The 72,089-nt window shown below is 37.3% G+C and overlaps 1 protein-coding gene and 1 long non-coding RNA gene across 3 annotated transcripts; both read right to left on the reverse strand.

Moving 5' to 3' along the window:
- Positions 1-13,986: 13,986 nt before the first annotated feature.
- LOC107771323 (uncharacterized) lies at positions 13,987-26,636 on the reverse strand. Its single transcript, XR_001644807.2, has 2 exons — positions 26,206-26,636; positions 13,987-14,382 (listed from the first exon to the last, which is right to left on the reverse strand). It is a non-coding gene; the product is annotated as an uncharacterized LOC107771323 (long non-coding RNA).
- LOC107771322 (uncharacterized) lies at positions 19,978-26,198 on the reverse strand. 2 transcript variants are annotated; one of them, XM_075244076.1, is made up of 3 exons: positions 21,485-26,198; positions 21,290-21,418; positions 19,978-21,177 (listed from the first exon to the last, which is right to left on the reverse strand). In XM_075244076.1, exons 2-3 carry the CDS (start codon positions 21,407-21,409, stop codon positions 20,932-20,934), a joined length of 366 nt encoding a protein of 121 aa, XP_075100177.1. In that variant the 5' UTR covers positions 21,410-21,418; positions 21,485-26,198; the 3' UTR covers positions 19,978-20,931. The 2 variants fall into 2 exon arrangements, with proteins under 2 accessions (XP_075100177.1, XP_016446158.1); XM_016590672.2 differs by having other exon boundaries at positions 21,290-26,198.
- Positions 26,637-72,089: the final 45,453 nt, after the last annotated feature.

Below are 72,089 nucleotides of genomic sequence, written 5' to 3' on the forward strand. Positions count from 1 at the left end.
TTGAAGATGGCTCAGAGTCGCCAAAAGTCCTATTTGGATGTGCAACATAGAGACCTAGAGTTTCAAGTTGATGATAGGGTGTTTTTGAAAGTTTTGCCCATGAAAGGTTGCGATAACTCAAAAGGTCACTTTGTGTTGCAAGTGAATTTAGTGTTCCGAGACCTAAAAACCTCCTTTTTACCCCACCTTGATTTATGTGTGTGGTCCGGACCAATATCGGGAAAGCCTTCTAGGTGAAAATGTGAGAAATAGAAATTTTTAGAGTTAAAAATTTGATTATGGTTGACTTTGGTCAATCTTTGATCAAACAGACCTGGATCCGTGTTCTGACAATCCCGGGAGGTCCGCAGTAAAATATGAGACTTGGACGTATGCCCGGAGATGAATTTCGAGGTCCCAAGCCTTAGAAATCAATTTTTGAAAGAAATTATTTACGGAATTATCTAAGAAATGAAGAAAAGAATTAATGTTTGAAACCATTGTTATTGGGCCCATATTTTGGTTCCGGAGCCCGATACAAACTTATTATAGTATTTGAAAGATAACTATGAAATTTGGTAAAAACGGAGTTTATTTGACGTGAGTTGGACTTCCGGTTGAAGAGTTATGAACTTTGAGAGTTCTTGATGAAAATGTTGAGTTTTGAGGTTTAATTCATGATTTTATATGTTATTTTGATGATGTGATCGCACGAGTAGGTCCATATGATGTTTTGGAGTTAGTATGCACACTTAGTTTGAAGTTTCGAGGGCCCGGGTAAGTTTCGGGTAGGTCCCGGGATGTCTTAGGCTTAAAAACATGGATGTTGCAGGTTCCGAAAAGTGCAATCCTCTGAACCCGCAGTGCTGACCGCATTAGTTTTTGTGTTGTCCGAATTGTGCGGCCGCAGTCCATTTTGTGCGGTCCGCACAGGTTCACTGGCCCACTTCGGAAGCTCATATCTTTTGATCTACGAGGAATTAGGGGATGATTCAAAAACAAAGGTTGTAGATCATTGAATTTAGATTTCAGAAAGATATTATAATAAGCATTTGGACATCCGTAGAGAAGGTTATGGCTAAAATACTAAGACATGTCAGTGCAGAACACAAGTAGTGTTGTGCGGCCGTAGTTGGTTTTGTGCGGTCCGCACAGGGCACCTGAGAATAGTATATAGACGGGATTTTCAGTTATTTTTCATTTTTCAAAACCCCAAAAACATAAGAGGAGATTTTTCAAACAACCTTTCTTCTCCAAAACGTTGGTAAGTGATTTCTAACTCATTTTCTTCACTCCTTAACATCTTTTAACATGATTTCAACTCAAAATCAATGATTTTCATAGGGGAAATTGGGTGTTTTGGGTAGAACCTAGGTTTTTCAAAAATTGGGGATTTGGACCTCGATTTGAGGTCCGATTTCAAAATAAATTATATATTTGAGTTCGTGGGGAAATGGGTAATCGGGTTTTGGTTCAATCCTCGGGTTTTGACCATGTGGGCACGGGGGCGATTTTGACTTTTTGGTTAAAACTTTGGATAATCCATTTTTCATGCATTCAAATTAATTCACTTAGCGTTTATTGATGTAATTAAGTAACTTGTGACTAGGTACGAGCGAATTGGTGGTGGAATCAAGGGGTAAAGCTATAATTGAATCGTGAATTGTGTTCCTAGCATCGAGGTAAGTGTTTGGTATAACCTTAGCTAGAGGGATTATGAGTTGTGTCCTATTTGCTATTTGCTTCTTGTTGAGTACGATGTATAGGCATGGTGACGAGTATCTATACGTTGGTGTCAAGCATGACCATGAGTCTTATATTGTGATTTTTCATAATTTTGTTGTATTATTCATGCCTTGGTGAAGGTTTCTAATTGTTGCATAAAGTTTGTGGAAAGAATTGTGACCTATGAACATTGAGGAGTGTTGTCTCAAGTTGTATAGCAAAATTGTGAAAGTATAAGTGAAAATTGAACTTTTAGAGCATTAGCTTGAGTTGTGAAGTAAATTGTGAAGTAAGAGTGAGAAAGAGAAGAGATCATTATATTTCCCCCTTGCCAGGCTATTGTTGAATTGTGGTTCCCTCGCATTGTGTTCTTAATTGAAATTACAGATGCTTAGGTTGATGATTCATTGTGTTGGTAGGGATTATGGGTATAGCTGAGGTAGTTAGGTGTCGGAATGAGGTTGGTTATAGCTGAGGTAGTTAGGTGTGGTGACGAGCTTGGTTATAGCTGAGGTGGTTAGATGTTGTAATGAGTTTGGTTATAGCTGAGGTAGTTAGGTGTCGGAATGAGGTTAGTTATAGCTGAGGTAGTTAGGTGTGGTGACGAGCTTGATTATAGCTGAGATGGTTAGATGTTGTAACGAGTTTGGTTATAGCTGAGGTAGTTAGGTGTCGGAATGAGGTTGGTTATAGGTGTGGTATCAAGATTGGTTATAGCTGCTTTTCCCTTGCCAGGACGTGATTGCTTATGTTGTCGAATCCCTTGCCGGGATAGTGTAGACCTTATTGATCTCTTGTCGGGACTCGGGTTGCACGCCGCAACAATATTATATATGGATCGGGTTGCACGCCGCAACAATATTATATATGGATCGGGTTGCACGCCGCAACATTATATATGGATCGGGTTGCAATGCCGCAATAATATTATATATGGATTGAGTTGCACGTCACAACAATATTATATGTGGATCAGGTTGCACGCCGCAATAATATTATATGTGGATCGAGTTGCACGCCGCAACAAAGATATAATGAAATGGGAACGGGTGGTACACCGACCACAAGATATAATAAAATGGGAGCGGGTGGTACGCCTACCACAAGACAGGTGAAATGGGAGCGGGTGGCACGTCTGCCACGAGATATGAAAAGAAAGTGAAATCTGCCTTTGTTCCCTTTTTCTTGTTAGTGGGTGGTTTTGATTCCTTAATAATTCTCTTGATATTCCATTTTACCTGCTATTCCCCGAAGGATGTTTCCCCTTCCCAACTTTACTTATTTATTTCTGTATTTCTTTCCCGCTGTATATATTTGAACTACACAGGTTTATTTGGTAGTCTGGTCCTAGCCTCGTGACTACTTCGCCGAGGTTAGGCTAGGCACTTACCAGCACATGGGGTCGGTTGTGGGTGCATTAAATCAGTATTAATGTGACCTTTTAGGCATGTGAAGTCTTATTGGGATGAGTATGGGTGGAAACAATTGTTTTAGAATCAAGACCGAGAGTGAGGTGCATAAAATTTGATAAAATCGACTCAGTTTATGGGAGGTACATTTTATAGTCAGATAGTGCAAGGCAATAAAACTCACGGCCATAGATAGTGCAAGGCTCTGTCTAGGGCATTAACACCAGCGCTCATGACAGTGAAAGGCACTATAACATCAGCGCCCCTGATAGTGCAAGGCACTGTAACCTCAGTGCCCCAAGTAGTGCAAGGCACTGTAACTTCAGCACCCCAAACAGTGCAAGGCACTGTAGTTTTGGCGCCTTACACACCAAGTCTGGCGCCCCGGACGGTGCCTTGCATCAACATTGTTTATCCAAGATATTTTTACTTCCTCCTCAATTTTGGGACATTTTCACTTATTTAAAATCCCTACCTCTTTCCCCCTACACCCCAAACACGAAAACCTACTCTAGAAAGGGGGGCTCTCAAGAACTCAAGGTCTCTCTATCATCCAAGGTAAGTTCTAACGATAATTCTAAGTTAATTTCAATTCTCCAACACCTTATTAACATGGGTAAATCCTTCCAATCATTACATATTTGATCAAGACACCATTGTTGAGAAAGGAAACCCTGGAACTCGAATTTAAGAGAAGTGAACTTCGAAAAGGTAATGCTTCTACTTCCTAATCATTATAACTTTGAATCGATGAGTTTTTGATAGGATAGTAAATGGGTTTGATAAAGGGAACCATAAGAACTATGTTAGGGTTTTAAATTGTTGACTTATGGTTGTTATAAACATTTGGGTGATGAGAAATGGTGTTAGTTACATGTATTTGGGATTGTAGAATCACCTAGAAGTAGTAGAATGAGATCTTGGTGAAGAAAAGACCAATTACTATAGACTATGAGGCTTTACGGCCATAAGGTGTTTGATAAAGTGCATAAGTGACTAAATCATGAGCATTAATGCTAATAATGGTTCCTCCTTGATATATATTGCCATAGATTATCATTAAAAGAGGCAACGAGACATTGTGATACTCTTAAAAGGCAGACTCAGGGTATGTGACGCTAACTTTCTATGTTGGGAATGTTAATGATTCTCCATACACTACATATCTTTTACAATGTTATTAATTGTCTCAGAAATATAGTTAAGCCTAGTTCCTTGAATAGTTGCAGAACTTCTATTCTCTAGCTTCATAACTCGTTCATGACTTTCATTCTGAACGCTGTGAGCTTAGTGAATATTCAATATAGACTTGGGTTTGATGCCCCCGAGTCTCAGTATAGATTACTCAGCATGTCATAAACAATTGAAGTTTCAGTGTTCATAATTAGTTCAAGAATACATGTCTCGGTCTAGTCCTATTCAGTATTACAATATCATGTAACTCAGTTTGATTCAGCATTTCAGTATCATGTAATGTAGTATGATTCTCAATTTTTGATTTTAAATCCCTGAATGTTGAACACCTGTATTTGGGCTTGAGGTCGTAGTTTATGCTTTATGCATGTTTGGGTCTGAGGCCGTAGTTTATGCTTTATGCATGTTTGGGCCTAAGGCCTTAGTTGATGCTTTATACATTTTTGGGCTTGAGGCCATAGTTATGTATACGTATACTTGGGCCCGAGTTCGTAGCTTGTGCAAATATATATTGGGCCCGAGGCTGTAGTTTATTAAATAAACAGGTTGGTCATCATCAGAAGAGGGAGTATTCATATTCTTACTTCCTTTGTTCTGTTCAGTTATCAGTTATCATTTCAATTAACAGTTATCATTTCAGTTATCAGTTATCATTTCAATTAACAGTTATCATTTCAGTTATCAATTATTAGTTATAAGTAATCAGTTATCAATTATCAGTTATCAGCTATCTGTTATCATTTCAGTTTCAGTTTCAAGACTTATCATTTCAATTATCAATTATCAACTCAGTGTAGTTTCAGCATTTATAGCTCTTTCTTTCAGTTGCTTTACATACCAGTGCAATTCAAATGTACTGACATCCCTTTTGCCCGAGGCCTGCATCTCATGATGCAGGTAATGATTTACAGGTTGACGATTCAGAGCATTAGGACTCTCATATCAGCTGTTTGTGATCCCTAGTTCTTTCGGGGAATTATAATTATCTTATAGTCTTCAGTATTTTCAGACAGTCAATATTTTCAATAGTTCATTAGAGGCTTCATAGACTAGAGTAGAAGTTAGATAGAGTCAGAAGCTTTTCATGGTAATCAATATTGGTTACAGATATGTTTCAGACTTGTATTAGTGTTTCCACACTTTGATTTATATCATTCAAACTTTCAGTATATCAGTATGTGTTAGTTTATCTTCCGCATTCAGTATGTTATGATATCACATGTTGATTCAGTCAGCTAGTTGATTCGCTCGGTCACATGTAGTCAGGCACCGGGTATCGTGTTATATCCAGGCCCAGGTTTGGGGCATAAAACAACCCATGGGAGAACAACATTGACTCTAATATAAGGCCTCATACAGAGCTATCTGGATACTCGATTTATTATTGTTGTTGTAGGCGAACTCTGCTAACGGTATAAACTGGTTCCACTGACCCCTGAAATGCTCGGACTGTCCATCCATCTGGAGATGAAATGGTGTACTTAGATCAACATGTGTGCCTAACTCATGTTGCACTACTCTCCAAAATTTTGATGTGAACTGAGTGCCTCGATCCGAGATAATAGACACAAGCATACTATGAAAGTGAACAATCTCTCTAAGATAATCCTAAGCTAGCTACTCTGATGAGTAGGAAGTCATGACTGGAATGAAGTATGCAGACTTAGTCAGTTTATCCACAATGACCTACACCGCATCAAACCTCCTCAAGGTCTGTGGAAGCCCAACCATAAAATTCATACTGATATACTCCCACTTCCACATCGAAATATCTGTCCTCTGAAGCAAACCACATGGTTTTTGTTGCTCATACTTCACATGCTGATAGTTCAAACACCAAATAACATACTCAACAAAATCCTTCTTTATCCTCTACCACCAATAATGCTGCTTCAAATCATGGTACATCTTCGTGGCACCTGAATAGATGGAATACCGCAAACTATGGGCCTCCTCAAGAATTAACTCTCTCAACCCATCCACATTAGGCACAAAAATCCAGCCTTGAAGCCTCAATACCCCATCATCAGCAATAGTAACCTCCTTAGCATCACTGTACTGCATTGTGTCCTTAAGGACAAGTAAGTGGGATCATCATAATAACGCACGCTCAAACAAGGATGATCGTGATACAACACAAGTAAGAACTCTGCTAAGCTCCAAAATATCCAACATCACGAACTTGTTGGCCAAAGTCTGAACATCCCAAGCTAACCGTCTCTCCCTGGCTGGGATAAAAGCAAGACTCCCTATGGTTTCCGCCTTTCTACTCAAAACATCTCCCACCTTGGCCTTCCTCGGATGATTAAAAATGGTGAATCATAGTCTTTCAATAAGTTTAACCACTTTTGTTTCCTCAACTTCATATCCTTTTGCCTGAATTGATGTTGGAGACTTTTGTGATCCATGAACACCTCACAAGACACGCCATAAAGATAGTGCTGCCAAATCTTGAGCGCGTGAACAATGGCGGCTAACTCCAAATTGTAAACTGGGTAGTTCTTCTCATGGGGCTTCAACTAACGCGAAGCATAACCAATCATTTTACCATCTTGTATCAACACACACCCAATGCCAAACTATAAGAATCATAATAGACTATAAAAGAATTTGATCCCAAAGGCAAAACTAGAGTTGGAGATGTAGTCAAGGAAGTCTTGAGCTTCTAAAAGTTGTCCTCACACTCATCATACCACCTGAATTAGGAACCCTTCTGCATTGATCTAGTCATTGAGGCTGCGAAAAATGAAAACCCTTCCACAAAGAAGCGATAATATCCAGCCAACCTTAGGAAACTCCCGATATTTGTAGCAGTAAAAGGTCTGGGACAACTCTGGACTACCTCAATCTTCTTCGAATCTACCTTAATCCCCTTTATTGGACACCATGTGACCCAAGAATGCCACCGAGTCTAACCAGAACTCACACTTGGAGAATTTAGCATATAACTTCTTCTCCCTCAAAGTCTAGAGCACGGTCCTCAAGTGATGATAATGCTCCTCCTGACTGCACGAATACGCCGATATATCATCAATAAATACAATGATGAAGGAATCAAGATAGGGCTCTAATATGTTGTTCATCAAACACATGAAAGTTGTTGAGACATTAGTTAGCCCAGAAGACATCACTAAGAACTCATAATGCCCGTAACGAGTCCTGAAAGCCAACTTAGAAATATATGAAAGCGGAATCTTCAATTGATGGTACCTCGATCTCAAGTCACTCTTCCAGAATACTCTAACACCCTGAAGCTGATCAAACAAATCATCAATACATAGTAGTAGATACTTGTTCTTGATGGTAAACTTGTTCAAATGCATGTAGTCAATGCACATCCTCATAGAACCATCTTTCTTATTCACAAATAGTACCGGTGAACCCCACTGTGACATACTAGGCATGATGAAACCCTAATAAGGCAATTCTTGTAACTGCTCCTTCAACTTCTCTGGTGCCAGATGATGTAGTGAACAGACATAGGCTAAGTGCCCGACACCAAGTCAACACCAAAATCAATATCCATGTCGGGTGGTATGCCTGGTAGGTCTACTCGAAACATATCTGAGAATTCCATCACCGTTGGGACTGACTCAACAATAAGGGTATCAGCACTGACATCTCTCACAATAGAAAAAGATGCCAAATATCCCTTCTCAACTATCCATTGAGCCTTCAAATATGAAATCACTCTAATGGGAGCGTGACCAAACGAACAACTCCACCCCAACCTAGGATAACGTGACATTGCCAAGTCACAGTGTTAGCGTGACAATAAAGAACAGCATGGCACGGAGATAGCCAATCCATACCCAAAATTACCTTAAAATCAACTATGTTGAGATACAAAAGATCAGTTCTAGTCTCATTACCCCCAATGGTAACCACACAAGACCGATATACATGATCCACCACAATAGAATCATCGACCAGTGTATATACATGAAAAGGATTATAAAGGGAATCACAAGGTATATCCAAATAATGAAAAATTATGATGAAACATAAGAATAAGTGGAACAAGGGTCAAGTAGAACTGAAGCATCCCTGTGGCAGACTGAAACAATACATATGATCACGGCATTAGAAGCATCTATATCTTGCCAGGTGGAAAATGTATGACAATGGGCATGTCCACCATTTGACTGAACTTCCCCTCTAGCACGACCTCGAACTGACAATCTGTAACCCTAGCTAGTTGTGGGTGGTGCAGCTACTGGTTCTAGAACCATAGGTTGTGTGCTCTACTTTGGTGCACTACTCAAAAGTATAGGGCAATCCTTCTTGAGATGATTCATGTCTCTACACTAGAAACAACCCCTTCTCTAACAAGGCTGATGACCCTACGATTGACGTTGATAACCTGAATAACTACTTGTGGAACCCTAAGAAGATGAAACACGGTAATAACTCTGTGCCGACAGTAGACTAAATGATGATTGAATTGTATGAGAACTATATGAGCTGTGGCTAACTGATGAACTACAAGGAATCTAACAAGCTACCTGAGCAGGCCGAAAAGGACAACCTCTGCTATGATATGACTAGCCTCCATATGAGGTACCACCAAATCCAACTAAAACACGAGGCCTCTTGTCCTCCCGCTACTCTCTCTCAAGCTTGCTAACATGCTCCAACCGTTTAGCAATCCCGACCACCTAGTCAAATCTAACATACATCTCAAACACTCAAGTCATACCATACCGAATGACTTAGTTGAGGCCAACAATGAACCTTCTAATTCTCTTCCTCTCAGTATAACCAAAAATACCGCATAACACACCAACTTTGTAAATTTCATCTCGTACTTGTCATGCCCCAAACCTAGGGAGGCATCGCTGGCACTCGGTGTTGTACTGGCCCGAGCGAACCACTCTGTAACTCATTTTTTTTCTTCTGCAACTATCAGGGGCCAATATGGCCAGAACTCGTAATGTATAACTATAAGTGGGAAAACACTGTATCAATGAACCATTTCTTAAAACCTGAATACATATAGGCCATCAAGGCCTCTAACATACTGTACAAAATGAACCTCTGTCTACAAAGTATCTAAGATCATTTGACATCAAATGGGACAGGGTACCGGCCTACCCATAAGTCGGTAGCCAAACTCTGACACGATGGCTTATAGACTCGATTTCACTCCAAATGAGGTTGAGTCTTACCGATCCTTCGCTGAATGCCAACCTCATCTACTATGAGGGCTCATCAATCTGATTATCTATACCTGCAAGCATGAATGCAGCGTCCCCAATAAAAGGACGCTAGTACGAATAATGTATTGAGTATGTAAGGCAGAACTGAAACATAATAATAAGTCAACATTAATTAAAGACATATAAGAATCAACCTGAATCTCTGAATTGCCATCGTATATGCATACTTATTATACTTACATATATATAATGCTTCTCTTTGAGACTATTATCCATATCATATGATGTATGACTGCCCAACCGGTGGTAAATAATGATACACAACTGTCCAACCGATGGTAACTGCCCGACCGGTCGTAGCTCAATGGTAAATGCATGACTGCCCAACCGGTTGTAGCTCGATGGTAAGTGAATGACTGCCAAACCGGTCGTAGCTTGGTGGTAAATGCGAAGATGCAAGTATCACTATATTATAAACATTAACATCTCTATCATATACCTTATTAGGGACTAGATACATACTTAGACATGCTTGAATATCATTTTACATGAATGAATAACGTAGACCTTCTTAGTTACTAAGAGTAGAACCATTTATGAAATAACATTACGTTTACGTATCGTTACTTAAATCATGTCAAAAGAAGGAAAGATTAGCCTTAACATACCTGAGTCGGTTCTGACAATCCCTCTAACACACATCTTTTACAAAAAACACGTATCGCCGGATCAAAGTAGAGGAAAATCCTTACAACCTTGCAGTCATTCCAAACGCTTCCCTAATATCATGATATGAATTCCTATTTTTAAGAACTCATCCGTTGCTTTGTAGCTTCACAAGGTCATAAGACTTTTTCAATTTGTGAATTAAAAGAAGCCTTCTCAATAGAACCTTTTAACCAAAATAAGATAATGCGAACATACCTTAAATATTGCCACCACCTCCTTAAGCATAAGGATTGGTGGCAATTTGCTGCCATAATCCCATAGCTCCATGTAAATTATTGTCCCCTTAGTAATTATCCAAGATCCCACTTAAATAATTATCCAAAAAATTTTAATTAATCAATTATCCACATAATTAAGAATTATCTCAACTTACCTAAAATACTACTCACTTTTAATACACTTTATATAACTTACTATCATGGTCATGTAGTATCATATAAAATTAATATACACACTATTATTTCATTAAAATATCCATGTAAAAATGCATATATTTTCTCAACTTCTAATTTTCCTAATCTCATATAAAGAGTACAAATTTTTGTACACTTAATTCTTAAAATGGTAAAAAGATAACCATTTTTTCTTGTGAGAAAAAATAATTTCTACCTTTACAATAAAAAAATCTCATACACTTTCTCATATTATGTGTATAATTTAAAGCATATTCGAAAATAATAATATTAATAATTATATGAAATCATATTTTTTAAACTTTTTTTTACAAAAATTATTCCACTCAAAAGACCATATCAAATGTATACAACAGTATCAAGGCTGTTAAACTTACATGGTCATACAATAACATAGTCACAAATCCTCTATAATCTCATGAATGATCTTAATCCCTTCAAGCTCATATGGATTACTACGACTCATCCTAATATTAAGATATGGGATGTAACAGTACTGGGTCACAGTCATTCCCTCTTGGCGTAGATGCTCAAACTCTGTACGCAACTTCTCTCTGCGAGTCTATGGGACGAACTTCTTTAATAAGAGAATTGATAACTGATGCCATGTACGTGTTGCTATGCTAGCCGATATTGGTCTACCACCACCTATAGGATGTCCTTGTAAGTTGAAAAGTAATGAAGCCGACTCCATTGGAGTCCATAAAACTCGTTGTGCGAAGAATCTGATGACACTAACCGAGAAAACCATGAGCATGCTCTGACTATCCTCCACTAAACTGGGGAGGATGAAGACTTTGAAATCTCTCTAACCTCTTCTGCTCCTCATTCATTAGTCAAAGATGGTCCAGCATCAGCCCGAGCAGCAACAACTAGCTAAACTGGCCAAACCCCTAGTGTCTGATAACCTTGAGCTAGCTGCTTTGGTGTACGGGTGATAGAAGTCTAGGCTCCTCCCCTAGTCTGAGAGGTAGCTGGTGGAACAGATATTATACCCTCTTGAGCCAAGCTCGTGTACACACTTAAGATCTGTGCAAAAGTCTCCTAAAGACCAGGCATAGCAACAAGTACCGCTGGTGTCTAAGCTGGTCCCATCAGTACCGCCGGTGTCTCCTAAAGTAGAGTTTTGCTCATGACCTGTAAACTTTCGACAGGTCTGCTGGAAATGCATCTGAAAATTCCCTTACCATTAGGATTGACTTGCCAGTAGGCGTATCAGCACAAACATCTCTCACGAAAGACAAATACGCCAAACACCTATTCTCAACCATCTATTAAGCCTTCAAATATGAAATTACTCTAATGGGAGCGTGCCAAAAAGAACATCTCCACTCCAACCTAGGAAAACCCAGAATCGCCAACGTCAAGGTCTTAGCGTGACAATCAAGAATAGCATGGTATGGAGATAGTCAATCCATACCTAAAATCACCTCAAAGTTACTATGCTAAGAAACAAAAGATCAAGTCTAGTCTCATAGCCCCCAATGGTAACCACACAAGACTGATATATATGATCCCCCAATGAAATCACCCACCAATGTATGTACATGAACAGAAATATCAAGGGAATCGCAAGGCATATCCAGATAATGAACAAAATATTATGAAACATAAGAACAAGTGGAACCATGGTCAAATAACACTAAAGCATCCCTGTGGCAGACTAAAACAATACTCGTGATCACGGCATCGAAAGCAACTACCTCTGTCCAGGCAGAAAATGCATAATAATCGGCATGTCAACCATTTGACTGACCTCTCCCTCTAAGGCGACCTCGAATCGATGAGCCCTAACCTAGCTGGTTTTGTGGGTGGTGTAGCTACTGGTGCTGGAACCATAGGTTGTGTGCTTCTCTGGTGCACTACTCAAAAGTCTAGGGCAATCTTTCTTGAGATGACTTAAGTCTCCACACTAGAGACAACCCCTCCTCTAACGAGGTTGATGACCCTACGACTAACCTTGATAAATTGAATAACTGCCTATGAAACCCTGAGTAGATGAAGCACCGTAAGAACTCTGTGCCGGAAGTGCACTGAATGATGACTGAACTGTATGAGCTATTGATAATTGATGAACTACGGGATCTAACGTGTTGCCTGATCGGTCCTAAAATGACGACCTCTTCTGTGATATGACTTGCCTTCAGATGAGGTACCACCAAAACCACCTGAACCACGAGGCCTCTTGGCCTCCTGCTACTCTCTCTCAAGCATGCAAACATGCTCCAACCGTCTAGCTATCTCGACCATCTGGTCAAATCAACCATCTGTCTCAGACTCTTGGGCCATACCATACCGAAGGATATAGTTGAGGCCATCAATGAACCTCTTGATCCTCTCCCTTGTCACACCTCTTTTTTCCCGAGGGGATAGGGAGTTTTTTCAATTTAATTGACGTTAATCGAAATGGGATTATTTATTAGATTCAGAGTCATCACTTGGAATAGTTTATGGTGCCCCAAGTCACCAATTTATTTTAAATTCCAAATCGAGGAAATTTGACTCCGTCTAAAGTCTGTGAAAACCAGAAGACCGGGTAAGGAATTCCGTTAACCCAGAAGAAGGTGTTAGGCATCCCGGGTTCCGTGGTTTTAGCACGGTCGCTTTAATCATACTGGCTTAATTAATCGTTCAATTACGTATTTTTGAACCTATGTGCATTTTACATTTTGACCGCTTTTAATTATGGATTTATCTTGGAAACGGATCACATGCGTGTAAACCCGTTTATTTGGGGTGTTAAAATCATTTCACGCGAACATGTACACAATTAATCACGCTTTATTAATATTAGATTGTTTGGCCAAAGTCGTGCGAACGCATACCTCGAATTATTTTGGGAATCATAATCATGTCACGTGAACGTGTACACAATTGCGACAATCGATTAAGTGCGCGCCTAAAACATTGCTACGAATATATATCTTTGAAATCGTAATCATGCCACGCGAACGTGTACATAGTCACGATGATTTGATTAGTTGGAAAAAAATGCGTCTAAAACCATACTAATGTCTGATTTCATAGAATGTCAAGTTATAAGAGGGTATTTCAAGCCAAGGACATTAAAGTGTGAAGGCTAATGCGGTTAAATGGCTTCAAAAATGAATGAGCTTAATCCTAACATTTCATCTTTCAGCTGAAATAATGGGAAATACAACGCTTGGAGTTTGTTTGAGCAAACAAGTCACTCTTCCTTGTCTTTACCAAAGTTAATGATTTTCAATACAGGGTAATAGATGTCATCAAATTCCCACAGTAGTATGGTTAAAGTCCAGATGGGTTTTCCAGGTTTGTTTACAAGACAATCTATCGGAATAAATGGACTTGAGTTAGGCTTGCTTATGAAGCCTGGACCCAGCAAGCTAAGCCTTAAGAAACTATCAGATGAGCTCATTATTATTGCTCAAATTCAATTTAATAGAACTCTACTGATTTGGGCTTGAAGATTTACCAAGCCCAATGCAGAATTCTAATTTAGAAACAAATTTCCATAGAATTATCACTCTATAACTACAGATTCAGATGGGCCTGTATTTAACTACAACAGGCTTAAAATAATACAACAGAATCAACTATTATACTAAATTAGCTTATCATACAAATAAGGTATAGAAGTCAAATCATACAACTCGTTAACTAACTCCAGTCCAACAGGTTTAATTCCATTTGTAAATAGCAAGACTTATCTGTATATTACTGCTCTTAATATCTCTCTTCAAACACTATCCAGTTCTCATCTCATTCCTGAAGTTTAAAACAAACAAATAGGCCCTGCATAACATTATTTTCAATATGAAACAGTCACATGAATCCAAACAAGCTTCAATCAGTCACTATTGATTCCAAGAAAACATCATTTAGAATTCTACTAGGTAAGATTAATCAATGACCAGCACCTTAAACAATCAACTAAAGATATGTACTAATCAAGGGGAGGGGAGCACAAACAGATTGAGCATGGGACAGAGTTAGATATTAGGTCTATATCATGTTTCAGCAATATCAAACATTTCAATCACAATTATGCACAATAGATCACAGTACATGATTTTCAGAAGGGGCAATTAACATTTCATTATAGTTCCAAAGAAAACAAAGTTGAAATGTGCACCTTGTTACGTAGAAAAACACACAAAGATGAGAAATAGAGTTGACTGAAAGGAACTTAGAGATCAGCAAGCAAAGACAGTCCACAAACAGCTACGAACAGCAATTTTGAACTTAGAAAACCTTCTCAAATTTCCCAGAAATATGCAGCAAAGAAGAGAAATGAAACAGCTTTGGAAATCTTTCTTTTTTTTAGAGTTTTTGTTCTTTTTCTAACGGAGGAGTGTCTCTGAAACTATAGAGTAAAGGCTAAGAGAGAGTGAACTAAAATCAGTCCCAAAATGAAGAAAAGGATCCCTATATTTAGAGGTTTTTCCGTGTAAAAATCTGTGTGTGAGAATGAGAGGGGGTCCCTTTTTATAGAATGCAAGCATGTGCTATATGAAGGAATCACATAGCAATGAAAAAGAATCTACCAGTTCCCTAAAAATCAGGGAATTGACATCTTTTGCAACTAAAATGGACAGCTGTCCAATTCTAGAATTTCTTCCTATTCTTTTAACCCGTTAACTTTTCAAATTGACCCTTTTTGAACCCAAATATAACCTAACTTCCTCACCTTATTGCCTTATGATCCCTTATCTGTATTCTAGAGCTTTTCAGCTATTAAAAGAAAAAATTCTGCTCAATTTGATTCCCAATTTCCCCCTTAAACTTTGGTTAATGACAAATATATACGGTAAAATCGGAGGGTCCAATTTTCCTTCGTTATAACGTCTCGAAGGCTCGGAATCACAATCGAGTTTCATCCCTCGAGGACCATCAACGCTCGACCTCGGGGCAATATGGGATCTACGGTTATGGGAAGAAAATGGGTAGTTCCCAAGGCGTGAAGCTGGAACCGACAAGATTTGTCAGGCCAGTCTGAGCCCGTACCTTGGCATTAGTTAGATGTCTCATCTCCATATCTTTGTAATAAATGCACTTGTACTATGTTGGGATTCTCCCTCTTATATAAAGGGGACCCATATCATTTTGTAAACATCTGTTGCTCCATACTAAATATACAAGAATATTCTCTCTGTTCTCTAACATATTTTCTTGATCTTATCACTTCATTCACTTTATTCATTGCTCGCATTTATTGTGATTCTACTCATTATTCGTCATTTATTGCTTATTATTGGCCATAAAGAGCCTCCCTTAATCCATTTATAATTGTTATTCGCCATCGACCGCCTTCGATAGCTCCCAATCGAGCTTCAGAAATCGACCTTGAGGCCCTCGGATAGGCAAGCTCGAGGCACCAATAGACAACGATTCGGTTTGATTAACACCTCGTTCTTAAGTTCTTATTTCGTTTCTAAGTCTTTCATATAGCATCAACTGCCTAACAACTAGCATAAAAATAGATCACGTATTTTTAGAACCACTAAATCAAATTTAATTGTTATTACCATTTTCACGATAAACAGTTTGGCGCCCATCGTGGGGCTAAAAATAATAGTGATTATTTTCTTGGTGGTTTAACAACATAACGCAAGTTATCTTTCACGCTTTTTCTTGTCTAAGATCTTTGATTTCAGGTCAAAATGTCCGACTCAGTAAACAACAATCTTGAGAACCACGGAGAAAATGGCGTAGGTGTTCCAGGTGCTGGCATACCATCATGAAACCCTAAGAACGCGCCGGAACCGATCTCCGCGGACGCGGTCTCACGCGATGCTCAACACGTCGATATAAGCTCCCACACTGACAAGAGTGTGCACCAAGGAGACCAACAACAAGCCTAGAAAACCCCGGCTAGGGAGAAACGGGAGGTGAACCTTAATGTTATTTTTTAAATGTTGTAGGCACAACAGCTAGCGATTGCTCAACTGCAAAGTCACCAGAAAACTCCCAACACGGTAGCACCAGGGATGGCTCCTCGGGCCGAGCAGGTACCGAAGAGGTCAAGCAACAACGGGTCAGTAGCTGACCCCTCCATCGTAAAGATGCTCGAGGACCTCACAAAGAGGATCGAATCGGGAGATAAGAAGATAGAAGCCAGCGACAAAAAGGTCGAGACTTACAACTCTAGGGTCGACCAAATCCCGGGCGCACCTTCGATCCTAAAAAGTGTGGATTTGAAGAAGTTCATACAAAGGCTGTTCCCAGAGGAAGCGGCTTCAAAGCCCATTCCAAAAAAGTTCAGAATGTCAGACCTTCCAAAATACAACGGGACCTCAGATCCCAATGAGCACGTTACTGCTGACACTTGCGCAGTGAAGGGCAACGACATAAAGGACAACGAGGTCGAGTCTGTCTTACTAAAGAAGTTCAGGAAACACTCTCGAAGGGGGCAATGATGTGGTATCACAACCTAGCTCCCAACTCCATAGACTCATTTGCCATGCTGGCAGATTCCTTTATAAAGGCACATGCCGGTGCTATCAAAGTAGCAACAAGGAAATTCGACGTCTTCAAGATTAAACAGAGGGAGAATGAGATGTTGCGAGAGTTCGTATCTCGCTTTCGAATGGAACTACCACCAGTCTCCGACGACTGGGCAGTGCAGGCCTTCACTCAAGGTCTAAATGAGCGAAGCTCGGTCGCTTCAAAGCAGTTGAAACAGTAACTGGTCAAATTGTCCCGCCGTGACCTAGTAAGACGTTCACAATCGATACCAATCGAAAATCAGGGCTGAAGGCGACCAACTAGGAGCACCCTCGGGCTTGGTATACCCAAGAAGGCTTTTGGCAAAGGATCCAAAGCCAAACAAAGAAAGGTACCATCCATACACCGATGACAGGAGAAACGCCCCGAGGTGTAACATACCCCGCAATGACCGAAGGATGGACCGAGGCCAAAACCCCTGGGGATTCGTCAACAGAGCCGGGTTCGACAGGAACACAGGGCTAGTAGAGGCACCTCGCTTGTCAGAGTATAACTTCAACGTAGATGTATTAGACTTCGTGTTCGCCATAAGTAAAATCAGAGACTCCAGGTGGCCCAGGCCTACGCGATCAGATTCTTCGCAAAGAAATCATAAATTAGTTTGTGAGTTTCACAACACACACGGACACAGGACAGAGGATTACCACCAGCTCCGAGAGGAAGTAGCCAGACTACTCAATAAAGGTCACCTACGAGAATTCCTCAGCGATCGAGCCAAATACTAGTTTCGAGAAAGAGAAGCAGCCAAGAAGAACGAAGCGAATGAGCCAAAACATGCCATCCACATGATCTTAGGAGGCATCGATGCCCCACAAGAGCCCATGATGATAAGAACAAAAATATCCATCACCAGAGAAAAGCGAACCCAGGATTACATACCCGAAGATGCCCTCACATTTAGCGACGAGGACATCGAGACCTTGTCTCAGCCCCATAACGACGCACTGATAATCTCTTTTCTTGTAAATACATTTCAGATTAAACGCGTACTTGTGGTCCAGGTAGCTCTGCCAACATTATCAGGTCGAGGGTAGTAGTGCAGCTCGGACTGCTTGACCAAATCATACCCGCCTCTCGAGTCCTCAACGGATTCAACATGGCGAGCGAAATAACAAAAGTGGAAATCACCCTTCCAGTCAACGTGGCCGGCATAATCCAAAATGCCAAATTCCATGTCATTGAGGGAGACATGAGGTACAACGCCTTGCTCGGAAGGCTGTGGATACACTGCATGAGAGCAGTACCTTCCACCCTCCATCAGATGATGAAATTCCCCACAAAAGATTGGATTAAGACCATCTACGGGGAATAGCATGCAGTGAAAGAAATGTTTGCGATACACGATGTGGCCCTGACACTAACACCTCCACCTTCGAGAGAGTCGAAGGATAAGCAAACATTAAAATGACAATAACAAACTACACTCCCGGCTATCCCAACTAAACAAAGTAGGGGACCGTACCGCGTCCTCATCATAAGCAACTAAAACGTATCAGGGCTCGAAACATCGTCGGCGCATCGTACGCTAAGGTATGACCGTTTCCTTCCTCTTTCATTTATATTCTACACCGACCCGAGTGCAGGTACCCGATCAAAACGGCTAAAACACTTTCGAAATCGAACGCCTTAGGTTTCAAAAGCATGCGTTGCACTTTTTTCCTTCGACCGGGTTTTATCCCAAAAAGGGTTTTACCAGCAAGGTTTTTAATGAGGATAACATCCATATGTTACCTAAGGAAGACTCAATAAGTATTCAAGGCTTCCTTTTGCAATCAACCTCGAATACTGGGAGGCATCCCCTCGGGAGGTCACCTATTCGGAGAAAGCCAAGACGCATCAAGAGGGGTCTCGATAGGAAGATAATGTACCAGGCCAAATGGTCAAATGAACCATGTCCATATAGAACAATTGAGCCCTCAAATAGCAAAGATATGTATACTTACACCAAGTAATCAAAGAATACTTCACTAAAGCATTTTGCGTGTCAAGAAAGATCGACATTTTTTGCAAAAAACGGCTCCAAAGCCAAAAGACGACCCGAACACTCGCGCACTGGCATCAACAACTCACAACAACACGACCCCCAGGTCAGAGCTTCGAGATTGTAAGCCCTCAATGAGGCAACAAAAGGATCACAGAACCGTTCAAAGCCGAAAGGCGACCCGAACACTCGGGGACTGGCATCAAAAACTCAAATGACCTCCGGGTCGGAAATTCCGAAATTATGAGCCCTCAATGAGGCAATACCAAGTTTACAAGTAATGGCTCCCGAGTCAAGGAACGTCGATGACTCGGGGACTGCCGTCAAGCGCCATCTCCATTGACTTATCAAAACCCGAGGCCATAAGGCTACATGCGGGCAGCCTCGATCTCGTAAGACCTATATATAAGGCAACAACAATATTTGTAAAACCTCAAGCAAGGCATGAACCATACTTGTACCAAGTATCCAAAACTGTAATACCTCAAAGGCATGAAAAACTTGTAAGACCTTACTAAAGGCATCAACCCGATCTCAAAGTTTCGACTATATATCGAACTTGTAAGACCCCTAAAAAGGCATAACCTTGATATAGATGCCGAAACTACTTCACTCGGGACTTAAAGGCTTCGACAAAATACAAATGACTCCAGTCACAAGGTTGTACCAGCCAAACAAATGCGACTCAGGACGCCTGACCGTTGCTATAAATCACAGGCCTTCAATTACTCCGAATATACTTCAAAAAGAACCGGTTAAACAGGCTACCCTCGATACAGGCAAAAGAGCTTTGACCATGTCAATTCTTACACACCCGCTTCGAGATACTCAGCCTCCGAGCCAAACCTCCCGAGGTGCTCGATCATCGCCATATAACGACTCACAATCGAGGTCTTTTATTAAGCTATCGAAGAGTCGGGAAAACACTATTTCAAAAAATCCTTATCGAGGGAAAAATAAAGCCTACATAAAAGGTTGCATCGACCCAAGGCGTAAGAGCCATTATCGCCAGCCCACATAAAAGGTCGCACCGACCCAACTCGTAATAGCCTAAGGGCCAGCTTGCAATTCAAAAACTTAAGGGTCGAATGAGCTCAAGTCGTAACCCGATTCGGAGACTAAACCCAAAACAGTTTATTAAATATGCCTAAGGGAAAATGCATAAGAGTCATTGTCGCCAGCCCACATACACTAAAGGGTCGCATCGAACAAAAGTGTAAGAGCCACTGTCGTCAGCCTAAAATTTGACAACTTGAGGGTCAAATAAGCTCGAGTCAATGCCTGACTCGGGGACTGATCCCAAAACAGTTGGCCTAAATATACATAAGAGCAAAAGCGTGTAAGAGTCTACGGGCCAACCCAATGAGCCTCAAGACCATACCATGAATCTAAGGATTCCACTCTGCTTAGAGACCATTTCATTTGGCTAAAGTCAAGGCGAAAAGAAATGCAGGAGAAACAAAGCCGCAAGGTTTCTTCTTTATATATACATACGGAAAAATACAAACTCCATTTACAACATACTTCGAAAGTACTACGTACAGAATCGGAAAGCAAAATCTACATCCCCCCTGGGGGATATGGCTCATCAGCCTCGTCTTCGCTATCCTCGGAGTCGGACAGAAGCAACTAGCACCACACTCATCCGCCCTCGCCTGCGACAACTTTTTCGAGAGGTCAAATCCCCTAGCACGGATCTCCTTGAGGGTTTTCCGTCGAGACTTACACTGAGCGTATTCTTTGCTCCTATCTTCACGGTCAAGGACCTTTCTCAATTTAGCTTGAGCATCGGCAGCGTCCTTCAAATAGACCGCCACTTTCTGGTCAGCCTTAGTTCGGCTCATTACAGTTTCAGCTCAGGCATCCACAATCTCGGCCCTTATCTTTGAGAGCTCGGTCTCGAGCTTCGCAATCGTATCTTTTTGAACCAAGCTATTGTCATGGGCTAAGCGAAGTTGAACCTCAAGGGCAAAAGCCTTAGCTAGAGCACCCTCCTTCGTCGAAGCCTGAGCATCCGCCTGAGCCTTTAACTCATCATACTTGTGCTTGGCTTGGCCAGCCTTATCTCGAAGGTGCTCCAAGCCCTCCATCTTTTTCTGCAACTGAAATAAATAAAGCATTAGTTTCTGGGGCTAGAAGGAGGAATGTCCGCTCACTCGGAACAAAAACTACCTACTCCTTCAAGTAGCTCTCATAATTCAAGCTATGACTCACCTCACACTGCAAGTATGCCAATTCGACTTCCCTTTCATCGTGAAGGCGCCTCAGGGTTTTCTCCTCATCCAGAGCTTTCCGCAGCCTGACCTCATGGCAAAGCATCTCAAACTTAAGCATATCGATGGTCTGCAAAAGAAAACTCAGTAAGGAATGGAAGGCACGGAACTCAAAAGGCCCATGCCAAAAACTCACCCATAGTGAAGTCGTTATGCTTCCTCGAAGGTCGAGTGCACATCTGCTAACCTAGCTCCCTCAGTTCCGAAAGAGTCAACCCCGGTCGAGGCACGGTCGCTCAGTGCATATGATCCTGGGTTTCGAGTATCCCTTAAATTACCTTCGATGGAAAAAGAAGGCAAAAGAGGAGGATAAGACGCCTCTTCAAAACCAGAAACCACGGGCGCGGCAGGCTCGATCAACGCTTCCGTTCCAAGCCCCCGTCACAGGTTCGCCTTGCACCGAGCGCCATCGTGCTGCAAAGGTATCTCTTGGTTATTGTTATCATTGTTTAGCCCAGGAGGTAGAGATCCTTCTCCCCCCCTCCCCAAGGGGGCGCCGCCTCACCTCGGAAGGCCCTGATGCCTACAATAACAGGGTTAGCACGGAGAAAGAGCAAATGTTTTTTAAACTAAAAGAAGGGAACAAATCGCACGGCACATACCGTGGTATTTTGCCTCCCACATATCCTTAGACAAAGCTCTCCACCTACGCTCATTGCGAGTCGAGTGGGTCGTCAACTTCCGAACCCAATCCGACAGATCGGGAACCTCGCACGGCATCCACGAAATCGCTGCAGAAAAAGAAAAAAAGGCATACTTACGGCACACCCCTTCGCCATAATTGAAGAACTGTGAAGGCACAAGTATACCACTTACGTGTATGATTCCATTCCTTAGGGAACGGCATAAACTCCACGGGGATAATATCTGCAGTTCGCACTCGGACGAATAGACTCATCCACTCCCGACCATTGTCTTCTTCATCATCGAGAATGAAAGGCGTGGCCGACCGACATCATAAGGTTATCAAACCTCGATGATGAAAGGGCCGCTATAATCTGATAAGATGGTTAAGTGAAAATTCAAGCCCTGCCTTCTCCGCAAAGAACCTCACCATCAACACTATCCGCCAAAATAACGGGTGAATCTAGGCCAAGGTAGCCCGATATTTTTGATAGAAGTCAAGCACAACCCTGTTAAGGGTGCCTAGTGTGAAGGGGTACGTGAACATATTCAGAAATTCCTCGGCACGGTCCGTAATACTCTCATCCGGGGAAGATTCCTGTAGTACCACCTTTTCCCCCCATCCACAGTCTTTCCTAACCGACTCAAGGTGTCCCTTTCCTATCGAAGAAGTAAACTCCAAGATATGCTCCTGTTGGTCCCGAGAATCGGGGTACTTTTCTGGTGAAAAGTCCCCTCTTGAAGCAAAATGCTCCGAGCCAACAAGGCAAGAACGGGGGCGAAACTCTCTCCTCCTTGCCAAACGGATCCTGATATAGCATTCATAACTACAACAAAATTGGAGAACTGGACCAGGAATTTAGACCAGAGCGTCAATACTGAAATAATGAAAAGTCTAATGCAGCAAAAAAGGGTAACTTCTCAGAATGAGAGAATCTCCAAAAGGGCGGAAGCAGCTTTATATATGGAAAAAGCAGCGGAGATCCACCTTCCCTAGAGGCTGATTAAAATGCTAGCCGAAATCGCTTTGGGAAGATGTACCGGCAGGATCTCCTCGGTCACTTTACAACTGTGTCGCCAATTTGACAAGCATCGTATGACGTTTTGAGGTTGGAGACCCACGCACCAAACAAGTCCCGAGGTGGTACCCGACCTCAAGGACCTCCATCAGAAAGAAGTTAGGCTCTATGAAGCCTTTGGCATCATCACCAGTCCCGAGGTAGTACCCGACCTTGAGGACCTCCATCAAAAAGAAGTTAGGTTCCAGGAAGCCATTAGTATCATCACCAGTCCCGAGGTGGTACCCGACCCCGAGAACCTCCATCAAAAAGAAGTTAGGCTCCATGAAGCCTTTGGCATCATCACTGGTCCTGAGGTGGTACCCGACCTCGAGGACCTCCATAAAAAAAAGCTAGGTTCCAGGAAGCCTTTGACATCATCACCAGTTCCGAGATGGTATCTGATCTCGAGGACTTCAATCAAAATGAGGTTAGACTCCATGATGCCTTTTAGCATCACCACCAGACCCAAGGTGGTATCCGATATCGGGGATCTCTCCAAGAGGCCGTCGATGTCATTATAAGACTCATGATGGTACCTGGTTTCGAAGGCTCCTCTCAAGGAGAAAAACAAGTACTTAAAAACTCTATTCGTATGGGCTTGTCCTATGGATACCATCTATACCCAGGCAGTCCCTCATTCGGGACCTATCTACAACGCCTAAAGGCCATGTACACTAAGTTCAAGACAAGTTTCCGAACGTCCTGAGTTAACCCTCACTCGGGGACTGCTCTCGAAAGCCTGAAGGCAGTCTCCATTCTCGAGCTTCCGAGCGAATCCTCCCTCGAAGGTTATCGCAGGGTCTAAAGGCTAAATCTTAATTTAGGAGTTCGAAGCCTTACTCTCAGTTAGGATTTCGATCACCCGAGTTTATCAGTCCAACCCGGGCTCGATATTTGCATCGACCGATGGGGTCATGCACTTAGATTCTACACAAGCATAGATGAAGAGAAAATAGTGTGCATCAGAGACAAATTAAAGGAACATTTTTCATTCATAAACATTTGGTTACAAAAGCCCATGAGGGGTCCTTACATATGATTACAAAAGCCCGCAAGGGGTCTTTACACAGAAACAAAGAAGCAAAAGGTACACATACGGTAAAAACCTAGAGCCTAGCCTACTCTTGAGGATGCATCCTCGGTGGCAATATCTTCGAATGCCACCTCCCCGGGAGTCTCATCTCAGCCCTCCAGAATGGTATCTCTGAGGGCGAAGATGAAGAAGAGGAAAGTGGTGGAGAAGGGCAAAGTGACGCAAAAAAGGCAGAAAGGAACGAAGAAGTGGCTGAGTAAAAAATTTGGCTAGTATGGATTTTTCCAGTGCTACTATTGTAAAGAAACTTCTTGCGTTGTTGCCCCGGTGAGGGAGGCAACAGTTAGTAGATAGTACCACCTCACTCCACGTAATACAAAGGGAGTGAGGCGTCGCACCGGGTAGTCTGGGGAGGTGAGCAGCGGTGCATAGTCCGAACTCCCTTGTGAGCAGCGATGTAAAGTCCAAATATTTTCCTAAGTCGGGAGAAATCGATCCCATGTCTCCTCATCTCAGGCCAACAATAACAATAACAACAACAACAATAAGCTGGTATAGTCTCGCTTAACAGGGAAGAGCCCCAGGAAAAAACCATGGCATAACTGATCAGAACGCCACCAGATAGCCTTGAGGCCACGGGCCTCAGACATGGGAAATGACAGCGGATGAGGATGGAAAGAAGAAATTTTGAGGAAGGTTGATTGAAGAACACTTGAAAACAAATGGTTCCAGGAGGCCCCCATTTATAGGAGGGGCAGAAGCGTAACCAACAGGCACCATTATTGTCATTGAAAGACGTAATAGCAGGCGCATTTAATGCGTCCTTGGGAGCTGAACCGACGACGATATTACTACCTTAAAGAAGAAGAAACGGTAGTGCTTTGAATGACTCTGGAATGTTGAAACGACGGGACATATGGGTTGTCATAAAAGCCTATGTTACGTGTATGACGCCATCGGTATAACGCTATCGCGGGAAATTCAGAAAGATGGTTATCAAGTTCATTTTTTATCATTCTACTCTAAGAAATGCAGGGACTATCTGTATACGGTAAAATCGGAGGGTCCAATTTTCCATCGTTATAACGTCTCGAAGGCTCGAAATAACAGTCGAGTCTCACCCATCGAGGGCCATCGATGCTCGACCTCGGGGCGGTGTGGGATCGACGGTTATGGGAAGAAAATGGGGAGTTCCCAAGGCATGAAGCTGGAACCGACAAGATCTGTCAGGCCAGTCTAAGCCGTATCTTGGCATTAGTTAGATGTATCATCTCCATATCTTTGTAATAAATGCACTTGTACTATGTTTAGATTCCCCCTCTAATATAAAGGGGACCCATGTCATTTTGTAAACATTTGTTGCTTCATACTAAATATACAAGAACATTCTCTCTAATCTCTAACATATTCTCTTGATCTTATCACTTCATTTACTTCATTCAATGCTCACATTTATTGTGATTCTACTCATTATTCGTCATGTATTGCTTATTATTGGCCATAAAGAGCCACCCTTGATCCATTTATAACTGTTATTCGCCATCGACCGCCTTAGATAGCTGCCAATCGAGCTTCAAAATCGACCTCGAGGCCCTCGGATAGGCAAGCTCGAGGCCCCAATAGATAGTGATTCGGTTTGATTAACACCTCGTTCTTAAGTTCTTATTTCATTTCTAAGTCTTTCATATAGCATCAACTGCCTAACAACTAGCATAAAAATAGACCATGTATTTTTAGAATTACTAAATCAAATTTAATTGTTATTACCATTTTCACGGTAAAAAACAAATGAACCCTAACAAGAGCCATACGAATCAGAACAAAAAAAATGCAAAAACCAAACTGTTCAATCAACAACTTGGTTTGATATCTGATTAATTCAAAAAAATGATTAAACTAATTAACTTGTACTGAACTACTAACTAGACATACAAAACATGTACTAATCCTAAATCAACTTGATTAACTAAGTATTATAATCTGTTGTAAAACAAACTAAATGCAAAGCGACTTAAACATGCAATTCTTAAACAAAAATAAAAATACGAAATAATAACTGAAATCAAACAAAAGAAGAAGAGGGAAATGACTGTGAAGGAACAAATAGAAACTAAAGGGAAATAATGAGAAGAGTTATACCTGGAGGCATTACACGACTAAAAACAATTTGGAAGAGAAAAACGGGCCAACCAACCAAAACTCGAATGGATTCTGTGGCTTCGAAATGGATCGAAGCTAACATAACTTGATAGCTCTCATTAAGAGCAATCGATTAACTTGAGTTTCGAGCCAAAATACGCGGTAAATCATGAAGAATCTGAGAGTGGATAGAACTCAAGTTTTTGGAATCTTAGATCTATAATATGTTGATTTTGGTGAAGATTTCGGAGCAAATAATAAGAGGTTTAGATTGGGGAGGAGTTGGAGATTATAGGGTGAAGGTTTGGAGGTGATTGGTGGTGTTTAGTGCGCCAACGCCGGCCAGTGGGGATGAGGGATTTAGAGGCAGCTAGGGTTTGGGATAGGTGAGGGAGATGGAGAAGAATGAAGATTTGTTTTAGATTTGGGGGGCGGTTTCGGACACTCTTATGGGAGATGGGGAGGGAGTTAGTAGCCGTTGGATTAGATTAGATGAAGGGTGGGGATTAGTTGTGACCAAAACGGGGCCACTGAAGACGTTTAGCCCAAAATTGGACCAAAACAAGACCATCTCTCTTTCCCCCTTTTTTCTTTTTCTTTAATTTGACTTTAAAATCCTAATTATATTAATTAATATCCTAAACAAATTAACTAAAATCCTTAAATTAGATTCTAAATTATAAAATTAAATTAATTATCTATTTCTAACATCAACATAATTAATTAACTTAACACTAATGAAAGGGAAGTACAAATTTTAAAACTAAAAGCTAAATATGTAAAAATGATCATTATTTTTGTGATTTTTATTTAATAATGCAATTAACTCATGTAATTAAATCCTAAATGCAATTAAGATGCATGAAATATTTTAGACATTTTTGGTATTTTTATCATAATTTTAAAATGTTAAATATGCAACTAAATGCAAACAACAATTAACAAGAAATTCCTAAAATTCTATAAAAATTAAAATAATTAGAAAATCCTATTTTGTGAATTTTGTAGGAGTATTTTAATCGGGTAAAAATTATGTGCTCACATCCCTCTCAATAGTGACTAAAAATACCGCATGACACTCCAACTTTGTGAATTTCATCTCGTATTGGGTCATAGTCATGCCCTCCTGTCATAGATGCTCAAACTCCCTACGCAACTCTTTGTTGCGAGTCTGTGGGAAAAACCTCTTTAATAAGAGAACATAGAATTGATACCATGTAAGTGGTACTGCGCCAGCCGGTCTTACTGACTCATAGTCTTCCACCACCTATAGGCTAGCCATGTGAGCTGAAAAGTAGTGAAGAAATGGAAACCATGAGACCCGCTGTGCGAAGAATCCGATGACATTGATCGAGAAAACCCTGAGCATGCTTTGACAATCCTCCACTAAACTGGGGAGGATGAAGCCTCTGAAATCTATCTAACCTCTTCCGCTCCTCATTAGTCAAAGATGGTCCAGCGTCGGGCTGAGCATCAATAACGAGCCAAACCCCTGGTGTCTGATAACCCTGAGCTAGCTGCTTCGGTGTACGGGCGGCGGGAGTCTGGGCTCCTCCCCTAGTCGTAGAGGTAGCTAGTGGAACTGATATTATTCCCGCTTGAGCCAAGCTCGTGTACACACTCAAGATCTGGGCAAAAGTCTCTTGAAGACTAGGTAGAGCAACAAGTGTCGTTAGTGTCTGAGCTGGTCCTACCAACTTAACAATATCTGAAACCACTCCTTCTGTAGAGACACTGGTGACTCCGAAGGTGTTTTCCTATCTGTAGTGCGGGTCCTACCTCGCCCCCAACCTCTACCTTGGCCCCGACCTCTCACAGCCCTGCTTGGAGGTATTGTGCCTACCCATCCAATTTGGTTGAACGTGTCATCACCCTCTTTGAGAGAATAAAAGAGTAAAGGTTCAAACTTTGGAATTTAACAAATTTGCATGACAAAAATGCAAGAAAGTAATATTTTCCTAATAGTTCGGTAGCCTCACGAAGATAAGTACAGTGTCTCTGTACCAATCCACAAGACTCTACTAAACTTGCTCATGACCCATAGAACCTATAAGCCTAGGGCTCTAATTCCAACTTGTCACAATCCAAAACTACCTATCAATCGTGATGGTGCCTAACTCACTTGCCACGCAAGCCAAACATAATAATAGCGGAACAAGGTAACAGAATAACGAAAATAATACAAGTCTAAAATCAATAATATAAATAACTACGTCAATACATAAGTCCCCAGAATTGGTAATACTATCTGAATGAAAATAACAGTACTAAAAACGAAAAGAGGTGCCAAAGACTTAGGTCGAGATGCAACTCTACCTCGTCTCTCGAAGACAACCACAACAACAAAACACAGCTACTCACGGCTTGGTCCAACACCTGGATCTGCACAATTAGGTGCACAATATAGTATGAGTACAACTAATCTTATGTACTCAACAAGTATCATAACTAATCTCGGCAAGGTATTAGTGTCAAGAATTATTCATGATACTCGCTAACAATCTCCTCAGTTAATCAATTTCACAAGTACACAACAATAACATTATAATACACAACAAAGATAATGTAACATGCTCTATTCCAGTTAAAATTGAGTGTATAGAGAAGATATACAAAAAAAAAGTCGTGTATACATTACCGATCTAGCATATAGAGAAGATATGCAAATAAAACATGTATACATCAAAGAAAATTGCAAGTACAGAAGAAATGTAATAACCAAATCAAACACTAGCCAATTTTCCTCCTACCGCATGTACACCATAAAGAAAGAAATATGAGAGGGTGATCCTAGGGGGATAGATCCTTATCCACATGCTGCACGGAAAACTCACATGCCTTATATAACCCCCGCATGGACAACTGACATGCTAACACATCTCAGATATGCACAGACCACTCACGTGCTATCAACCTAGTCCATATCACACATAAAGCATATAGAGAAATACATGTACATGAATAATGGATATCAATTTACTTAATCATGGACTGATATAAGTGACATGCTAAAGAGTAGGCATGTGCGAAGTGTGCTACCACAATTCTAGTCAGGCGATTACGCCAACAAGAGTAGCAACTAATATGTTTGAATAGGAGATCAACCAACAAATAATCTCTAACATGATTCAAATAGCTCATAAAGGGAATACAACATAAGAAGTATGGTACCCCAGAATACAATAGCCTAATCACTACCCCGAACATGGATAGTACCCTGGTGCAGGCACATGGGCTCAATCCCCTCACATGTGCGTCACCCATGGGGCATAGCTAACACTAATAATTCAGGCAACTAGTGCTTCAACCAAGTTTATCTAAGATACTTACCTCAAATAAGATAAATAAATACTTTAAAAATCCCATCCCGCATGAATCAGCCTCCGGACGGCTGGAATCCAACAAAGATAATTTAATATCATCAATAGAAGCCATAGGAAATAACACCAAACAATAAAGCTAAGATCTTGATACAAATATGTGAATTCAACCCCAAACTCGCACCCCAAAACTGAACAAAACTCACAAACTCCAAACATCCATTCCAATATGAGTCCAACTATATAAGTTTTTTCCAATTCGACTCCAAATCGGGGTTCATATCGAATTTACACTTTAGATAAGTTTTTCCCAAAATTCCCAATTTCTTCACTTGGATTCATCATTCAAATGCTAAAATCAAGGACGAAATCATGAATAGTAACCAAATTAGAGTAAAAAAATACATGTCCCAATCCAAATCGTGAAAATTCCCTTAAGAATCACCCAAATCGGAGCGATACCCTCTGTGATCGCGAAGGCCAAATCCTTTTCTAGTTGCTGCCCTTTCTATGCGGACATGAGACCATCCACACAAACGCGATGTCCTCCTCTACAGAGTCTATGCGAATGCAGTTTCATGCACGCGAAAGCGATGACACAACATAAGCCATCCCCTAGCCAACCTTCCTCTACGCGAACCCGATGCACAGGTCATGAACGTGAAGGACAGTGCCCCCATGCTCCATAAATGTGACCACCCTATCGCGGACGCGAAGAGCAAACATTACCTGCCACCAAAACAGTCTCCGTGATTGCGAAGGACATCAGAAAACCACCAGTTCCAAACCAAAAGAAAATGATCTAAATCCAAACCGAAACACAGCCGAGGCTCCCGGGACCCCGTCCAATCACACCAACTAATCTCACAACATAATATGGACCTACTCGAGGCCTCAAATAACACAAAATAAATCAAAACCTCGAATCACACCTCAATTCAAACATAATGAACTAATCTAAATTCCAAATTCAAAACTTATGTCGAACATGCCTAAACAACTCAAAATGACCTTAAATTTTGCATACAAGTCCCAAATGACACAGCGGACTTATTCTAACTCTGGAAACCATAATCTGAACCTGATATTATCAAAGTCAACTCCTAGTAAAACCTACGAACCTTCCAAACCTTTAACTTTCTAACTTTCGCTAAAAAGAGCCAAACTAACCTAGGAACCTCCAAATCAAAATTTAGATATACAACTATGTCTAAAATTACCATACGAACCTATTGGAACAATAAAAATACGATTTTGGGGTCAACTACACAAAAGTGAAACTCCGGTCAACCTTCACAACCTAAGCTTTCAAGAATGGCATCAATTGTTCCAACTTCCTCCGAAAACTTTCTGAAACCTAACCAACCAAATTCGCAAGTCACGAAACATCAAGTGAACATAGAAAAGGCAATAAATAGAGGAACGGGGCTAAAATGCACAAAACGATTAGTTAAGTTGTTATATTGGTGCTGGTGTTGTTCTTCGTGAACACGGAGGGAAGCACGCGTTCGTGATGAAGTATTTTGGGATTGTAGGGTTTTGTGTTATGCTAACACGACAGGAAAGTCGCAAATGCGGAAAAGGAACTGGAGGTCGGGCATTTTTTGCTCTACGCATACGCGACTAGAGTGTTGCATTGTGAGGGGGAGGCAGCTAGGCAGGTTGCTCTTTGCAAACATAAATGGGTGACTGTGACTGTGATGAAGGGTCTTAAGGTTGGGCAGGAATTGGCCTTATGCAAACGCGATTGGCCTTACGCAAACGGCGTAGGTTTTGAGCGCAATGCTCCACAATTGCGAGGGGATTTTCGCGATCGCGATAGAGGAACTTTTGGCAGTAGAATATTTGTCCTTCGCGACCGCGAGGGTTCTTTATGCAATCATGAAGATTAATGAATAGGTAATGTATAAGATGCAAAATCGAGACTTAGCCCATTTCATCTCATTTCTCTCATTTCAAGCCGATTTTCAGGCGATTTTGAAAGGGCATTTTCATCATCTGTCATAAGGTAAGTGGTTCCAACTTATTTTGAGTCAAATACATAGAATATATATATAAATTTAACCATGGAAATTGGTAGAAATTGTGGGATTTTGAAAGAAAACCTAGAGATTATATTTTTGAGTTTCGACTACAAAATTGGACATGAAATTCGGAATAAATTATATATTTGAGTTTGTGGTACTATGGATAATATTTATCTTCAAGAATTTTTGACATTTGGGTGCCCGAGATTGAGGTTAACTTTGTTGACTTTTCATATGGAATCGAGAATTGTTTCTAGTTATTAATTTACGAGTTTTTGAGTATGTTTTGATTGATTTGTACATTCTTTGACTAGTTTTGGATCGTTTGACATTGATTTGAGGTGTTAGAGAGCCATGGAGCAGATTATCAGATTTTGGAGTAAGGTAAGTCTCATGTTTAACATTGTAAGAAGGAATTTACCCTGTATGTGCTATAGCTGCTACGTACTATGTGTTACAGGAGCTATACATGTATGAGGTGACGAGCGTTAGTACATATGCTAGGTTCTTGATTATGTTCAATGTCGCACGATAACTTGTCACGACCCCAAACCCAAACAGGTCGTGATGGCGCTTATCATGGAACTAGGCCAGCTGACACATTCCCAAAATAGTTCAACATTTCATTAAAAATTAAATAACAACCTTTTTCATACTGAAATCCTCATAAAAAGTATAAAGTCAAAAACCAAAATGCAAAAAATAAAGCCCGACCTCGGGTGTCACTAAGTCATGAGCAATACTACAATTGTTCTGAAACATAACAAGACAAAAATAGTTTGGAAATCAACTACTAATATCTATAGGAAGATATGAGGGAGAAGGTCAAGGCTACGACTGCCATGCAGCTACCTTGCCAACCCCAAGTATCCGCGGTGGATGAAGATCAACGCTCGCTAGAACGTTAGATCTACACACAAGGTGCAAGGAGTAATGTGAGTACACCAACTCAGTAAGTAATAAAGGTAAATAAAGACTGAGCAGCATGAAATACAGAAAATCCATATCACAACACTCAGTAAGTTCAACATGTTTTCAAATCGGTATATGAGTCAAAATCCTCTCGTTTAAAAACCCAATTTTTCATAAAAACTCATTTGAATATGCTTTCAACAATTTCAACAGAAGCTCAATGCAATTTAGAGTAAAAATGATAAAAATCATAATAGCCCCTCGGGCAACGTGAATCATAAATCGCCCCTCGGGCAACATCACTTAGAATCAGCCCCTCGGGCAAACCTCACAGTTACTCGTAAACAGCCCCTCGGGCACAACATGGATCAAGAACAACCCCTCGGGCATAACATCATATCACTGACACAGGGTACCCCGCGCTCACTAGGGATGTGCAGACTCCGGATGGGCTCCTTTAGCCCAAGCGCCATAACAAGCCACCTCGTGGTGTAAATCAATCAGGCCCTCGGCCTTTCATAATCACAATCAGTGACAACATGTTGTGGCACACATCCCGATCCCATAATATCCTCACAATACAGGCCCTCGGCCTCACTCAGTCAGAAACCTCTCAAGCCACTCGGGCTATCAGTAAAATAGGGTGCTCAGCCCAAAATATCATTTTATGCATCAAAACGGAGTAATAAAGACTGAGTTATGAAATCAGTAAAACACCGCATGACTGAGTACAAATCTAAAGTCAAAAAGTGAGGTAATAATAGTAAAAGGCCCCTAAGGGTCCAAACAGCTTGGCTCGAGGCCAAAATATGGCATTCAACCTAAATCATAGAAATTCTTTCTTAAACACATAAGTATCATATAGTTTCTTGTCAAATACGCAACCTAATAGTTGCTACGGGATGGACCAAGTCACAATCCCCAACGGTGCACGCCCACACGCTCGTCATCTAGCTTGTGTGTCACCTCAAAATAGTCAAACAATATGAAATCCAGGGTTTCATACCCTCAGGACAAGATTTACAATCATTACTTACCTCGAACCGGTCAAATCCCTACTCCGTGACGTTGTTGCCTCTAGAATCGACCTCCAAACATCCCGAGTCTGACCAAAAGCAATACAATGCAATCAATATAGGCCAATGGACCAATACCATACGAAAAATTATTCAATTCAAACCAAAATCCCGAAATTCACCCAAACCCAGCCCCCGGGGCCACATCTCGGAATCCGACAAAAATCACAAAACTAGAAACTCCTTTCACTCCCGAGTCCATACATACCAAATTCATCAAAATCCGACCTCAAAATGGTCCCTCAAATCCCCAAATCACACTCTTCAAAACTCAAGCCCTAACCCCTTCGACTTCACCCAAAATTCCAACTAATTTCATGATTAAACAATAGGAAAATCATCATAAACACAAGTAATAAGGCCCAAGTAACTTACCCAACTGATAATCCTCGATTCCTCTTGAAAATCACTGCCCAAAGCTCAAAACCCCTCTTCAAAAAATGGAGGAAATAGGCAAAAATTCGCGAAGAAACCCTTTTATACAGTCTGCCCAGCATTTTCCGCACCTGCGCAACTGCTTCTGCGGTCCAACCAACCGCACCTGTGGTTTTCACTTAAACACCCAGTATCCCATCTGCGCCCCAGGCACAGCACCTGCGGTCCCGCAGATGCATCCAACTCTCTGCATCTGTAGTTCTTCTCCCGATGGCCAAATTTCGCATCTGCAGTATCCCTTTTGTATCTGTGACCTTGCACTTGCGGTCCCCAATCCACAAATGCGGAAATAACAGAAGCAGCAACTTCAGCTGCACCAACTAAATTCCAACTCTTCCGTTAACCAGACAAATTCATACCGAGGCCCTCAGGACCTCAATCAAAAATACCAACAAGTCACATATCACCATTCAAACTTATTCAAACCTTCGGGACACTCAAAAAAATACCAAATCACCCTCAGATTCAAGTCTAAGAACTTTCAAACTTTCGAATTCCGCAAACGATACCGAAACCTATCAAACCTCATTCGAATGACCTGAAATTTTTCACACACATCACAAATGACACTAAGGACCTACTCCAATTTCAAGAATTCCATTTCGACCCCGATATCAAGATTTTCACTATCGACCAAAAAACGCCAAGTTTCTAATTTCGCCAATTCAAGCCTAATTGCAATTTCTAAAGCTTAAGCTCTCTTTTAGGGACTAGTGTCCCAAAACACTATGAAACGCAAAACCAAATATCCCAGCAAATCAAAATGGCAGAAACAAACACGAGAAAAACAGTTAATAGGGGATTGGGATGTTAATTCTTAAAATGACTGGCTGTGTCGTTACACGAACTATGGGCTGGAAGGGCACTAAGTGATGAATGGACCTGATGATAACTGTGAGAACCATGGCTCGATGCACCAAAGTGAACTGGGCGGGCTGACTGACCATATCTGAATGGACGGCCTCTGCCATGCTGAAACTGGCCTCTAGGAGGAACACCACCGAAACTACCGGATCCCTAAGGCCTCTTGGCCTCCCTCTCAACTCACTCCTGGAGGCGAACTGACTCTATATCCCGAGCAATGTCAGCCACCTCCTCAAAAGAAGCACCTAATACCCTTTCTCTGGTCATAAGAAACCGTAACTGGTATGAAAGGCCATCCACGAACCTCTTGATCCTCTCCCTATCTCTGGGAACCAACTAGATAACATGATGGGCTAACTTAGAGAACCTCATCTCATACTGTATCACAGTCATATCATTCTGACACAACTGCTCAAACTGCCTGCGCAGATCCTCTCTACGAGATTACAGTACATACTTCTCTAGAAAGAGAACGAAGAACTGCAGCCAGGTAAGGGGCGCTGCACCAATAGGCCTACGCTTCTTATAAGCCTCCCACCAAGTAAAGGCAGCTCCAGAGAACTGAAAAGTAGTGAATGAGGCCCCACTGGTCTCCAGAATACCCGTTGTACGAAGCATCCTCTAACACTTGTCCAAGAAATCCTGGGTATCCTCTCCCTTTGTACCACTGAAAGTCGGAGGCTTAAGTCTACCAAACCTCGCCAATCAACGCTGCTCATCATCAGGCATAACTGGAACCACAAAATCCTGAGCAAGTGCAACCGGCTCGGCTGGTAGTGCCTCTGGTGTCTGCAGTCCCTGAACAACCTACTCGGGTGTACAAGTGGCAGGAGTCTGAGTGCCTCCCCAGGCCTGAGAAGTAGCTGTTGTAGTAGAAATAACGACCGCCTAAGCAAGACTAGTTCACACGGTCAAGATCTGAGCCAAGGTCTCCTGAAGACTTGGAATAACAATAAGCACGGCCGGTGCCTGAGTTGGCCCTGCTGGAGCATCTACAACAGGACCAGATCATGAACTGGGGTGGCTGGTGGATCTGCAGGTGTTGCCCTAGTTGCTATGCGGGCTACACCCCTACCCCTACCACGGCCTCGATCGTGACCGCGACCGTGACCTCGGCCTCTCGCGGCCCCAATTGGTTGTACTTCTGGCCGTCCGTCCTAGCCGGTCGCACGTGTCCTCACCATCTGTGAGAGAATAGAATAATAGAAGATTAGTTACCTAAATCAACAGATTCGCACGACAAGAATTCAAGAATGTGAAATTTTCTTAAAGGTTCTGCAGCCTCTCGAAGATAAGTACAGATGTCTCCGTACCAATCCGCAAGACTCTACTAAACTCGCTCATGACCCGTGAGACATATGTAACCTAAGCTCTGATACCAACTTGTCACGACCCCAAAACCAACCCGGTCGTGATGGCACCTATCATGAAACTAGGCTAGCCGACATATTCCCAAAATAGTTCAACATTTCATTAAAATTTAAATAACAACCTTTTTCATACTGAAATCCTCATAAAAAGTATAAAGTCAAAAACCAAAACGCGAAAAATAAAGCCCGACCTCAGGTGTCACTAAGTCATGAACAATACTACAATTGTTTCGAAACATAACAAGACAAAATAATCTGGAAATCAACTACTAATATCAATAGAAAGATAGGAGGAAAAAGGGCAAGGCTGCGATCGCCATGCAACTACCTTGCCAACTCCAAGTATCCACGGCGTATGAAGATCAACGCTCGCTAGCACGTCCAACAACCCCTGGATCTGCACATAAGGTGCAAGGAGTAATGTGAATACACCAACTCAGTAAGTAATAAAGGTAAATAAAGACTGAGCAGCATGAAACACAGAAAATCCACATCACAACACTCAATTAGTTCAACATGCTTTCAAATCAGTATATGAGTCAAAATCCTCTCGTTTAAAAACCTAATTTTCCATACAAAATCATTTGAAGATGCTTTCAACAGTTTCAACAGAAGCTCAATGCAATTTAGAGTAAAAATGATAAAAATCATAATAGCCCCTCGGGCAAAACATAGTTCGTATACAGCCCCTCGGGCAACAAGACTCATAAACCGCCCCTCGGGCAACATAACTCAGAATCAGCCCGTCGGGCAAACCTCACAGTCACTCGTAAACAACCCCTCGGGCACAACATGGATCAAGAACAGCCCCTCGGGCATAACATCATATCATTCACATAGGGTACCTTCGCTCACTTGGGGTGTGCAGACTCTGGAGGGGCTCCTACAACCCAAGTGCCATAACAAGCCACCTCGTGGCATAAATCAATCATGCCATCGGCCTCTCATAATCACAATTAGTAACAACATGCTACGACGCACAACCTAATCCCATAATATCCTCACAACACAGACCCTCGGCCTCACTCAGTCAGAAACCTTTCAAGTCACTCGGGCTATAAGTAAAATAGGGTGCTCAGCCCAAAATATCATTTTGCATCAAAACAGATTAATAAAGACTGAGTTATGAAATCAGTAAAATATAGCATGACTGAGTACAAGTCTTAAGTCAAAACAATGAAGAAATAATAGTAAAAGGCCCCTAAAGGTCCAAACAGCTTGGCACGAGGCCTAAATGTGACATTCAGCCCAAATCATAGAAATTCTTTCTAAAACACATAAGTATCATATAGTTTCCAGTCAAATATGCAACCTAATAGTTGCTATGGTACGGACCAAGTCACAATCCCCAACGGTGCACGCCCACATGCTCATCGTCTAGCATGTGCGTCACCTCCAAATAGTGAAACGATGTGAAATTCGGGGTTTCATACCCTCAGGACAAGATTTACAATCATTGCTTGCCTCGAACCGGTCAAATCCCTACTTCGTGATGCCCTTGCCACTGGAATTGGCCTCCAAGCGTCCTGAGTCTGACCAAAACCAATACAATCCAATCAATATAGGTGAATAAACCAATTCCATACGAAAATTATCAAATTATACCAAAATCCCGAAATTCACCCAAGCTCGGACCCTAGTCCGATGTCTCGGAATCCAACAAAAATCATAAAACTAGAAACTCCTTTCACTCCCGAGTCCATACATACCAAATTCATCAAAATTCGACCTCAAATGGTCCCTCAAGTCCCCAAATCAAACTCTCCAAACCTCAAGCCTTAACCCTTTCGACTTCACCCCAAATTCCCACTAATTTCATGATTAAATATTAGGAAAATCATCATAAACACAAGTAATAAGGCCCAAGTAACTTACCCAACTGATAATCCTCGATTCCTCTTGAAAATCACTGCCCAAAGCTCAAAACCCGTCTTCAAAAATGTAGGAAATAGGCAAAAATTCGCGAAAGAGCCCTTTTATACATTCTGCCCAGCATTTTCTGCATCTGTGGTCCTTCTACCACACCTGTGCAACCGCTTCTGCTGTCCAACCAACCACACCTGCGATTTTCACTTAAACACCCTGGACTGCCTCTGCGCCCCAAGCACCGCACCTGTGGTCCCGCAGATGCATCCAACTCACCGCATCTGCGGTTCTTCTCCAGATGGCCAAATTCCGCATTTGCGGTCTCCCTTCTGCATCTGAGACCTTGCACATGCGGTCCCCAATCCGCAGATGCAGAAATAACAGAAGCAGCAACTTCAGCTGCACCAACTAATTTCCAACTCTTCTGTTAACCATCCAAATTCATCCCGAGGCCTTCGGAACCTCAACCAAAAATACCAACAAGTCACATATCACCATTCGAACTTATTCAAACCTTCGGGACACTCAAAATAATATCAACACAAATCACCCTCGGATTCAAGTCTAAGAACTTCAAAAGTTTAGAATTCCACAAACGATGCCGAAACCTATCAAACCTCGTCCGAATGACCTGAGATTTTGCACACACATCACAAATGACACTATGGAACTATTCAAATTTCAAGAATTCCATTCCGACCCCAATATCAAGATTTCCACTACCGACCGGAAAATGCCGGATTTCAAATTTCGTCAATTCAAGCCTAATTCTACCACGGACCTCCAAATCACATTCTGAACAGGCTCCTAAGTTCAAAATCACCTAACGGAGCTAACCAGCCCATCAAAATTCCCATACGAGATCATTTACACATAAGTCAATATTCGATTGACTTTTCCAACTTAAGCATATTCAAAAGAGACTAAGTGTCTCAATTCACTCCAAAACCACTCTAAACCCGAACCAACCAACACGATGCGATGAAATACAGCTGAAGAACATGTAAAGAAGCAGAAATGGGGGAAACGGGGCTATAACTATTGAAACGACCGGCCGGATCGTTACACACGCCATGCTTCAATTGTATTACTTGAGTTATTTTTGTCTGTTTAAATTCTTTAATTTATATTTAGCCAAAGACAAGACTTGTATAGAATATTGAATTTTACTATTCTAGAAACTTGACGTGCTATTTGATGCGCTGCAAAAATTATACTTTCTCTTATGGGTTCCTCCCGCATTTTACGTATTTTTCACGAGCCAATTCCCACCATAGACGGTAATGGCTCCCATTGCTGCTATTAGGCAAGCCAACAGTGAACCATCAACACAATTATCCGTTCATAAAACTTTTAAAATCAAGAATTACATTAATAAAGTGGAATTAAGTTTAGAAACCATGGTAAAATACTTTTATTCTTACTAAGTCACAAATTATGAAAAAAAACATAAAGCGAAATGATGATAATATTAGGTACAACCATGAACATCTATTGAAAATCAACAAAATTCGATGTCATACATGCATGAGTATCTAGTAGAATATACAAATCCACTATAACTACCGTCTGGAATGAACATAGATAGAATAAAATAAACATAAGGGAAAAGGAGACTTCGGGTGCTGTGAGTCAAGTAAGGTGCCAGCAGATGCGAGTACGTGCCCGAGTGACCACCCGATGTCCTGTCTCTGTACCTTCGCAATTAGTGTAGAAGTGTAGTGTGAGTAAGTAAATCAACACGTACCTAGTAAGTGTCTAGTCTAACCCAAAAGAAGTAGTGGCAAGGGGTCGACATCGATACTTACTAGTGGTTCAATATCAATGTACATAAAAGTAGACAGGTGTTACGACCCGAATCCCCATGATCTGCACTTGGCACACTATCCGAACCGAGTGAACCAAACCATATGATGCACCCCAATTATATGCATGAAAAATAATCTAACTACGGAAGTTTTTTGAAAATCATATACATTTTAATTGAAATAATGACCAATTCAAAACTATAATTGACACATTTTTGTAATAATAATTAAATCAAATAAAATAAATATATTTTCATGTATGTTATGTATACTCCCATTACAACAATACATCACATCTATCGATGCAGCCTCTATATCAAGGAATAGACACTTGGTCCAATGCCCAAATTAAAAGAAAATAAGAAAATAACAAGATAGCTACCACGGAATAGGAATGGTGTCTCGCCATATATCTTGGGAAGAGAGTCATCCTAGTCAAGTGGGCATATCATATATCATATCTCCTCCTGAAACATATAAAGTAAGCGGGGCCCTGGAGAAGGCCCTCTGAGGGGCTGAGTACACCACCACAGTACTCAATAAATATCATAGATTCTCTCTAACTCAAGTTATTGGGAAAAACATTATTGAAAGTATGCACCGATATTTGATATAAAACAATAAGTAGTTTTATCAACACATGATATTTATCATTTTAAATAAAAGACAAGTAAAATATAACCTACGATATAAACTTTTAAAACATTTATATAAATCCAATATTTTGAATAAAATCATACAATACTATTCCAATTGCCTTAAATCATTAAAATCACTTTCGGCTTCTTAGGCCTAAACATATGAAAATTATTCTTTACCTTTCACCGGGAGCACTATACAGACACCAACATTAGAACAAGGTCAACTAGGTGATCAACCTAGCGGCAAGTATCAAATACTCTACTTGCTCAAGCCGTCTCATCGTAGTGTTGCACGAATCTACTCAACCATGCCAATATAACACATTTGCCCCGCTTGGGGGACTTATCCCACAAACCTCAGCTTAGCCTAGGAAAGTGTCCCTACACCGACTCGTATAGTTTCATTGTAACGAACTCAACACTCGAACCAATCTCGGTGGTCTCCACTAGCAACTCCCAAAATATTTGATATTTCAAAAATAGATTCATAGCATAGTAAACTCAAAGGATCTATTTTTATCAAATTATAGCATTAATAGACAATCTAAACCATTTGAACAAAAATCAAATAGACAACCTTTTATATGTTAAAGCCTTTAGAAATGTAATATCAATATTTAAAAAGATACCACAAATGCTATTTTATTTATCAATTTTTCAAAAGACATACTTTTCATTAAAACTTATCTTCAGTACTCAAATATATATACTAAATTTTGATAAAAACTTATAACATTTGCCTTAAATGTCATTCTCTCAACAAGATTTAAAATAAAATTTTATAAAACAACATGACAATACATATACAACGTAATATTTTAGTACATGGAGACATTCGCACTTGTTTGTCCCCCACAAGCACAAAAGCACATTTGCAAACAACTTAAGCATTAACTCGAAATATGCTTTTAGAGAAAATCCATCAAAAAGAGTAAGTTTTAATCAAATTACCTCACTTTCACTTTATTAACATTCACAAGCTTTCAATTCTTTTCCATTGTTCTAATGTTGATTAAAATACTCAAACATCACCAACAAATCGATATTTACAATTAGGTATCCTAAATACATCAGAATATAACCTAAAGTATTGATCAATAACCATTTATGGCTCATAAGTTGGTTACAAGCCTCCAACAACGCAAGTCGTATATTATATTTACATGCTAGCCTATTCAACTTCATTCTTATAATTTAATACTCATACAAAGTTATTAATGATACTACATCAATTGCTCAATGCCACCAAGTTACTATTCATCATCTTCCTTAATCAACACTTGAAAAATATACAACTCGGGTGATTAATTAGTTGATCACTTCCAATTTCTCTAACAAATAATTCCATAGGTTCATAGTTTTCATCAATTTCATTTCTAAGAATACGATTCATTTTCTCTCTTATTCTCAAAAGAATACTATTTATTCCATGAGCTATAGTTTTATAATTCAATCTTCCAACCATTAAAACTTGTAACAAATGCTACAAATACTTCTAACTACTCATAATAAATGAGTTTGAAGCATTAGAATTACCTCTTCTAGACCAATCTTGAAAAAATTATAACTTTGTGATTTTTGTGTTCTTGAAGATTTTATGATGAAATCTAGTATTTGTTGTAAGAATGATATAAGCATTCATGTATGTGTAACGGCCCGACCGGGTTGTTTTGGAAATGTACGCTCCTTTTAGCTATTTGAAGTGTTGAGTAGCTTCGTATAATATATTATGAGTTGTGTGAATTGTTGGTTTTGGTTTTCAGGTGTTTCAGAATTAGTTCGGAAGAATGAACTTCATGTTTGAAGCTTTAAATTGGAAGAGTTGACCAAGTTTGACTTTTTAATATTTGACCTCAGAACAAAGTTTTGATAGTTCCGTTAGATCCGGATAGTGATTTTACACTTGGACGTATGCCCGAAATTTTATTTGGAGATTTTTAGAAGGTTTCAACACCAACTAGCGAAAGTTGGAAATTTGAAGGTTTAGAAGGTTCATAAGTTTGACCAGGAGTTTAATTCGATGATATCGGGTTCTGATTGTGATTTAAAAAAATTCAGTAGCTTTGTTACATCACTTATGACTTGTACGTAAAATTTGAGTTCATTTCGAGTTGAATTGGTATGGTTCAGCACAAGTTTTGAAAATCGAAAGACTTAAAAATTTCTAAGTTTGAATTGTGGTTTGATTCATCGTTTCGATGATTTTATATGTGATTTGAGGCCTCGAGTAAGTTTGTAATATGTTTTGAAACTTTTAGGTATGTTCGAACGGGGTCCTGAGGGGCTCGGGTGAGTTTCGGGATGATTTCGAACCATTTCTAGGCCATTTTTAATTGCTGGTTTTTTGCTACAACAGTGTGCATTGCGATCGCTGACATTGGGTTGCGTTCGTGAAGAGCAAAATAGGGGAAAAGGGACTGTGAATCGCGTTCGCAGAGACAGATTCGTGTTGGCGAAAAAGAAATTTCTGTTGCATATGGATGACTTTGGAAGCTTATATCTTGCAATATATAAGGAATTTAGAGATGATCCAAAAATGAAAGTTGTATCTAGGGGTGGCAAAATTGTTAAAAGAAAATAGTTAACCACCCATATTATCCACTAAAAATGGGTTAGATAATGAACTTTTTAAAAATGTGTCAAATATGGATAAGAACTATATTATCCATTTAGAAAATGGATAACCAATGAGTAACCAATGGGTCTAACTTTTACATTTGTAAAGCCTCAAATTGGGGGTTTCTCAAGTTAAGGAGACTAAGAATTCTCCCAAAAGTGATCATATGCAAGAATTCATGGATAATATAGTTACCCATATTATCCGCCGGTCAACCCATTTTTTATCCGTATTAAATATGGGTCGGGTCAAATAATTGATCCGTTTTTTATTATCCGTTTTCGACCCAAATCATATCCGACCCGCCCCGCCCATTTGCCACTCCTAGTTGTAGCCTTTGGTGTCTAGATTTTAGAAAGTTAAACCATTTTTCATTTAGAGTTATTACAAAGAGTTATGAACATTAAACTAGAGGTTGTCTAGAAAAGATGGACAGCTTGTTCTTCGCTATCACAATTGGTTTTCCGTGATCGCGAAGGGCAATTTTGATCTGAGAAAAGTTGTTCTTTGTGATTGTGAAGGGTAAATACCTGGGAAGAAGCTATATTTCGGGGGTTTCGGTCATTTTAATATATTTGGAGCTATGGAGCTCGGATATAAGCGATTTTTGAGGCGATTTTCACCATATGGATTGGGTAAGTGATTCTAACTCGGTTTTGATTAAATTACATGAATATATTGTTGTTTTTATCATTAAAATAGTGTTTTGGGTTGAAAATTTCATAGATCTTAATTGAGGATTTGAAGGCCAAATTGTGGTCGAATTTGAGTAATTCTGGTATAGTTGGATTCGTAGTTGAAGGGGCGTTTGTATTTTGTAATTTTTGTAGGATTGTGAGACGTGGGGCCCATGTTAAATTTTGGTTGACTTTTCGAGCGAAGTTGGAATTTTTATAAATTGTTAAATTGTAAGCATTGGAATATATTTTGATTAATTTACACGTTGTTTGACTAGTTTCGGATCGTTTGGCTTGGAATTGAGGAGAGAGGAAGGAGTTGGGAGGTTGGTACGCACGTAATGGAATTTTCAAAGTATTGTTTAGCTTGCTCGGCATTGGATTCGGCTTGTTTGAGATAAGTAACATCTCTAAACTTGGAGATGAGGGTATGAACCCATGAATACACGTATTATGTGATTGGTTTGAAGGTGACACACATGTTAGGTGACGGGTGTGTGGGCGTGCACCATAGAAATTGTGACTCAATCGATTCTGTAGGGTTGTGTAGTCAGTTAACTTGTTATTTTCCATGTGTTAGAGAAACTGAGTCATGACTCATGTTAGAAATCATGCTTAGTCATTTGCTGGTATTATTGGGACCCGCTAAGGTCATTTCTTTTATTGAATTATATGTTTAAATTGTAATTTCGTACTCAGTCATATTCATTCATTGCATATCATATCTCAGTCTTTGTTGCTATTTATTGATACATCATATCATCATTTTGGGCTAATTTCATGACATTGTGAGCCGAAGAGACTGGGGAGATTGATGATTGAGTGAGGCCGAGGGCCTGATTGTGAGTGATATTTATGGGATCGAGCTGCACGTCGCATCATGTTTTATTGATTTATGCCTGGATTTGGCTTATTATAGTGCTTGGGCTGGATCTGCCTTTCCGGAGTTTGCACACCTACAATGAGCATAGTTGCTATTTATATTTGGGCTGGATGTGCCCTAGGCTTGATTTGCCCTAAACATTTATATTTGGGCTGGATTTTCTCTATACAGTACTGAGACTAGATGTCAGTCACTACTTATATTTGGGCTGGATTTGCCCTATACAGTACTGAGTGACTGAGTGATTATCTATTTATATTTGGGGTGGATCTACCCTAGGCTGGTTTTGCCTTAAACCGTACTGAGTGTGAGGTTTTATTTAAATTTGGGCTGGATCTGCCTTGTACAATGAGATTGAGTACTCTAAGAGTGTGAGTACATGAGTTCATCATTGTGCTTTATTGCATTAGACATGCATACTTGATATGTATGCATAGAGAAGTAATTTTCCTCATGCCATCTAATAATGAAATCTCTTATTTTTTGTTGAAAGTTTTAAGAAAAATCACAAATTTTAGACTTACTCATATTTTTGGTGATTTCGACAAAAGATTTGAGTTTTACTGTTATAATTAAAAGCAAATGTCTATTTTTTGGAACTGTGAATGAGTTTAGCATTTTGTTGTTGAGTTATTACTTGTGTTACTTTCGTCATATTGTTATGAATTGTTGCTGGTTATTGGTGTTCGACTCTGACCATTGTCCCAGCTCGTCACTACTTTCAACCTAAGGTTAGGTTTGTTACTTATTGAGTACATGGGGTCGGTATTACTCATACTGCACTTCTGCACCTTGCGTGCAGATTTTGGATGTTGATGTTGCTGTGCATAGCGAGAGCTGGCATTGAAGATGTACATGTGATCAGGTCATAGCTGCCTCTTGTTCTTGGTAGCTTTAGAATTTTCATAGCTGGCTCTTGTTCTTGGTAGCTTTGGAATCATTAATCTGTTCATGTATATGTCAAACAGATGATGTATTTTATTTCATATCATTCTTTGTAAATTCTAAATCTTAGAAGCTCATGATTTATATTACTAGTATTTGGGAAAAATAGAAAGGTTCTGTTATTTTATCATTTATTTTACTCGTTTTTAAATCTATTTATGTATATTTCAAATAGATGACGTATTTTTATTTCACACCAGTTTTGTAAATTCTAATCTTAGAAGCTCATGATTTATATTACCAGTCCTTGGGGAGTGTATTAGAGTCAGTTAAATATAAATTCACCTTTACTTTATTAAAATTGTGTTAACTATTAATTGGCTGACCTAACGGGTAGGGTTAGGTGCCATCACGACTAGTTGGATTTTGGTCGGGACAGTATATTGATTAAGAATTAACCCAAAATATCATTAATAACTTACCATAGTCGGTAGGACTTGATTTGAGCTTAAAATCGCCTCATCACCTCAAGAACCCTAACCCCCGAAAGCTCAAAATAATCTCTCTCCACAATTTTGTACTTATACGCCAAGATTTCTGGGTTTCAAATGCTACCCCGGATGCTTCGCGTCCGCAATTCACTCCTCCTCCAAGCCCGGACGCAAACATGGACGCTATGGCAGTACTTCACTACTATCCTTCGATAATTTTATCATAACTTCTTGTAGGAATGTCCAAATAATAAACTGTTCGAAGTGTTACCAACTAGACTCAAAGATCTTTCATTTTAAAGGATGTTCACCACATAACTCCCTATATATGTCGATATATTCTTGTCCAAATTTATGTCATATGCGAGATCATTTGGAACTTTAGTCTATCTTGTAGTTTCTAACTCGACTTGCCCCAAGGGCTCTCCTTAGGCCCTATATCACTTCAAATACACCTCGTACACTTGCTATCATGTTCATGAGATATCTTTCATATTATTAATTAATACTAGCATATAAATTAATATAATTAGCACACGTCGCATCTCTTAATGTCCTTATAATATTTTGAAACTTTTCTAGGGACCTACAACAGGTATGAAACACAACAAGTAGCAACAAAACAGATAAAATAACATGATTTTCAACGTAAGAATAGTATGAAATCATCAAATACCATATGCTATGTTGAACAAACAAGGATAATCTAGACAATATCAAATCTCAAGTCAGGAAAAGCTCATGTGTCTCTTAACCCCTATCGAATGTTGCGCACGAGTTCTGTAAAGGTCGTACAACCCGATCTGTAATAGCAGTGTACACTATCAAGTTTTTATGGCCCGATCAATAGATGCATCTCATAATATTACCGAGATCGTACGGCTCGATACATAATGCTATTTTATAGCACAGCGGAGGTGTAAGGCCTGATCCCATAGGAATAGAGAAACTTTCTCACTCGTGAACATATGTGCGGGTCAAGATGTGGAACTACCAATCATAAACACCACACAGGGATAGGAATGCAAGAGAAAATATAATTTTTACCGACAATTAAATATCCCGCCAACACTCATTGTAAAGAGGCTCGGTCAAAACGTAAATTCTAGTCTAAATCTCAGTCCAATTTCAAGTAATAAACAAGCAAGTTTAATTCAAGTAGCATAGTTAAGACATGATGTGGGTCTAAGTCTACCCGAACATAAACATAAATCTAGCTTACGCATGGATGCTTGTCACTTTGTACATACGTAGAACACATAACACGTAGCACATAACAAAAAATACCTATGGGGATAGTTCCCTCTTACAAATTAGATAAGAGACTTACCTTACTTCCAAGTCCGCTATTTGGTTCCCACACCTTACTAATCACCTCAAATCGACACCAAGCAACTCGAAACTGGTTAAAGGACGTACAAACCAATCAATATATGCTTAAAATCTCATAATTCAACTATTATAGGCAATTCCCAACCTAACTCAGAAAGTCAATAAAAGTCAACCCCAGGCCCACGTGCCCAGATTCCGAAAATTTTCAAAGATAAATGTTTCTCATGGCATTACAAACTCAAATATATAACTTGTGCCCAATTCCCTAATCAATGTTGTTGTCAAATCTCATTTTTTCCAGATTCCAGGTTTTTCAACCAAATCTCAAAATTCTACTAATTTTAATGTTAAAATCCATACCTAATCCATGTATATGAAAAGAGGGAGAGGGGTTATGTACGCAATAACCATTTAAGAAATGTAGTGATTGCTTGACCAAAGTCGATTAATAAGACAGATCGTGATCCTAGTGCTTTCGATATGGTTCAATCAATAGCAAAGATAGGGAAAGAGCATACTTCCAACAAGCATTAGCTCTTCTTGAAAAAAGGTGATTCAGTCACGCCTTCCAGTACGGCTACCATGTTAGGACTTCACTCATGTCACTAGCCCTGACTCGGGCATTCTTTTCAAGTGCAGTTGACATACACTTAAGGTAATTTATAAGGACTAAACGTACTGATGAAAGGGAAAACTTAGGAAAGAATAGTTAAGGGGAATCATTCATTTGAGGAAAGAGATGATAAATTCAGTCATGAAATAAAACCAGTTTGTTTTAAGGCTCTCATGAGGCCTTAGGGAGAATTCCTTTCAATTGCAGTGGAAATCACTTACCCTATGATACTTGATGAGAATTCCCCTACAAAAAGCTCCCAAACTGCCCAATCCAATAGAAAATGGGGTGAAAAGAGCCTAAGTCCTGTATTAAAAATCACATTCTGCATAGGCATCCTTCATCACGATTGCAGAAAAGCCTCGCAATCGCGAAGGCCAAACTACCCCTACCCAAAACTAGTACATTGCGTTCGCGATGACTAGGTCATGTTCGCGATGCATACAACCCGCAACACTCTGCATTTGCGGTCAACCCAGCCGCGTTCATGAAGGCCTAAGCCTTATAGCCGATCCTATTTCTTCCTTCTTCGCATTTGCGAAGTCAACTCTACGTTCGTGAAGAGGAGACATGTCCTCCATCGCGTTCACGGGGCCATCCTCTCATTTGCAAATAGCAAAACACTACCCCTTCCACAAATATTCTTCACGATCGCGGAACCCCCTTCACGATCGTGAAGGACACCAGCATCAGCAAAATCTACCAACTTCTACATTGCTCCGGGTGGTCCGAATCTCACTCGAGCCACTCGAGACCACGTCCAATTATACCAACATGTCCATGAACATAATCCGGACCTACTCTAAGTATTTGAACACATAAAATAATATTAAAACCAAGAATCGCACATCAAAATCAAATTAATCAACTTCTAGACTTCAAACTTCTTCCAATTAACTCTGAGTGCGACAAATCATACTTAGACAACTCGGAATAACGCCAAATTCCACACACACATCCAATATGACAATACAGACCTCCAAGGCTCGGAATTCTAAATGGTATATGATAACACCAAAGTCTACTTCAAGTCAAGCTTAGAAAACTCTAAAACCTTCAAAATGTCAACTCCCAACAATAAGTGATGAAATGATCCCGGTCCACCCGAAACTCCACCCAAACATACGTTTAAGTCCAAAATCACCATACAAACCTATTGGAACCTTCAAATCCTGATTTCGACATTGTTTACTCAAAGTGTAGGATTAAGTCAAACTTGGCCACCTTAGGTCACTATTATGGAACCAAATGTTCCAAATTCAATCTGAGCCCTTCCAAAATCAAACCAACCGCCCCCACAAGTCACAAATAGGAAAAATGCATATAGAATTTCTTAATCATGGGAACAGGGTTCTAGAAAGCAAAACAAATGATCGGGTCATTACATTCTTCACCTTATAAATAAACGTTCATCCTTGAACGGGTTTAGAATCATACTTGAAGTGCCGAATAAGTGTGGATATCTGTTCCACATGTCCTCTTGGGTCTCCCAAGTCGCCTCCTCGACTGGATGACTCATTCACTGATGTAATCTTAATGGACCTAACCTGTAAACCTACTTGTCAACAATGGCAACTGGCTCTCCTCATAACTCAAGCTCTCATCCATCTGAATTGTGTTATAATCTGACACATGGGACTTGTCGGTATGGCACCTTCGGAGCATAGACACATGGAACACCAGTTGAACTCCCTATAGGTTAGGAGGCAAAACAAGCTTGTATGCAACCTCACCAACTCGCTTTAAAACCTCAAACGGACCGATAAACCTCAGACTCAACTTTCCTCTCCTTTTGAACCTCATGATACCCTTTATCGGCAACACATTCAAACGTACATTAACGCCTACCATAAGTGACAAATCATATACTTTCTAATTCCGTGTATCTCTTCTGCCTGAACTGTGATGTGTGAAGCCGCTCCTGAATAAACTTTACCTTATCCAAGGTATTCTTTAGCTAATCAGTACCATATATCCTAGCCTCGGTAGGATCAAACTAACAGATGGGGAACGACATCGTCAACCATACAAGGCCTCAAATGAAACCATCTCGATGTTGGATTGATAGGTGTTGTTAAAAGAAAACTCGACCAATGGTAAGAATCGATCCCACTGCCTTCTGAAGTCAATCACATATGCTCTGAGCATATCCTCCAAAATTTGAACTATTCGCTCTAACTTCTTGTCGGTCTGTGGGTGTAAGGCCTTGGTGAGATTTTCCAAGGTACCAACTCACCTTGTATTGCTCTCCAGAAATGCAAAGTGAATTGAGTGCCTCAATTTGAAATAATGGAAATAGGCAAGTCATGCAACCAGATGATCTCCTGGATATAAATTTGGGCCAATCTCTCTGAAGTATACGTAGTCATCACCAAAATAAAGTGTCGCATACTTGGTCAATCTACCAACAATGACCCAAATAGCATCGAATTTCCTCAACGTCTGCGGTAACCCAACCACGAAACCCATAGTGATGCGCTCCATTTCCATCCGATATAATCATCTACTAAAGTAAGCCACCTTTCCTCTTGTTCTCATACTTAACCAGCTAGTAATTTAAACATATTGCCATATACTCAACTATGTCCTTCTTCATTCGCCTCCACCAATAATGTTGTCTCAGGTCATGATACATCTTCGTGTCACCTGGATGAATAGAATAACGTGAACTGTGTGCCTCCTCTAGAATCGACTCCCGAAGACCATCAATAGTAGGAACACATAAGTGACCATGGAGTCATAAAACACCATCATCCTCGATAGTAACCTCCTTGGCATCACCTCATAGTACTGTCTCTCTAAGAACCAGTGAGTGCAGATCATCATACTAATGAGCCTTAATCCACTTGAATAAATAAGAATGAGCCACAACACATGCAAGAACTCGATCGGGCTATGAAATATCCAACATCACTAGTTTGTTAGCTAAGGACTGAATGTCCAAAGCCAATGGCCTATCTGTTGCTGAAATGAACGCCAAACTATCCATACTCTTGATCTTTGAGAAAACCCTAGCACCCTGAACCTGATCAAATAAATCATCAATACGTGGACAAATACTTATTCTTGATTGTGACCTTATTCAACTAGTGGTAATCAATGAGAATCTGTATAGTCTTATCCTTCTTCTTTACAAATAATATTGGTGCACCCTAAGCCGACACACTCATCCTGATGAATCCCTTTTTGAGCAAATCCTGAAGCTAATCCTTCAACTCTCACAACTCAACTAGAGTCATATAATAAGGCGAATAGAGATAGGTTGGGTTCCTGGTGCCAAATAATGCCGAAATCATTATCATGATCCGGCGGCATGCTTGGTAAGTCAGTAGGAAATACATTAGAAAACTCTCGCAACATAGGCATTGAATCTAACGTGGGAGTCTCCATAGCAGTATCTCGAACAAATGCCACATAAGCCAAAATAACCCTTCTCAATCATATTTCGAGCCTTTAAGAAATATATAACCTGGTTGGATGCACTAATAGATGAACATCACCACTCCAGCCTAGGCAAATTTGGCACTGCTATAGTAACAGTCTTGGCATTGTGATCGAGAATGGCATGATATGGAGACAACCAGTCCATGCTCAGGATAACCTCGAAGTCAATTATATGGAGCAATAGAAGATCTGCTCTAGTCTCATACCCATAGAAAAACACTACACAAGACTAGTAAACTCGATCTACAACAACAGAATCACCTACTGGTGTGACCATATATACATGAATACCTTAGGACTTACGAGATACATCCAAACAAGGAGCAAAGAGAGAAGAGACATAGAAATAGGTAGATCCCGGATCAAATAGTATCAAAGCATCTCTAGGGTAGACAGAAATAATACATGTGATCACGGTGTTGGAGGCTACCGCCTAGTAGTTGAAAAGGCATAAAATCTAGCCAAAATACCACTTGACTGGCCTTCACCTCTAGGGTGACCCCTACCCACCTTCTCTCCGCCTATAGCCAGCCGGATGGGCGGTGCGGCAGCTAATGCACTGCCTTGCCCCGAAGCCTGGGACAAAGCCTCCTCAAATGACCAAGCTCTCACACTTGAAGCAACCTCTCGGTGCGAAAAACTGCTGACCCTTGATCTGGCCCTAATAACCTGAGTACCTAGTGGAGGAACATAGTTGCAGACAATAGGTGCTCTCTAGAATGGAATCAAAGTAAGGTCGTGCTATAGCACCCCGAATAGGTTGTGGTGTTGAATACATGGGCCTACAAGGATAGCTCCTCATGAACTGACCTCTACCCCAGACGGCCACCCCTGAATCCACCAGAATGTCGAAGCCATGTATCCTTCAACATGAACTCTCTGACCTGGTTGCAGATACGCTTGATCCTCCAAGTTATCTCCATAACCTAGTGATAGGAGTCCCTATCTCTACCTCTCGTCCCATAGAAACCTAAATCATATAGTACAATCCCACAATGTACTTCCGCACTCTCTCTATATCTGTGGGAAGTATGATAGTTGTATATTAAGATAACTCAGTGAATCTCGCCTTGTAGTCGGTCACAGACATCTGACCCTCCTGGAGCTGCTCGAACTAACCGGTAACTCCTATCACTATGAAGCTGGAATATACTTCTCCAAGAAGAGGTGCATGAACTGATCCCAAGTCAAGGGAGGTGAACCTAGTGGCCTACTAAGGGGATATGACTGCCACTATCTACGAGCCTTCCCCTCTAGCTGAAATATGGTGATGTCCACCCCCATTGGATTCCACTAGTCCAAAATAATGCAGCCTCTACTTGTAACGGTCAATGAAATCCTATGGGTCCTCAGACTTCTCTCTACAAAAGCAGGGAGGATGAAGACTAGTAAATCGATCTAGCTGATTTTGCTCCTCAATGGTCACAACCGATCTAGCCTCTGCTCTTGTCGTTGCAACCGACTAAACCGTGCCTGCAGGTAGTACACCGAGGGTTTGATAAATAACAGCAACATACCATGGTGCATTACCTGTCGGGGTCTGTGCTCCCCCCCCCCAAGATATGGCTAGGTCCGCTAGAAATAGTCCGGGTGATTCATAGAGTCCATAATACTGCTGATGATCTTCCAAAATCCTGGTGCTGTCATAAAATCTGTTGGGTTCTACTCGGCTGCAGGTACCTCATCCTGTTTCTCAATAACAGGATCCTCCATCAAATCCACTAGTTTTAACTCTGGAGCAAATCTAGGATGCCCTCGCCCCCTAATAGGAGCTCTGGCCCTCCCTCAGCCTCTACCTCTACCTCAACAAATGGAGCAGTCCCTGTGCCACCGGGTAATGCCGTTGTGCGCGTTCTCACCATTTGTGAGAGAATAAGAGAAAGATTTAGATCTAGCGCAACATCAACTACATGCCTCGTGAAACCTATGTGAACCTAGAGCTCTGGTACCAATCTATCATGACCTAATTCCCACCGTAGACCATGATGGTGCCCAATACTACCTTTAGGCAAGCCAATAGTGAACTATCACGACTCAAAACCAACGATATATTGTGGATTCCAAACGGATTTATGAGAGAAACGTTATGTGCATTTTACTAGACAACATGACGTATGCCTACTCGAGTCTTCGTTTGTCCTTAACTATCAAATTTGACCCCTGAACACGATCCCGGCTTAATTTCTTGAGCTTTTACTCATACTTCAAATATCCAAATTACTTGAATTCATTCCATAACATATATATAGCTCGAAATCACTCCTACAAGGCATAAAACACACAGTTAGTGCAAAACAGTAGCGATTAAAGCTCAAACTCAATTAAAGTGCAGTAAATTAGAGTGTAATAAGTGACTAAAATATGCAAGTATAGCCTATCATCAATACCCCACACTTAAACCATTGCACGTCCTAGAGTAATCAAACTACACTTTATATAGACATGACCTTTTTACACAATTCTCCTAAATCATCACACCAAGAATATTTAAAATAGACTAAGCACAAAAGCGTAACATTTTCACCTCAAGATTTGACTTACAAGTACCATGCATTATTCACAACTCATCCACGTACTCTAACATAGAGGTCAAGGATAACCTTTCCTTCATGAATCAAGTACCCTCACACAACAAAAGAGAGTAGTTCCACACAATAAAATTTAAGAACACTTAGGAACTCAAGATAGAAAGAATTCACTCACTCTCAGAAATAACATTCATATGACACAAAAGATGCACCATAGGCTTGTCCGTAGTGTACTACTCTACTAATCGAGCTTATTCAGTCTAGGATCAAATAGAACTTTATTTGGTTGTAATGTAGGCTACGGGAAGGGTAGGATACATTTAGATATAAGAGTGACTAAACGTCCCTAAGCACTTTAATACATATACTTTAATATTCGAACCCCATACTTATGTCAAACCAAACTCCGCCTTCACATCAATGTATTTTACCCTATACTTCTTTAAGTACAAGCACAATTACATCAAGAGTCACCACTTATCAAGGATTTTTTTCACAACAATACAACTTTTTTCTCTTTTTTTTTCTTTTCTATTTAAGTGGCTCTTACTTTTTCAAAAACAGTGCACCTTTCTCCTTATTTCATTAGTTCCACTCAAAATCCAAATCAACCACCACACATTTTAACTTTTACATAGTTCATAACAATTCAAGTGCTCATGAGAGGTGAAAAAGATTCAAATAGATGGTTAATTCAAACAATTGGGTAAGGCTTGTAATGTGGTTTCCAAAGAAACAGGATTACATGCTCAAAGGGGTTAACTACGATACATAATAATTAGGCAGGTAAAATATACATATCTGGTTCAACAAAGAAACGCCTAAATCAATTCCAAGACTGAACAAAATTACTTTTTCGCTTTGCAAACACACTGGGCAAGTTCTAAACATCAAATACAATGCATAGAATAACACAAAACCTTACACCCACATGGCACATAACTCATTTACGATTGGTTCATCAAGACACTTTAGTCAAAGCAGTTAAGCAAAGTTAAGAACATACCATTTAAGGTACTTATACAAGAGTCAAAAACTAAGCCTAAGCGTCACAACCAAAGTACTCACTATTCTCAAGGCATAACAAAGTCAAGAGATATTGCTTCAATTCAAAACACAACACAATGGCTCCTACTCCCAAAAAAAACTAACTACACTCGGTTCAAACAAAACCCTTGGAAAAGAACCGCGACACAAAGAAAAATCAAGGGGTAATTGCTACACTACCTAACAAAAGAAAATCTTTCTTTTTTTATCTTTTTTTCTTTAGACTTAAATCCCTCAAGAAAATTATCTAATAGATCCATCGTCGGAAAAAAACTCAAACTTTTTTTTTCATTGTTCTATAAAAAATAAAAAACAATATTCAATTAAACTAACACAACTAAAATAGCATAGAAAGTCACTCAGGCAATCTCCTCACCCCACACTTAAAATTTTGCATTGTCCCCAATGCACACCACAACTAATAAAAGGGTAAAAGAGACTCTATGGTAGGCCAAAGGCTGAAGCACTAACAACTCATGGGGTACTCAGACTTCTCCCAAGCTTGGTTCTTTGTGCGGGTACCTCACACTTAGTTCCAACCATTTGGTTTGTTGTTGCATTCTTCCAATAGCTTTGCTTTCCATGCTCCTAGAAAATTAAAAATCGACACTACAAACAATTAAATAATAATAATAATAATAATAATAATAATAATAATAATAATAATAATAATAATAATAATAATAATAATAATAATAATAATAGTAAGGCCAATATGGTTTTCGATGTGTAGCCAGATCCACAAAAACACTCACAACACGGCTGAATCAATTTTTGTCCCCACCTCGAGCTTATGAATTGAACTCCAAGTTTTGCTTCAAGCTTATGATTATGATTTTGGGGTGGTGGAATGAATCTAAATGGCCTAAGGAAATAATGTAGTATTCTGCACTCCTTGGCCTTTGTATGAGGTATGTAATCTTGACTTTCTGGCAAGAAGCATTCCAAAATATATGCACCTTGTTCCTTATTCCTTGACTCTTCAATTGGTTCGGATGACTCTATTTCCATATCATCATCCAAACACAATGTGGAAAAATGCTTGGAGTGTGGACCAATGCGCTCACACACATGAACTTCAGTACTTTCAGCATCCTCAACATCAATGATACTAGAGTCAACAAAATTTATATCCTCAAAGTCCTTGGCTGGCTCTAGTCTCACTTCTTCAACGTTGACATCCTCAAATTGTACTTGGCTAGGCTGTTGATGTTCTACTCTGACCTCCCCAATTAACACCTCAAATTCATGCTGTTCTTGGCTACTATCCTCAATATTGGCTTGTTGAGCATTAAAATCTCCAACCACTTGACTCAATTGAGCCTCCAACTTGCGAATAGTTGCCTCTTGCCTTTCTATCTGCAATTGTTTTTTATTATTTTATTTTAGAAGGCACTTTAACATATCCTTGATCTCCTTCAGGTCTGCATCCCCAGGTTATTTGTTCCTGTTAACTTCACAAAAAAAGGTAGAACCATCATAGTAAGGGGTTGGGGGAAGATAAGAAATATAAGCACAACCATAAAAGTGACAATTTTTACCACCACACACATCACAAACATTCCGCAAATAAGATTGAGTTGGTGCACATAACTCGCTCTTAGGAACGTTTTGAAAATTTTGCCATGGTGGTTTCCTTTATAATATGTATAGAGATCAATAGTAGAATTATCTATACCTAAATTTCCATAATTCCAAGATGTCATGTTTCTCAAATCAACAGTTATAAAAAAATACAAAAAAAATATAATAAAATAAAAGTTCAAACTTGAACCCTAACAATATATACAGCTACAACTACACCATTAGTTCTCCGACAACGGCGCCAAAATTTGATCATGTCCAACTCCAGTCCTAATAAAGATAAGCGGTCGCTGCAAATATAATTCGGTCTAAAAGTGCGGAGTCAAATCCCACAGAGAACTAAGGCTTAGCTATATCTATTTAATATCACTAAAAAGACAAGTTTGAAAATTTTTCTAAATTATAAATATTGAGATTTGTATTTCTAACTAATTAACAAGCAAGTACTAGAAAACGGTAAAATTATCAACTAACGAGACAAAGGTTTGGAGATTAAATTGAGGAGGTCTAGAGTTATGATTTCCCCAATTTTCGGAATCCTTCTAGCTATGTTCCCTACAATTTTGCTTATGTATTCTCGACTGATCATGAGCTCTTTAGGTGCCGTAATTCTCTCTTGAGAAACTACAACAATTAACTAGACATATTCTCTCGAACTACGCTTGTTGGCTTCATCTAACCGCTCACAATGACCATGTCAAGGCTTTGTTATTTTAAACCTACCTTTAACCTACTGTATTGATTTCTCACATATGTTAGGAGTGACGTTGTTCAACAACCACCTAAATATGTATCCTTTCTCAAGCAACACATAATAAATAGGCACAGTGAATCGATGGTCATTCAATCAATAACAATAAACATGTAGTTGAACAAGTAGAGAAATTCAGCGGCTCAATTATATAAAAACATAATAAGAATTTAACCTCCAAAAGATTCTATCAAAACTCTAGATAACAAATTAGCTATTCATAATAGTATGTAAAACTACAATACTAAAAGTCATAACCAACAATGGAAAATAGGAAGAGGAGGGAAAAATCATAGAAGAATTTCCCGCCTTGCTCCTATTGTGTCTCTGCCTCCTTAGGTCGAATTTGTGTCAAAAGTATGTCCAACTTCTTCAAAATAGCGTTTTTACATGTATTTATACCAAGTAGGGTCGGCCCCAGACGAAAATACCTTCTACCCCACAAAATAAGACAATCACTCTGTAAAATTTTCACTACCGCGCCGCATGGGGCGACGCGCCATGCGGGGCGATAGTGGGAAAGTTCAAATCACTGATTCTGACAGGCTGCAGGAAATTTGCACAGGCGCGCCGCGTTCCGCGCCGTACCATGTGCCTTGGTATTGGGAATTCGTAAAACTGCAAAACATAAAAGTTGTATCCCTTTCAAATAGCTTTCCAATGATATATTATGGAGCCTAAACGGAGTTCTAAGCGAAAAGTTATGTGCATTTTACTAGACAATGCGCAGTATACCTACTCGAGTCTTCGTTTGTCCTTAACTATCAAATTTGACCCCTGAACACGATCCCGACTTAATTTCTTGAGCTTTTACTCAGACTTCAAAGCTCCAAATCACTTGAATCCATTCCATAACATCTATATAGCTCGGAATCACTCGTACAAGGCATAAAACACACAGTTAGTGCAAAACACTAGCGATTAAAGCTCAAACTCTACTAAGTGCAGTAAATTAGAGAGTAATAAGCGACTAAAATACGCAAGTATAGCCTATCATCACCTGCTCCATGAGAAAAGAAAGAATTTATCGAATTACGAGGCGTGTGCTTACAATATAGGTATAGGAGCATAATGTGGATATAACTTTTACCGTTTCTCAAATAAATGACCAACAACTTAGGGTGAAAAAGCTCGGCCTAGTACAAGTGTATTTCTAAATCAATTTCAATTATTTAAGTTAGCAATAGAGTTCAAATAATTCAAATATTACATGATAAAATCCGGTGTCTACCCAGACATAAACATACTTTATCTTCATACGGACTCTCGTCACCTCTTGCTTTTGTAGCACCCACAACTAGCAACACATAATAGTTAAATCATCTAGGAGGTAATTTTTCCCTTACAAGATTAGACAAGAGACTTACTTTGCTCCGAAGTTCCATAACCGGCTCCCATGCCTCTCTAACTCTTCAAGTCAAAGCCAAACGATCCGAAACTAGTCAAACAATGTGAAAATCAATCAAAATTTATAATTTAATAATTTATAGTGATTCTCAACTCTGCTCGAAAAGTCAACAAAGTCAACCCCCGGGCCCACGTGCCCGGATTCCAAAAATTCTTAAAGACAATCCTTACCCATAATAACACGAACTCAAATATACAATTTATTCCTAATTCCTTGTCCAAATTCGTGGTCAAAATCCAAAAAATACCAATTTTTAAGTTTTCTACTAAAATTCCACAATCTCTACCCATGTCCATGTTTAAATCCATATATAACTCATCTATTTAGCTCATAATGTGCAGAAGTTCCTTACCTCAAGGTAGATGATGAAGTTGGCTCGTTCAAATTGCCCCAAAAGTCGCCCAAGCAAGAGAGGAATGAGGAAAATGAGTAAAAATCCCGATTGAGCAACATATATTCTGCCCAGGGATCTTCGTAACTGCGGGCACCCTAGCCGTACCTGCGGCTCCGTTTCAGCGGAAAAAATGTTCGCTCCTGCGAAAGTCACTTATACCCCGACTAGCCGCACCTGCGACCCAAACCTCATACCTACAAGGCCGTTTCTATGGCCCTTCCCTCGCTTCTGCGCTTCCGCTCCTGCAGAGCCCATTCGCGTTTGCAAAGCCAGCCACACCTCTCCAAATAGATATTATATTATGTGTTGGCAGCTTCCCAATATAAAATAGAAGTTTTAGAGTAAATAATTTTTAATATGTAAAAATTATGGTTTCTCTAAGAAAAATAGTCAAGTATATTTAAATTTAAATTCAAAAAGAGTAATTAATTATTAATTTTTATATTTTTTACTTCATCCAAAATATATATGTTATTTTATTATTTTGTATAATGTGTGTGTGTATGCATATATATATATATATAAAAAAGAAATTGCTCCCCAATTTGAATGGGTAGTTTTTATTTTTTTATTTTTATTTTTATAAATATTTAAATTCAAAAATAATAACCAATAACTAATTATTAACTAAATAACTAATAGTTAACTAATTGTGTCATGTGGCTTTTTTCTAGGTTGCCACTTGGCTTAATGTGGTATATTTTTCCTTGGCTTTTAATAATTAATATATATATATATATATATTCTATTTTATTTTTTATCCCACCTTTTTATATAATAATTCTACCATGTATCATACTTTTTTTTCGTACTATTGCACATTTATTCTTTATATTACTGGTGAATGACATCATGAAACGACGAGAAAAAAATATATTTTATTCAATATTGTATTTATCAAAATAATATAATATAATATAGCACAAAACAATAAGATATATTATGAAATGACATGTAACAATCCTCCAAACAAATTGTTAGTGGTGTGATTTACCAACATTGTACATGCCCGATCATTTAAATTTAAAGTATCACGAACTATTATTAAGATTACTAGTTTAGGCTTATATGTGAATCTTCTTATCTATATCTATATTATATTAAAAACACGAAGGCCCTTAACGAAATACCGTTCTTCTTTTTTAACATCTAAATATAAAGTGCACATTAGACAAAACAGTCATTTAATCTCTAAAAATTAAAAATATTTTGTTTAATAGATTTCCTAATATTTAGGAATACTCATTTAATTATTCTCATAGTATTTAGGACTTTAATCTTTCTATTCCCTTTAGATCTACAAGTCGTGCCTTTTCAAATCTATGTAGATTTAGTAGTATTATATTTTATGAACTTTCACTTACCACTAGAAAAATTTCCGAAACATTGTACCACTTATATGTTTAAGATGATCTTTTAATAAAATTGTCGTCACTTTCAAACTCCATTTAATTTTAGACTTAGGATAGTTTTTTCACTTTTTACCTCCACTTAAATTTAGCATTATTAAATTTCAAACACGATTTATCCTGGAAAAGTGACCACTTCGTAACTTCTTTTAATTTTAGGTGGCTTTTTAAATAAAATTTTGACTCAATTAAATTTCAAGCACTTTCGTTAAAAGTTTCGATCACTTTGTACTCATTTTAGGTTAATTTTTTATAAGTTATTAGGTAAAAAATAAGCACTTTGAACTCCTTTTTATTTTAGTAGTCTCTTTTTTTTAAAAAAAATCTTTATTTATTTTAACTATATATAATTTTAACTTACATAAACCTTTCCCGTTTCAATTATATATGTAATGCTTCTATAAAAGAAGCTTTACTATTCTACTGCTTTTATCATCGAAACGTACACAATTTTACTTTAGAAAGTGGTAAAAAATTTGCATTGAACAAAATAGTCATTTAATTATTTTTTGAATATTTAGGACTTTAATTGTTTCTTAAATATTTAGGACGTCAAAATTAATTAAATTTATGTATTAAATTTTTTTTATTCTGATTATGTACTATACCTTATTTGTAAAAAAAATTATTAGATTTAGAAGCTTAAAACCCAGATACAAAAAGGAGGAAAAAACATAAATAGGCAATATTTGAGTAAAAATTTCAAAAACCTAGCAGCAATCATTATTTTACATTCATGGAAACTAAATAAATACATTCCCTAGCAGAAAATCACTCAGTCCCATTAAAATAGGGATGCTAGTTACTAATCTCTAAAAGTAAGCAAGAATAAAGGAAAAATGATAATTTTCATCCAAAAATAAAGCTCTCTTCCAAATTTCGCTAAAATAGGCATCTAATTAGTGATATACAAATTCTACCCATCACAAGTAAATTATCGAACTTTCATGTTATTATAATTTTATAAGTGATTGCTACTCTTCTTCAATTGAAATTCGGTCAATGTGTTTTCTTTAATAATATTTTCATTGATATTTTATTAAAAAAATATTTATAATTAATAATATGTATAATATTGGAATAAATCATGTATGGTTACCTTAAACATCCTTATCCTTATATTCTGAACAATATAAAATACACATATTTATTGAAAATATATATGGTATGTATATATTATAAATTATTTATATGTTTGGTATAAGAAATAAAATTTAGATGATTATACAATAACAACCATGTATAATTAATAATACCATATATTCTTAGAAAGACCAGCGCGTGGATTTTGCTTTGGTTAAAGTGTGTATATATAAATATAGATGGTATAATGATGGTATTCCGTATATCTATATTTGTTTATTTTTTCGTGTATATTTATATGATATAACACAGATATATTAATGGTATATATGTGATGAACTTCCATAGCTTGATTGTATATATTAATTTTTCGTCATCAAGTTTTAAATTTTGAGTTCCAAATTTAATCAGAATGAAAAGTAAAAGAAGGAATTGATACTTGGAACGACAATAGAAAAAAAGCAGTGAAAAGATTGGAAATTCGAAGAAAGAGAGTCAATGGTAGAGTGATAGTATGAGAGAGAAAGAGAAATAAAATATTAAGAATTTAAACATAATCCCTTATTTTAAAGAAGAGTTAAACAATAAATTAGTTACTATTAAATACTTTCAAATGTGCTATATTTGGAATAAAATCTGCTATTATTGGAATAATCAAAATATGGTAACATTAATATAAAAATTATTTTATAAGAGCCCTACGGTGTAAAAACCTCATAAATTAGGCAATATTTGAGTAAAAATTTTAAAAACCTAGCAGCAATCATTATTTTACGGCAACTAAATAAATACATTCCCTTGCAGAAAATCACTCAATCCCATTAAAATAGGGATGCTAGTTACTAATCCCTAAAAGCAAGCAAGAATAAAAGGAAAAATGATAATTTTCATCCAAAAATGAAGCTCTCTTCCAAATTCCACTAAAATAGGCATATAATTTGTGATATACAAATTCTACCCATCACAATTAAATTACCGAACTTTCATATTATTATAATTTTATAAGTGATTGCAACTCTTGTTCAATTGAAATTCGCTCAATGTGTTTTCTTTAAAATATTTTCATTGATTTTTTATTAAAAAAATATGTATAATTAATAATATGTATAATATTGGAATAAATCATGTATGTTTACCATAAATATCCTTATCCTTATATTCTGAACAATATAAAATACACATATTTAGTGAAAATATATAAGGTATATATATGGTATGTATATATTATAAATTATTTATATGTTTGGTATAAGAAATAAAATTTAGATGATTATACAATAACAACCATGTATAATTAATAATACCATATATTCTTAGAAAGACCAGCGCGTGGATTTTGCTTTGGTTAAAGTGTGTATATATAAATATAGATGGTATAATGATGGTATTCCGTATATCTATATTTGTTTATTTTTTCGTGTATATTTATATGATATAATACAGATATATTAATGGTATATATGTGATGAACTTCCATAGCTTGATTGTATATATTAATTTTTCGTCATCAAGTTTTAAATTTTGAGTTCCAAATTTAATCAGAATGAAAAGTAAAAGAAGGAATTGATACTTGGAACGGCAATAGAAAAAAAAGCAGTAAAAAGATTGGAAATTCGAAGAAAGAGAGTCAATGGTAGAGTGATAGTATGAGAGAGAAAGAGAAATAAAATATTAAGAATTTAAACATAATCCCTTATTTTAAAGAAGAGTTAAACAATAAATTAGTTACTATTAAATACTTTCAAATGTGCTATATTTGGAATAAAATCTGCTATTATTGGAATAATCAAAATATGGTAACATTAATATAAAAATTATTTTATAAGAGCCCTACGGTGTAAAAACCTCATAAATTAGGCAATATTTGAGTAAAAATTTTAAAAACCTAGCAGCAATCATTATTTTACGGCAACTAAATAAATACATTCCCTAGCAGAAAATCACTCAATCCCATTAAAATAGGGATGCTAGTTGCTAATCCCTAAAAGCAAGCAAGAATAAAAGGAAAAATGATAATTTTCATCCAAAAATGAAGCTCTCTTCCAAATTCCACTAAAATAGGCATATAATTTGTGATATACAAATTCTACCCATCACAATTAAATTACCGAACTTTCATATTATTATAATTTTATAAGTGATTGCAACTCTTGTTCAATTGAAATTCGCTCAATGTGTTTTCTTTAAAATATTTTCATTGATTTTTTATTAAAAAAATATGTATAATTAATAATATGTATAATATTGGAATAAATCATGTATGTTTACCATAAATATCCTTATCCTTATATTCTGAACAATATAAAATACACATATTTAGTGAAAATATATAAGGTATATATATGGTATGTATATATTATAAATTATTTATATGTTTGGTATAAGAAATAAAATTTAGATGATTATACAATAACAACCATGTATAATTAATAATACCATATATTCTTAGAAAGACCAGCGCGTGGATTTTGCTTTGGTTAAAGTGTGTATATATAAATATAGATGGTATAATGATGGTATTCCGTATATCTATATTTGTTTATTTTTTCGTGTATATTTATATGATATAATACAGATATATTAATGGTATATATGTGATGAACTTCCATAGCTTGATTGTATATATTAATTTTTCGTCATCAAGTTTTAAATTTTGAGTTCCAAATTTAATCAGAATGAAAAGTAAAAGAAGGAATTGATACTTGGAACGGCAATAGAAAAAAAAGCAGTAAAAAGATTGGAAATTCGAAGAAAGAGAGTCAATGGTAGAGTGATAGTATGAGAGAGAAAGAGAAATAAAATATTAAGAATTTAAACATAATCCCTTATTTTAAAGAAGAGTTAAACAATAAATTAGTTACTATTAAATACTTTCAAATGTGCTATATTTGGAATAAAATCTGCTATTATTGGAATAATCAAAATATGGTAACATTAATATAAAAATTATTTTATAAGAGCCCTACGGTGTAAAAACCTCATAAATTAGGCAATATTTGAGTAAAAATTTTAAAAACCTAGCAGCAATCATTATTTTACGGCAACTAAATAAATACATTCCCTAGCAGAAAATCACTCAATCCCATTAAAATAGGGATGCTAGTTGCTAATCCCTAAAAGCAAGCAAGAATAAAAGGAAAAATGATAATTTTCATCCAAAAATGAAGCTCTCTTCCAAATTCCACTAAAATAGGCATATAATTTGTGATATACAAATTCTACCCATCACAATTAAATTACCGAACTTTCATATTATTATAATTTTATAAGTGATTGCAACTCTTGTTCAATTGAAATTCGCTCAATGTGTTTTCTTTAAAATATTTTCATTGATTTTTTATTAAAAAAATATGTATAATTAATAATATGTATAATATTGGAATAAATCATGTATGTTTACCATAAATATCCTTATCCTTATATTCTGAACAATATAAAATACACATATTTAGTGAAAATATATAAGGTATATATATGGTATGTATATATTATAAATTATTTATATGTTTGGTATAAGAAATAAAATTTAGATGATTATACAATAACAACCATGTATAATTAATAATACCATATATTCTTAGAAAGACCAGCGCGTGGATTTTGCTTTGGTTAAAGTGTGTATATATAAATATAGATGGTATAATGATGGTATTCCGTATATCTATATTTGTTTATTTTTTCGTGTATATTTATATGATATAACACAGATATATTAATGGTATATATGTGATGAACTTCCATAGCTTGATTGTATATATTAATTTTTCGTCATCAAGTTTTAAATTTTGAGTTCCAAATTTAATCAGAATGAAAAGTAAAAGAAGGAATTGATACTTGGAACGGCAATAGAAAAAAAAGCAGTAAAAAGATTGGAAATTCGAAGAAAGAGAGTCAATGGTAGAGTGATAGTATGAGAGAGAAAGAGAAATAAAATATTAAGAATTTAAACATAATCCCTTATTTTAAAGAAGAGTTAAACAATAAATTAGTTACTATTAAATACTTTCAAATGTGCTATATTTGGAATAAAATCTGCTATTATTGGAATAATCAAAATATGGTAACATTAATATAAAAATTATTTTATAAGAGCCCTACGGTGTAAAAACCTCATAAATTAGGCAATATTTGAGTAAAAATTTTAAAAACCTAGCAGCAATCATTATTTTACGGCAACTAAATAAATACATTCCCTTGCAGAAAATCACTCAATCCCATTAAAATAGGGATGCTAGTTGCTAATCCCTAAAAGCAAGCAAGAATAAAAGGAAAAATGATAATTTTCATCCAAAAATGAAGCTCTCTTCCAAATTCCACTAAAATAGGCATATAATTTGTGATATACAAATTCTACCCATCACAATTAAATTACCGAACTTTCATATTATTATAATTTTATAAGTGATTGCAACTCTTGTTCAATTGAAATTCGCTCAATGTGTTTTCTTTAAAATATTTTCATTGATTTTTTATTAAAAAAATATGTATAATTAATAATATGTATAATATTGGAATAAATCATGTATGTTTACCATAAATATCCTTATCCTTATATTCTGAACAATATAAAATACACATATTTAGTGAAAATATATAAGGTATATATATGGTATGTATATATTATAAATTATTTATATGTTTGGTATAAGAAATAAAATTTAGATGATTATACAATAACAACCATGTATAATTAATAATACCATATATTCTTAGAAAGACCAGCGCGTGGATTTTGCTTTGGTTAAAGTGTGTATATATAAATATAGATGGTATAATGATGGTATTCCGTATATCTATATTTGTTTATTTTTTCGTGTATATTTATATGATATAACACAGATATATTAATGGTATATATGTGATGAACTTCCATAGCTTGATTGTATATATTAATTTTTCGTCATCAAGTTTTAAATTTTGAGTTCCAAATTTAATCAGAATGAAAAGTAAAAGAAGGAATTGATACTTGGAACGGCAATAGAAAAAAAAGCAGTAAAAAGATTGGAAATTCGAAGAAAGAGAGTCAATGGTAGAGTGATAGTATGAGAGAGAAAGAGAAATAAAATATTAAGAATTTAAACATAATCCCTTATTTTAAAGAAGAGTTAAACAATAAATTAGTTACTATTAAATACTTTCAAATGTGCTATATTTGGAATAAAATCTGCTATTATTGGAATAATCAAAATATGGTAACATTAATATAAAAATTATTTTATAAGAGCCCTACGGTGTAAAAACCTCATAAATTAGGCAATATTTGAGTAAAAATTTTAAAAACCTAGCAGCAATCATTATTTTACGGCAACTAAATAAATACATTCCCTAGCAGAAAATCACTCAATCCCATTAAAATAGGGATGCTAGTTGCTAATCCCTAAAAGCAAGCAAGAATAAAAGGAAAAATGATAATTTTCATCCAAAAATGAAGCTCTCTTCCAAATTCCACTAAAATAGGCATATAATTTGTGATATACAAATTCTACCCATCACAATTAAATTACCGAACTTTCATATTATTATAATTTTATAAGTGATTGCAACTCTTGTTCAATTGAAATTCGCTCAATGTGTTTTCTTTAAAATATTTTCATTGATTTTTTATTAAAAAAATATGTATAATTAATAATATGTATAATATTGGAATAAATCATGTATGTTTACCATAAATATCCTTATCCTTATATTCTGAACAATATAAAATACACATATTTAGTGAAAATATATAAGGTATATATATGGTATGTATATATTATAAATTATTTATATGTTTGGTATAAGAAATAAAATTTAGATGATTATACAATAACAACCATGTATAATTAATAATACCATATATTCTTAGAAAGACCAGCGCGTGGATTTTGCTTTGGTTAAAGTGTGTATATATAAATATAGATGGTATAATGATGGTATTCCGTATATCTATATTTGTTTATTTTTTCGTGTATATTTATATGATATAACACAGATATATTAATGGTATATATGTGATGAACTTCCATAGCTTGATTGTATATATTAATTTTTCGTCATCAAGTTTTAAATTTTGAGTTCCAAATTTAATCAGAATGAAAAGTAAAAGAAGGAATTGATACTTGGAACGGCAATAGAAAAAAAAGCAGTAAAAAGATTGGAAATTCGAAGAAAGAGAGTCAATGGTAGAGTGATAGTATGAGAGAGAAAGAGAAATAAAATATTAAGAATTTAAACATAATCCCTTATTTTAAAGAAGAGTTAAACAATAAATTAGTTACTATTAAATACTTTCAAATGTGCTATATTTGGAATAAAATCTGCTATTATTGGAATAATCAAAATATGGTAACATTAATATAAAAATTATTTTATAAGAGCCCTACGGTGTAAAAACCTCATAAATTAGGCAATATTTGAGTAAAAATTTTAAAAACCTAGCAGCAATCATTATTTTACGGCAACTAAATAAATACATTCCCTAGCAGAAAATCACTCAATCCCATTAAAATAGGGATGCTAGTTGCTAATCCCTAAAAGCAAGCAAGAATAAAAGGAAAAATGATAATTTTCATCCAAAAATGAAGCTCTCTTCCAAATTCCACTAAAATAGGCATATAATTTGTGATATACAAATTCTACCCATCACAATTAAATTACCGAACTTTCATATTATTATAATTTTATAAGTGATTGCAACTCTTGTTCAATTGAAATTCGCTCAATGTGTTTTCTTTAAAATATTTTCATTGATTTTTTATTAAAAAAATATGTATAATTAATAATATGTATAATATTGGAATAAATCATGTATGTTTACCATAAATATCCTTATCCTTATATTCTGAACAATATAAAATACACATATTTAGTGAAAATATATAAGGTATATATATGGTATGTATATATTATAAATTATTTATATGTTTGGTATAAGAAATAAAATTTAGATGATTATACAATAACAACCATGTATAATTAATAATACCATATATTCTTAGAAAGACCAGCGCGTGGATTTTGCTTTGGTTAAAGTGTGTATATATAAATATAGATGGTATAATGATGGTATTCCGTATATCTATATTTGTTTATTTTTTCGTGTATATTTATATGATATAACACAGATATATTAATGGTATATATGTGATGAACTTCCATAGCTTGATTGTATATATTAATTTTTCGTCATCAAGTTTTAAATTTTGAGTTCCAAATTTAATCAGAATGAAAAGTAAAAGAAGGAATTGATACTTGGAACGGCAATAGAAAAAAAAGCAGTAAAAAGATTGGAAATTCGAAGAAAGAGAGTCAATGGTAGAGTGATAGTATGAGAGAGAAAGAGAAATAAAATATTAAGAATTTAAACATAATCCCTTATTTTAAAGAAGAGTTAAACAATAAATTAGTTACTATTAAATACTTTCAAATGTGCTATATTTGGAATAAAATCTGCTATTATTGGAATAATCAAAATATGGTAACATTAATATAAAAATTATTTTATAAGAGCCCTACGGTGTAAAAACCTCATAAATTAGGCAATATTTGAGTAAAAATTTTAAAAACCTAGCAGCAATCATTATTTTACGGCAACTAAATAAATACATTCCCTAGCAGAAAATCACTCAATCCCATTAAAATAGGGATGCTAGTTGCTAATCCCTAAAAGCAAGCAAGAATAAAAGGAAAAATGATAATTTTCATCCAAAAATGAAGCTCTCTTCCAAATTCCACTAAAATAGGCATATAATTTGTGATATACAAATTCTACCCATCACAATTAAATTACCGAACTTTCATATTATTATAATTTTATAAGTGATTGCAACTCTTGTTCAATTGAAATTCGCTCAATGTGTTTTCTTTAAAATATTTTCATTGATTTTTTATTAAAAAAATATGTATAATTAATAATATGTATAATATTGGAATAAATCATGTATGTTTACCATAAATATCCTTATCCTTATATTCTGAACAATATAAAATACACATATTTAGTGAAAATATATAAGGTATATATATGGTATGTATATATTATAAATTATTTATATGTTTGGTATAAGAAATAAAATTTAGATGATTATACAATAACAACCATGTATAATTAATAATACCATATATTCTTAGAAAGACCAGCGCGTGGATTTTGCTTTGGTTAAAGTGTGTATATATAAATATAGATGGTATAATGATGGTATTCCGTATATCTATATTTGTTTATTTTTTCGTGTATATTTATATGATATAACACAGATATATTAATGGTATATATGTGATGAACTTCCATAGCTTGATTGTATATATTAATTTTTCGTCATCAAGTTTTAAATTTTGAGTTCCAAATTTAATCAGAATGAAAAGTAAAAGAAGGAATTGATACTTGGAACGGCAATAGAAAAAAAAGCAGTAAAAAGATTGGAAATTCGAAGAAAGAGAGTCAATGGTAGAGTGATAGTATGAGAGAGAAAGAGAAATAAAATATTAAGAATTTAAACATAATCCCTTATTTTAAAGAAGAGTTAAACAATAAATTAGTTACTATTAAATACTTTCAAATGTGCTATATTTGGAATAAAATCTGCTATTATTGGAATAATCAAAATATGGTAACATTAATATAAAAATTATTTTATAAGAGCCCTACGGTGTAAAAACCTCATAAATTAGGCAATATTTGAGTAAAAATTTTAAAAACCTAGCAGCAATCATTATTTTACGGCAACTAAATAAATACATTCCCTAGCAGAAAATCACTCAATCCCATTAAAATAGGGATGCTAGTTGCTAATCCCTAAAAGCAAGCAAGAATAAAAGGAAAAATGATAATTTTCATCCAAAAATGAAGCTCTCTTCCAAATTCCACTAAAATAGGCATATAATTTGTGATATACAAATTCTACCCATCACAATTAAATTACCGAACTTTCATATTATTATAATTTTATAAGTGATTGCAACTCTTGTTCAATTGAAATTCGCTCAATGTGTTTTCTTTAAAATATTTTCATTGATTTTTTATTAAAAAAATATGTATAATTAATAATATGTATAATATTGGAATAAATCATGTATGTTTACCATAAATATCCTTATCCTTATATTCTGAACAATATAAAATACACATATTTAGTGAAAATATATAAGGTATATATATGGTATGTATATATTATAAATTATTTATATGTTTGGTATAAGAAATAAAATTTAGATGATTATACAATAACAACCATGTATAATTAATAATACCATATATTCTTAGAAAGACCAGCGCGTGGATTTTGCTTTGGTTAAAGTGTGTATATATAAATATAGATGGTATAATGATGGTATTCCGTATATCTATATTTGTTTATTTTTTCGTGTATATTTATATGATATAACACAGATATATTAATGGTATATATGTGATGAACTTCCATAGCTTGATTGTATATATTAATTTTTCGTCATCAAGTTTTAAATTTTGAGTTCCAAATTTAATCAGAATGAAAAGTAAAAGAAGGAATTGATACTTGGAACGGCAATAGAAAAAAAAGCAGTAAAAAGATTGGAAATTCGAAGAAAGAGAGTCAATGGTAGAGTGATAGTATGAGAGAGAAAGAGAAATAAAATATTAAGAATTTAAACATAATCCCTTATTTTAAAGAAGAGTTAAACAATAAATTAGTTACTATTAAATACTTTCAAATGTGCTATATTTGGAATAAAATCTGCTATTATTGGAATAATCAAAATATGGTAACATTAATATAAAAATTATTTTATAAGAGCCCTACGGTGTAAAAACCTCATAAATTAGGCAATATTTGAGTAAAAATTTTAAAAACCTAGCAGCAATCATTATTTTACGGCAACTAAATAAATACATTCCCTAGCAGAAAATCACTCAATCCCATTAAAATAGGGATGCTAGTTGCTAATCCCTAAAAGCAAGCAAGAATAAAAGGAAAAATGATAATTTTCATCCAAAAATGAAGCTCTCTTCCAAATTCCACTAAAATAGGCATATAATTTGTGATATACAAATTCTACCCATCACAATTAAATTACCGAACTTTCATATTATTATAATTTTATAAGTGATTGCAACTCTTGTTCAATTGAAATTCGCTCAATGTGTTTTCTTTAAAATATTTTCATTGATTTTTTATTAAAAAAATATGTATAATTAATAATATGTATAATATTGGAATAAATCATGTATGTTTACCATAAATATCCTTATCCTTATATTCTGAACAATATAAAATACACATATTTAGTGAAAATATATAAGGTATATATATGGTATGTATATATTATAAATTATTTATATGTTTGGTATAAGAAATAAAATTTAGATGATTATACAATAACAACCATGTATAATTAATAATACCATATATTCTTAGAAAGACCAGCGCGTGGATTTTGCTTTGGTTAAAGTGTGTATATATA

This window comes from Nicotiana tabacum, chromosome 22, assembly GCF_000715075.1.
Source record: "Nicotiana tabacum cultivar K326 chromosome 22, ASM71507v2, whole genome shotgun sequence".
Classification (NCBI taxonomy): domain Eukaryota; kingdom Viridiplantae; phylum Streptophyta; class Magnoliopsida; order Solanales; family Solanaceae; genus Nicotiana; species Nicotiana tabacum.

Coding starts and splice junctions, on each gene's coding strand:
- LOC107771322 (XM_075244076.1), bottom strand. CDS start 21,409: ATGCTTAAGTTTGAGATGCTTTGCCATGAGGTCAGGCTGCGGAAAGCT. Junction 21,178..21,289: donor TGGCATACTTGCAGTGTGAG/GTGAGTCATAGC, acceptor TATTTATTTCAG/TTGCAGAAAAAGATGGAGGG.